The sequence below is a fragment of the Pungitius pungitius genome, chromosome 20 (assembly GCF_949316345.1).
Source record: "Pungitius pungitius chromosome 20, fPunPun2.1, whole genome shotgun sequence".
In the NCBI taxonomy this organism is placed as follows: domain Eukaryota; kingdom Metazoa; phylum Chordata; class Actinopteri; order Perciformes; family Gasterosteidae; genus Pungitius; species Pungitius pungitius.
The window spans coordinates 1,572,061-1,640,306 of record NC_084919.1 but is presented as its reverse complement, the minus strand read 5'-3'; the positions used below and the strand labels follow the sequence as shown (position 1 = coordinate 1,640,306).

General features: G+C 47.8%; 6 protein-coding genes across 11 annotated transcripts; 3 read left to right on the top strand and 3 right to left on the bottom strand.

Moving 5' to 3' along the window:
- The first annotated feature begins 13,487 nt into the window (after positions 1-13,487).
- ankrd6b (ankyrin repeat domain 6b) lies at positions 13,488-22,237 on the top strand. 2 transcript variants are annotated; one of them, XM_037449640.2, is made up of 15 exons: positions 13,488-13,680; positions 15,552-15,650; positions 16,712-16,810; positions 17,712-17,810; positions 17,898-17,996; positions 18,139-18,237; positions 18,314-18,412; positions 18,550-18,627; positions 18,821-18,925; positions 19,006-19,101; positions 19,181-19,339; positions 19,439-19,591; positions 19,790-19,903; positions 20,142-20,382; positions 20,570-22,237. In XM_037449640.2, exons 1-15 carry the CDS (start codon positions 13,555-13,557, stop codon positions 21,121-21,123), a joined length of 2,220 nt encoding a protein of 739 aa, XP_037305537.2. In that variant the 5' UTR covers positions 13,488-13,554; the 3' UTR covers positions 21,124-22,237. The 2 variants fall into 2 exon arrangements, with proteins under 2 accessions (XP_037305537.2, XP_037305536.2); XM_037449639.2 differs by having other exon boundaries at positions 20,139-20,382.
- si:ch211-243j20.2 (uridine-cytidine kinase-like 1) lies at positions 22,144-26,906 on the bottom strand. The gene is made up of 15 exons (XM_037449641.2): positions 26,752-26,906; positions 25,404-25,594; positions 25,207-25,313; positions 24,932-25,102; positions 24,752-24,823; positions 24,373-24,562; positions 24,240-24,301; positions 23,830-23,846; positions 23,431-23,529; positions 23,247-23,340; positions 23,109-23,171; positions 22,907-23,029; positions 22,722-22,829; positions 22,494-22,650; positions 22,144-22,414 (listed from the first exon to the last, which is right to left on the bottom strand). Exons 1-15 carry the CDS (start codon positions 26,838-26,840, stop codon positions 22,365-22,367), a joined length of 1,593 nt encoding a protein of 530 aa, XP_037305538.2. The 5' UTR covers positions 26,841-26,906; the 3' UTR covers positions 22,144-22,364.
- Positions 26,907-28,429: 1,523 nt separating this feature from the next.
- On the top strand, positions 28,430-33,346 carry slc30a2 (solute carrier family 30 member 2). The gene is made up of 8 exons (XM_037449643.2): positions 28,430-28,669; positions 31,302-31,507; positions 31,650-31,796; positions 31,890-32,043; positions 32,144-32,363; positions 32,649-32,754; positions 32,890-33,024; positions 33,195-33,346. The coding sequence occupies exons 1-8, from the start codon at positions 28,587-28,589 to the stop codon at positions 33,338-33,340; spliced, it is 1,197 nt and encodes a 398-aa protein (XP_037305540.2). The 5' UTR covers positions 28,430-28,586; the 3' UTR covers positions 33,341-33,346.
- A 2,876-nt stretch (positions 33,347-36,222) lies between these two features.
- On the bottom strand, positions 36,223-47,129 carry gtf3c2 (general transcription factor IIIC, polypeptide 2, beta). 2 transcript variants are annotated; one of them, XM_062559659.1, is made up of 20 exons: positions 46,752-47,129; positions 45,948-46,043; positions 45,149-45,776; positions 44,959-45,050; positions 44,621-44,823; positions 44,374-44,459; positions 44,176-44,253; positions 43,957-44,067; positions 43,606-43,833; positions 43,005-43,116; positions 42,813-42,924; positions 40,506-40,537; positions 40,251-40,380; positions 39,908-40,049; positions 39,280-39,441; positions 39,096-39,174; positions 38,867-38,995; positions 38,441-38,761; positions 38,060-38,167; positions 36,223-37,533 (listed from the first exon to the last, which is right to left on the bottom strand). In XM_062559659.1, exons 2-20 carry the CDS (start codon positions 45,970-45,972, stop codon positions 37,309-37,311), a joined length of 3,003 nt encoding a protein of 1,000 aa, XP_062415643.1. In that variant the 5' UTR covers positions 45,973-46,043; positions 46,752-47,129; the 3' UTR covers positions 36,223-37,308. The 2 variants fall into 2 exon arrangements, with proteins under 2 accessions (XP_062415643.1, XP_062415644.1); XM_062559660.1 differs by having other exon boundaries at positions 44,633-44,823; positions 46,752-47,128.
- A 499-nt stretch (positions 47,130-47,628) lies between these two features.
- Positions 47,629-54,823, bottom strand: znf512 (zinc finger protein 512). Of its 3 annotated transcripts, none has more exons than XM_062559431.1 (16): positions 53,957-54,823; positions 53,478-53,578; positions 53,349-53,404; positions 53,214-53,272; positions 52,581-53,116; positions 52,260-52,349; positions 51,888-51,980; positions 51,661-51,785; positions 51,311-51,397; positions 51,078-51,176; positions 50,833-51,000; positions 50,523-50,720; positions 50,312-50,413; positions 50,141-50,203; positions 49,882-49,980; positions 47,629-49,804 (listed from the first exon to the last, which is right to left on the bottom strand). In XM_062559431.1, the coding sequence occupies exons 2-16, from the start codon at positions 53,575-53,577 to the stop codon at positions 49,166-49,168; spliced, it is 2,514 nt and encodes an 837-aa protein (XP_062415415.1). In that variant the 5' UTR covers position 53,578; positions 53,957-54,823; the 3' UTR covers positions 47,629-49,165. The 3 variants fall into 3 exon arrangements, with proteins under 3 accessions (XP_062415415.1, XP_062415414.1, XP_062415413.1); XM_062559430.1 differs by having other exon boundaries at positions 54,287-54,823; XM_062559429.1 differs by lacking the exon at positions 53,957-54,823 and having other exon boundaries at positions 53,478-53,911.
- A 329-nt stretch (positions 54,824-55,152) lies between these two features.
- LOC134107813 (uncharacterized) lies at positions 55,153-59,415 on the top strand. Of its 2 annotated transcripts, none has more exons than XM_062559432.1 (6): positions 55,153-55,367; positions 55,575-55,600; positions 57,492-57,683; positions 57,783-58,000; positions 58,731-58,743; positions 58,830-59,415. In XM_062559432.1, exons 1-6 carry the CDS (start codon positions 55,186-55,188, stop codon positions 58,955-58,957), a joined length of 759 nt encoding a protein of 252 aa, XP_062415416.1. In that variant the 5' UTR covers positions 55,153-55,185; the 3' UTR covers positions 58,958-59,415. The 2 variants fall into 2 exon arrangements, with proteins under 2 accessions (XP_062415416.1, XP_062415417.1); XM_062559433.1 differs by having other exon boundaries at positions 55,155-55,440.
- The last annotated feature ends 8,831 nt before the right edge of the window (positions 59,416-68,246 follow it).

The window sequence follows — 68,246 nt, the reverse complement described above, 5'->3', positions numbered from 1 at the left end:
CATCTGTTAGATAGCTTGCTAACTCTTCTAATCTACAGTGGCACAGCAAATAAGCCTAACGGCGGGTCATCTCTTCATATATCTAATATGTTGTTGGTAATATTGCTATCCTTCTCTCCTTAAATTTAGGTCTATAGTTGTGATGTGTGAGGAGGTTAGCAGTGGGCTAAGCTAAGCTAAACTATGAGAAACAATTTTTAGCTAGGCTAACCACCTATTCCAGCACTTTTTTTTTGCAATATGTCAATTTACTATTTTAAAGGTTGGCACTTGCTTAGTAATCTTTTCAGTAACCCAACAATGCACTTCAGCTTCAAGGCCACAATCGCTAATTTTTGTATTACAGGTGCATTATAAAAAACAATAAAGAAGCAGCATATTTGTAGATCTGTCTATTTCCAAACTGTCATCACTTCAACTTCATCTTTAGAAAAAAAATGTAAAGAATGTAATGCTTTCACAGCAAATTTCATAAATAAAGACTTTCTTTCACACGTTTAAACAAGTCCTGATTTTTAGCATTTGAACATTCTACATAGCTGACGGACAGAATTTGGGTCCACAATGGTTTCACTCTGGTTTCTAAAGGCAGCATCGTCTAAGAAGAATCCGTACCGAAAAACATTCATAACTTCCAAGAATAACGTATTGGACACAATCTTCCTGCATGACGCACATCTGTCCTTAATCCAGATTTTAGAGAGCACTCTGGGTCCATCTAATCCCTAAATAAACAAATCACGACAGATTTGCCTATGCTACCACTACTTAAAAAAAAAAAAAAGCAGCAGCAGTGCTGCAAGTGAACTGATCCCACAGTCCTTGTTGTTCATTAATGCATCTGCTGCTTGAAGGTAACTCTCTGACTCATGTTCTAATATGTCTGGCTGTGGCTCGTACCCAGGGGCACAACTTCATGACGTCCGCTGTGGCTTTTAATATGTTGTGTCTGGGATGAATTAAAAAAACAAAAATGACACACGTTTCTTTGAAAAGCCCTCCCCAACCACCCCAAGTAGTTTACCAATCCCTCCGTGTGCGAAGCCGACAGCTTTGGGCGGTTTGCTTGGACTTGAAGAGGAAGGAAACGGAGCAGATTTGATGAGCCTGAACCAGAAGTTGGGGTTATGGTCAACATTTGTTTTTTCCTTCATTTCTTTTAGCTCATTGGTCATCCTCAGTGAACACGAAAAACGCCTGTGATTGATTTGATGCTTATTAATGAGGCTTCCTCAGGTAGAACGTTTTGGGACTGGCAATATATGTTGCAGTCACTTAACCCAATTAGTATGCAGAAGTCTGAGGTCTGAGCCTGTAACCAATTTAAAGGTGCATTTTTACCAATACACAGGTACCTTTAGTTCATGTGTACCAGCAGAGATCTTAAACTTACAGTATTTGACATTTTCACCACGGAGGCACCTTAAAACAACTAGAGATTGTAAGAAAATGTTTTTTTTTAACAGACTACCGATCCCCTGATGGAAACAGCAACGTTAGCCATAGCCGACCATTAGCCAAAGCTTAACAGTTGGTGTAAATTTTGTCAATATGAAGTTTTCATGTGAACTCCCTCTGAACTGTAGGAGTGTATTACGCTGCGTGGTGCTCTGCTGACATCTGCTGGACGTCCTGCTGGCAAAACTGTCCACATCAACATAAAAAATTAAACCAATCCCTTTTAGATTTTAATATTCTCATTTTTTAAGTTTTAATTATAAGCGATTGGTGATCAGCAGGTACGGTGTTGGTGATGTAAATGGTCTACTGTGGGAAAGAAATATCTCTTCTTTTAAGATAAAGTTCAATTTCAAAATACATGTAAAACATAATCACATACTGCTGAATAAGTAGAGCACAATTGTCCTTCGACAATTGAAAAGTTGAATGAATAAAAACACTCATCTCAGTACAGTTGGTATTGTGTGATAAGAAGTGTATTTTGTTAACGTTAGCAAACTGATATTTTCCTCCTCTTTTGGTTTCCTTCAACTCGGTTAGGTCGCCTGAAGAAAATGTTTTTGAAGCGATCTGAAAGAAAGATGCCACACAGTTGAAGACCTTGAGATGCATTCGAGAGAAAAATCACTTAAGAAGTTAAAAAAAGCATTATGAAAACAGTGGTTTAAAACTGTATGAATTTTAGTTGCAGATTAATAACTGGCTTGTACGTAATAGTTAATAGCATTAAAAAGGTAAATTACAGTGTAGCACAATAGTTTCTAAGACATTCTAGCAACATACTACATTGAAGTATTCTATAGTGTTTTATCATACTATACTATTGCATTTGTACAATACTTTTCTATGACATTTGAAATTATATTTCACCTCACATACTATTTTTTTATCAACATTTTTATTGGATACAAGTTAAAGTACACCATGTCACAACATGGGACACACTCACACACACCTGTTTCTCATCACTCACCTGCGTGAACCTTCACATCAATGCGCCCCCTGTGGTCAATATCAGAACTGCATGTGTAGATTCACCCAATGTTCCCCTCAGAGTTAAAAACAGACCAATTGTTAAAGGCAGAAGCAGATGAACGATTGACTACATATTTATGTAGTGAAACCAATACACGAATGTGAAAATGAACAAACAAAACAAAACCCTTCCATAAAAGATGGAGGCAGGGCAGGGAGGAAGAGGTGAAAGACGGAGGCCTCCACCTTCTCCGGCTTTGCCGAGACGGAAAACGTCTCCGTTCCTGACTTCCGTCTCCCTCTGCTCGACCTTCTTCTCGTGGTCGACCTGAACGGTCTTCAGGCTTTGTTGCCTCTCAGCGCAGTCCTCCTCAAAGCTTACCTCGGGTTTCTCCTTCTCGCCCTTCATCTCCTGCTCCTCTCGCTTCCAGCCAGTAGCTTTCTGTTTCCTGCCCCCTGTGATCCGAACCAGAGCTCTGCAGCTGGCGCGCAGGCCTTCTTCTGTCTCAGCAAGGTCCTCCTTTAACCTCTCCTCGAGTTCCTCCATCTCGCCCTTGATCTCCCGCTCCCGCTGGTTCAGTTGCTTTGTGAACCGAACCAGAGCTCTGAACCTATCATCCAGCAGACGGGCCCTGCGCCTCTCGACCTCCTTCTCCTCCACATGCCGCTTGACCACGGCGTCGTGTTCCCGCCGGCTCCTGCGCCGGGCCGCTTCCATCTCCTCCTCCTTGAGTTTGAGGCTTTCCTTGAGACGGGAGATTTGGGCTGCGGATTCCTCCTCTTTTCGCTCTTGGAGCTCCAGCCGGCTGCAGAGGGAGGCCTTTTCACTGGCTGAAGCCCGCTGCGACTCCGCCAGAGACTCTACTCGTCTGTTCGCACGCCTGAGAGCGTTTTCCAGATTCAGGTAGAGAGTCGGAAGTAGGCCGGCAGGGAACCGCACTCCCTCGCTCCTGACCATGGGGTGGAACATTGTCCGTAGCCTACGGGTGATTATCTAACTGAGTTAAAAAACTATATCCCGTACCTGCTTTTTGGAGTAAACAGAAGCTGAGGCCTAGCAGTGATTAAACCTGCCTTCCCCCCGCCCCCCAAACACACCTGGTCTCGGTGAAGTGAATCCTGGATTGAAATGTTAGAATCACCCGAGTTCTAGAATCAGACACCCGAGTCAGCTGTCATCCGCTTCTGATGTCATCACATCCGCGGAGAGAAGCGGAGTCCTTTTCTCATCGACGTCTGGAGGACCAGAGGAGACCAGCAGGGGGCGACTCCCCTGGTCCTCCAGACGTCGATGAGAAAAGGACTCCGCTTCCCCTTTGATTTATTCCCTCAGTAAACATTGTAAACATGAGTTTAAGGTCTCAGTCTTTTTTTAAATACTTACTTACTTAGATTTAAAATACTGACGCAGTAATGATAATTTTGGTTCATGTCATCAACAAAATATTGCATTCATATTAATAAATTTGCGCGAGAGAGAGAGAGAGAGACGCACAGAGAGAGAGAGAGAGAGAGTGAGAGACATACGCACACACAGAGAGGTGGAGAGAGAGAGAGAGAGACACAGAGAGAGAGAGAGGTGGAGAGAGAGAGAGAGAGACAGAGAGAGAGAGAGGTGGAGAGAGAGAGAGAGAGAGAGAGAGACGCACACACACACACACACACACACAGAGGGAAGTTTCCTCTCACTCCGCGCGCAGCTCGCGAGGCTGTCGGAACTAACTGTCGGCGCTCGTGCCACTCTTCGTCTCCGAGGTGAGTCTCTTTTTTAAAGTGTTTTATTTGTAATTGACGTCATTATTTATTTGTTTGTTTGTTTGTTTGGTGTTGCTCCTCGTAAACACCGAGGTGCACGCGGGTTGTTGTTTTGTGAGTCCGCTGACTTGAATTAAGCCGCGTCCCTCGAGGAGAAAGTCTCCCCCCGCGGGGTGCTAATGACGTGAGCTAACGTGAGCTAACGTCACTGGACGCTAGCGTTTAACTTTCATTTAGCTCGTAGCATCAAGCTAACATGTCCGTGGTCCACCTTTACTCTGTTACGTCACGGCCAAACACATACGAGGCTGTACTGGGTTAAATTGTTATTTTTGTAACTTGTAACTAAATGTTTTTTTTATCGTGAACTTATTGATTTATAATGTCCTCAGAGAATACATTTCATCCCCAGTGCGTTTATCTAATTTACATAAGATAAATATGAATGAAGTCTCAAAGACAATAAAATACGTTACAAATAAGTAACTTGAGGTACAGCTTTAAAGTTAAATAGAAAGTAAGCATTAGAAGTCAATGTGTGTGTGTGTGTGTGTGTGTGTGTGTGTGTGTAACGTTATATATGCCTGCAGGGAGCTGCAGTAAATCAAATGGTTGAGATGCCCTCAGACAGAAAGCCACTCTGTGAACTTGCTGTTCACCACTGAGTGACCTCACCAAGATATTCCCCCAGTGTCCTCATTATAATAATATGAAACCCAAAACACCATCTCAAGGGCTTTGGTGTGTTCTCAGATGGGTTCAGTGCAACCAAGTGAATATGGAAGCTGTCTGGAAACAGGAATAAATTAAGCAATTGCTAATTATTCAGGACATTGGATGCATAACAGCATGTGCTGTATCTGATGCAAATTAGGCTACAGCCCCTGAAAAAATACCCCAGAAATGTGAAATAAAGTAGGCTTAAGTGAAATCTTCACTGCAGCTTAAGGCTTAACCTAAATATTTAATGCTATGAGGGTTCAAATTGCGGGTATTTAACGGTTCAAGATATGAGCTTCTTAGGAAAGGCTTGCTGGTAATGTGTTATAATGATAATTCCTTGGACCAATACAGCAACTTGTACCCAGAAGAAGAAGTTGTTGTGAGTTGGTAGTGATGAAGTGCACATGTATTTGCTCATTAGGCGTTCTTTAGGCTCTTTGCCCTTTATTCAATTCCACCCTAGAGATCGACCTAGTGAGATGAAGTTAAGCTAGATGTTTCACATTCAAAGGCAGGAGGAGCCTGAAAGCAGACACATTCATTTAGCTTGGTTTATGTCTCGTATTTGTCCAAGAATACCGTTTTGTTGTTGTAGAAGGCGATGCACCTCATATAAGGAAAATGGATTCCAGTATGTTTAAGTAAAAATTTAAAGGCTTTAAGCAAATGATAGTATTGTGACAGGTGGCCGGGACAATCGAGACATAAAATAATGTTTTCCCGCGTCTACTGTAAGGAATACCTCTAAGTCATGTTACAATACTGTTTTGCGATGCTTTTTTGAACTGAGCTGCACAAAAACTAAAACGTTACGTGAGAAGCTATTGATATATATGAACTTGTGTGAGATGAAGTTACACCGATGAGTCACCCCCCCCCCTTTTTCCCCTGATTCCGGGTCATTCCTCTTGTGTGTGAGGTAAACGTCTTTTCTCCCTCCCAACACGCTGGTTCTTTTGTTACTGATGGATTTACTCGCCTTTTATCATCAGTTAACGTCATCCATTCCACCGTCAAGCGAGATACACAACAATGTACAACCATAACCACAAATTCCTATCTGTATATCTTTTAAGCATCTTCGATAAAATTAGATTCTCCAAACAACACAGGACATTAACATTGTCCTACAATATTCTTTAAACATAAATCATAACAATGGCAGTTAAATCCCTGGTTTAAAATGGGATCGTCTGCGTCCGCTGACACCAGTTTACAAATCTGAATTTAACAAGAAAAAAAACTCCTGACAATGTAAATTGCAGATGGAAATTTAATCATTGTGTGACGCAGTTATGAGTACGAGCGACCTCACCCGCCTGTCCGTCTGCTCATGCCCCCCCCGGGGGGGGGTGGGGGCTGATTAGCACGGCACAGCACTGACGAGGTCAGAGGTCACCAGGTGTGTAATGGTCCCATTATGAGCCTCAGTGGGCCACAGGGCTGGGGGGGGGGGCGCTTTACATGCTCCAGCAACCAGACCCTGTATGAGAGGAGATTATTAGATTTGTGTGTCAGATGGGGCAACGGAGCCTAATGTGAGCCTTTTAGTTCTCAAGTGCAAGTAAAGATGATTTGCTAATTCCCATGATGCTTTCATTTCTGGAGGCCTGATCGTTGGCTGGCAGTGTGATTATTGATTCTGTGATTTTTGCGCTGATGTCACACCTCCGTAGGGACTCGCTCTTTAGTCTTTTGCGTTGCAGGGGCTCCAAATCCCACCTAACCCTTTACTTGTAGCTTGAGACAATGCTCTGTCTAAACCACTCCATAGTGATTGATGGACGCACTCTGAAAAGAGTCTCGTGCAGCAGGACGCAGCCTGTACTTTGTGTGTTTTTGGGGTGGATGGGGGGGTGGGGGGGGTTTGAATGCCCTGCCTGACAGCTGACACTCTGCTCCCTCCAGCTGGAGGCACCACGGGCAGCTTCACCTCCTCCTAATTTGCGCATGTTTGCGCAACACAATCTCATCCCGGCCCGTCACACACTGACGCTTGATTTGGACCCTCGGCGTCACTTTATAACCCACCGGGAGGTCAGGCAGGAGTTGTATATGTTAGGAACACATGAAAAATGAAAGCCAGCCAACTGGACTGAAACCTAGTGGGAGGGGCCGTGCGGGTTTGTTCACCTAAGGACCACATGTGGTGCTGCGTTGTTGTTGTGGTGACGCCTTTGCTTGCCCACGGGTGGTGACCTCTTTGTATACGTACCACTAAAAGGCTGGAGACGTCTCTCTGAGGAGCACAAGGGGCCTTTTCTGCTCGGTGCCCCTGAACAATGAAACGGGGGGGGGAAAGGGGAGGGGTCTTGGTGATTACGGACACCAGACTGGCAAGGGTCTTCAAATGAGTTATTTTTGTGAGGGTCTTCTTTGTTGTGCAGCTGCATCCGTTGATCCTGTCGCACTGCTACGCATTCTCATTCTACCAAGCGGTGGCTGTACTCTGAGATACGGTTTGTGCTAATGCTTCACTTAACGTCACTAAACACAGATTAAATGGAGGATGTTTGACACAGATTCTGCCCCAACTCAACACGTGAGTGACATTTTCAATTATTTTCAGATCATGGTCGTTTTAATTTGATCCTCGTAACATGTGGATCTTAAGTTATTAGAGAAATAAACAAACTGAGCAAGGGTGGTGAACTCCCATGATGCAACACAACTGCTCTACGTCAAGGTTTAGGCAGAATTATTTTAAAGGAATTGGGAGAAAGATGTAACTTTTCCTGCAAAGACGTTCGTGTTGCTCCTGTTTGTCTGAGCACCGGTTTTCTGCAGATGGAAGAGAAACCACACGAATGGCAATGAATCGCTTCAAGGCTGCAAGGACGATCTCGGTGTCTTCATATGCCGTTGATAAGATGTTCTGGCTGCATAAGAACGGCTAAACAACGCCGTGCTGCAGACGCCACACCGAGTTCCTCTGGGAGCTTTTCACGTTGCAAGGTCAACTTCTCATTGACACGGCCTTTGATAGAATGTGGAGGGACACGAAAGCAAGGAAACTTTCTCCTCATTGGTGCATTTTTTTTGTGGGGGTTAGGGTTTATAATGACCTTTTAAATATGTCACTACTTATGCATAAAAAAGTACTTTCTCTTCTTTACCATCACCGCTTTGTTCTCCTCGTCCTTAGCTGTGGATTCATGCAAAATGCAAAGGTTTTTAGGATCATTTCAATGTCCTTTTAAAGCGATGCGAGTTATACTTAAATGCACAATATGTTGTTGGATTTACTCTGTTTAAGTTGAGCTCTGTATTATTTATTAATGGCCATCACATCTGGATCAGCTGTCCCATGTGTGACAGAGGTTTATTTCCAGCAGTGACCTGAGGATTAGCAAACTGTATCGGCCTCCCACTTCTCTGGTGATTAAACGGATAACCGACATAAAATAGAAAAATGTTTTAGAATTACACCATAGTTTATACACGTTCAATGACCACAAATCCACCTCAAATATGTCCTTGTAGCATTGAGTTCTGTGTGAAGAGGTGAACTGCGTCCATCGTCTTGCGTCACCAGCTTCCACGTGGCCACGACGTCAGGTGACATTTTTCCCGTGTTCCCCGCATGTGGCTCTACTTGTACTTGTGTCCCGTGTGGTCCACCGTAGATGTTCCTGCAGCGAGCGAGCGCTGGAACAGATCTCTGGATTAGTGAGAGCGGGTCAAAGTATTGTTTTAATCTGGTTTTAGCTCTCTGTCCCTGACTGGTGCAGCACAGACAGATGGCTGAGGTTTGAGTGAAGGGGGGGGGGCTCCATTCAGACTACTAGCTTTTCACACGCACGCATTAAATGGTAATGTCACTGATACCCCACATCTACAGTATTGGGTGGTGGGGGGTCCTGTGGGGTAATTAGGTGCACTGTTAAGAGCAGTGGGAGGAAGCTGCCATTTGTGTCTTTGTTGTTCCTTCTGCCCCCCCCCCCCCCCCCCGATTCACTCGCTGCAGTGAAACACAAGATGAAAATCACGGGGGCCGCAAGGTTGGTGGTACGAATCCCGGCTGCTCCATGTGCCATGTCGAAGTGTCCCTGAGCAAGACACCTAACCCCTAATTGCTCCCCAGGCATAAAAATGTAAAGCATGGGTTATAATGCAATGTAAGTCGCTTTGGATCAAAGCGTCAGCTAAATAACGTAACGTAATGGTTATTGTCCCTCATCTTAACTAACCGAAAAGAGAAGATATGAGATATGCTGCATCAGTTGTGTGTGCGTGTGTGCGTGTGTGTGTGTGTGCGTGTGTGTGTTTGTGTGGTGCCATGGGAGTGCAAAGCAACACAGGCGTACTTCAATGGGCCAGTGAGTGCTCACAAACTGAGGAGAGAGATGACCCACATAATAGAGAATGTTCTGCAGGCTACCGCTAAAGTTCATTTCAGTGTGTTCGTGCTCTGCTTCAATGGACAAAGGTAATACAGACTCACAGTGCAGTTGATGTCTGTTCTGTTTCAATCTGGATCTGTAGGATGTGACCTCTTGTAGAGTTGTTGTATGTAATGTGACACCTCAAGAACTTTCTGATTTCTTTAAGCATGAGTAGTTTGAAGTGTGAACAGCACTTGTTTGGCTTGTTTGTAGTAGTTACAAGTCTAGAAAGATGTTGGTGCTTGTCTTTGAGGAATCTTTCGGGGGGGAGTGACTGGGTCGCTTCCTGGTTGGTTGGTCACACCTGATGTCCTCTCATGTGTTGGTGATAGGCGGGCACTAGCCGTTGCATTCCTGGCATACTTTGGATATCAACTGGTTCCCAGCTCAAAGGATGCATGTTGTCCTCTCACTGACTCTGTGCTACTCATCGCATTTACACCTTGTGAAAGGTTGTGGTTTTGTGATTTATCTAATATCTATCTAGAGTGATTTAGCTTGTACACTTGCCAGTCCTGATTATATATAATTGACCATCAGTTCTGGGAATACGATGTTAAAACTCCCATTTGGGGGCGGAATGTGTGCAGGTGATAGTGAATGAGTCAAGAAGGTCAGAGCAGGTATGTCGCTGAGGTCATCAAGCGGGCGCCGCCCACCACAGCTGTTCCTCTGGATGAAGCCCATCACACCGGCTGCACAGCAGGATTTAACATGTCAGCCACCAGAGAAACAAATGGAGAGGCTTTTATACGCTTCTATATATGCATTATGGGATGTTGAAATTCTGTTTTATACACTTATACCTAGGTCCATATTGTGTTATTAATTCCACAAAGGAAGACACCACATGAGACGGCTGTATTCTAATCAAGCTGTTGACCTCCGACTGACCCAAACCTCTCCCTCCAGGTAAAGGTGATAATGTTTATGAGCATGTTTATGAGCTCTGTAGAACAGGTGTTAATATACAAAAGGATCACATTGGCCATATTTTAACACACTTTACAGAAAAAACACCAAAACAATGAATTATTTCAGTCCCCTTTTATAGAATATATATCTTTCTCATCATAAAAGACCAACAGCCGTTAAAAAAAACCTCTTTCCGTGTTTTTAATAATATTTGATATGTTGTAAAGTCTGAGAGACTAAATGAACCGTCAGACGCCATGGAACGTTCCCTGTTGATTACTGACATTAAGTCATCATTTTATGGATTACAAGTTTACTAAAATGTCAAATATGCAAATGAGGCGGTATCTGATAATAAACTTTTGTGATTTTATGAACATGAACCAACTCAAATCGATAAAGCAGCATAACACCACCGGGGTAGTGAGCGGTGTGTCTGCATGATCTCCAAGGCCTCCCCGAGCCTCGTGAAAGGAGGGTTCGGTATTTCTGCTTCTTGGACTGGAGTCCTGAGCTCTGCACAAAAGCCCGGTTGCCTAGCTGCCTCGGCCAGGCCCGCTTTGTGTCCGCTTTGTGTCCGCAAGGCCTCCGACTCAACGGGGCCTTCAGGAGAATCCACTGGAATGCAGTTAGGGAGAGGATACCCCCCCCCAACTCCCGCCCCCCAACCCCCGGCCCTTGAGCTTAATCTTATTCAGATTTTCAGCGGGCAGTAGGGAGTCATTCACATGTTGCCATGGTTATTCAGAAGCCTTTTTCCAGCTCAATTGAACTGACCTCTGATGGGGAGGGTTTTCACGCTCTGGCATCCCAGTGTGCTCTGAACTTTAGTGTTTGTCGGACTGCAGAATCGTCCATGAATACTTCAGATGTGTGGATTTGTCTTGACTCTGAGGTGGATAACGGAGGAACCAAGTCCGTTGTCTTGGTTCGGACTCTGAGCCTCCGTGTTGTGTGTATTTGGAGTATGAATATTTAAAGATGTTCTTTCTACACCACGTGATTCGTTGATGCCTTTTGTTTGCGGCGTGACATGTCAATCAAATAGTTCGGTGCCGTTCACGCTGTAATGTCGTGTTTCGTGGTCGAGTCTGGGAAAGCACGCCGCTCCTCTCTGGGTTTAGGCGTCGACTCGGTCCTGTTGGTTTCACCCGCAGCGCGTCGCCGCGCTTCCGGTGCCGAGGCCCACCGCCATTAGACGGACTGTCGTCACAGATTAGGCTCCGGGGATCCGATGGGATGTTCCTCTTCCTCCTCCCAGTCAGCGTTGAGGTGAACATGCTGTTTTCGCTGTCTCTCTGGCGTCCGGCGTTCGGCTCCGGTTACCAGCGCCGACTGCAAAGTCCGGATAGGTGTAGTGTTCCATGCTCCAGAAAGCCAGGGAAGCTTCTATAACTCTCTGCAATCTCTCATGGAGCTATTTCTAAAAAAAGAAAAAAGAAACGCGTTCCAGAATGAATGAATTTCCATTATAGAGCACTGTGCTGCACAGAGGCCCCATGCAGGGATCTCACACCAACATTAACCCAGTTAATTGAGGGAAACTATTGAGTGAACAGTGAGAATGTGAGAACGTTGAGTGAAGCCCTGCTGTGGGAGAGGACCCCCCCAATTATGACAAAACCACGAGACCGAACGCTGCACGTATACCGTTACTTCAAATGTAGTTTATCAAGTAACTGTGCTTCATGTACTTTGGGCTACAAAATACATGAAATCACTATGAAGCTCACGTGCACGACTACGCTTCTCAACAGCAAAGTGATGTTTGACCTCCTCACATGCTGGAGATCTATTCTCTCCTTCCTTCTGTGTCTCATCTCATTAATCAGCATTTTTTAAATTTTTAAATAATGTATTTTAAATAAAGCATATGTAGCGAAGCAAACTGGATGTAATAAATATTACTTTGGTAAAAGAAGTATTTCAGTAGTGTGACTGTATGTAGATGTGTAATATATGAAATACATGATAAGCAAACTCTTGTTTTTTACCAAATGAACTATGAATTCCGCTCTTGTGTATTTAAAGTCCTCGATGAAGCTAAATCCTCCCACTCCATGTTTAGTTGTTCTTGTTGTGTGAGGCTTAGTGAGCCGGGATTATCTCTCCACAGTTCCTGTTTTCACAGCCAATAAACGCTGCACAGGTCATAACATCAAATGTTTGGAAGCTGAATCCACGTTTGATAAAGAGACAAAAGCCTGTGATGAATGCTGGTGTAGTTGGGAGTTGTCACAGCACAAATACCATGTAATATGGGCTCTTTAATCAGCCAGCCTTCCTGTCCCAACATGTTCACAGCGTCTGTTTCACCCACATTGTTACCTGCTGGTTTTATGATGCTGGATTGATAACAGGAAAAGAATTTGACATGGAAGGAACCCACTTACCTCCTGACATATGTCAGCTCCTGCATCTGTCAGAACTGCCCCCTGTCAGTGCCTTTTATTGAGTAATAATTTGTTTCAGATTCAGTGAAAAATTCAAACACTTCTACAGAAAACTGGGATTTTGTGCAAAATACTTTACATTTTTGAGGATTTTTGCAAGAACTGCATGTTTCTGCGCTTGGATGGTGAGCTTTTCTGTTGGGGAAGCCGCTCAGAAAACCTCCTTTTCTCACCCGTGAACCCGGTGAAGCCATAAAACCACCGAGTGCCCCGCTGTTAACTAAGTGGTTGTAAAGTTCCACAAGGCTGTGATTATCCCAGAGGTCACAGGGGGGGTCGTTTTATCACAGTGACATCAAGTAACCGACCGCAGTCATCCACAGGGTACAAGTCAGTGTGCGTCAATGGTGACGAGGGGGTGCAGACAGTCACAGACTAAACCACAGAGGTGGGTCAATGTCTAACTTACATGCTTTTTTTAGGGGGATTACAAGTGTAAATGTTATTATTTTATTCATCAAATGATGTAGTACACATAAACATCTCGCATTATGCTTCCCTCTCTGTGGCACACGTTGTTATTTCTGCTCACGTGATCCCTCACGGAATGTACATGTGTTTGAACCACGTGTACAGTGTGGATGACCCCCCCCCCCCCCCCCCCGTTTCCTCCCTGCCTTCCTGTTTTCACGCCGTGTGTTTCCTCTCTTCTCAGCAGCGGAGAGGATGAAGAGGAGGAGTCCAGGCGGTTTGTGGACTTTGTAGCCGACGTAAGCAGCATCAGCGTCTCCAGCGCCACGTGTGCAGCGGAGCTCGCCATGAGTTAGACGGATCCCCCCCCCCCCGGACTGACCGCCGCTGCTGCCCCCCTTAACCCCCCCCCCCCCCCTCCCACGACCACCCGGAGCCCCCGCGTCAGAGTGCGGCGGCATCACTCGCCCCGCTTCATGAGCCAGCAGGATGCGGCTGAGGTCCTCGCACTTTCCGAGCGCCTCCTCATAGCGTCGCACAAGGGACACGCCGACAATGTGGTGCAGCTCATCAACAAGGGCGCCAAAGTGGCCGTGACCAAGGTGAGCGGGGGGGGGATGCTTTCTTTGTTTTATTCATGGTTTCAGCCATGAGGCCCAAGAATGAGGAGTCACACACACAGTTCAGTTTGATGGAACAGAAAGTGCTTTCCATTCCTTTTCAACTGTGTAGCCCAATAAAGCGAATGACTGATCAGAATCAGAGGACTGTACAACGTCCCTGAACCTCCCCCTCTAAAAAAAGAGGGGGTTCCCTCTCCCAGCATGAACAGAAGTACAATAACAGAGTAGAAACTAAAGTGGAGAAAACAAATAATAATTGTAGTAAAAGCGGTAAATATGACTAATGATGACAATGTGAGCAGAACCACGGTCAATGGAAAGATTTGGGGGAAGAAGTGGATCTCAGCTGTGTGACAGTAAACTAACGGGGCGACACTGTTCTGAACCAGAGGAGCTGGACGACAGTGAAGGAAACATGAAAAAGGGACATGTGGAATCTGGAGCTTCATCTCTTTATAGCGTTGTGTCCCCGAGCCGTGTGACCCATCCAGGAGCTTTACTCAATGATTCTTCAGTCCCACTAATATCTTTACTGCCACTTTATTGTGCGCTTTCTAAATAAATATCCGTTTTGTTTTCTGTTGGCGGAGCAGATGTGTGTTGAGTCGTGCCGGGATGAATGGCGTCGGCCTCTTTCCACGCGTCTCACCTGCGTCTCTCAGGTCAAACAGAAGCTCAGCTCACTCATTACACAAATCATCTCCGAAGCTCCCTTGGTGTTTTCATAAATATTCTCTGTGAAATGAGTGCAGACTAATATTTATGCGCAAATCCTTTTATCTCGAATGATTTTTCTTTTTTTTTTATCATGTTCTTCGCTTAAACCAATTTCCCACGGGAACGTGGCGGCGTCCTATCACGCGTCCTGCTGCTCGCTCCGCCGGTTTTTGTTTGGACCAGCTGTTATTTGGACGTGTTTTTTTGGCCGGGTGCCACCGCGAAAAACACTTAATCCAGGATGAAGGGGGCCCAGTTTCATGCGAAACATTCCGCTGCTCGGGAGCACGGAATGCGGAACAGTTTTCAGAAGGTTAATGCGATGAAGGGATTGAGAAGGAAAACGGCTTCAATGAGGCAATAAAGAAGAAAGAGTTATGAGATGATGGTTGAGGCTCCACAGCCAGATAACCACCGGCTTCCCACCTTTTAGGGCGCTGGGTTTTGTCTCACGTCGCTTACGTTGGAGTTGATTTGGTCCCTTTGCAGTACTAGATTACTACAGACCCCCCCCACACACACACACACACCTGGCCTCAGGCCGGCTGCTTACCTGAGCTCGGCCAGTGGCTCCTGTCCAAGGTAACTCAATCTGAGGGCCACGTAAATACAGAGCAGAGCCACACCCTGACAAAGCACGAGATAATACCGGGGGGGGGGCTGTTGTGTGGGAACACTCATTTGATCTGTTATTTAACTGCGTTTGCACAGTGAAACGACAGATTAACAGATCACCTGACTTCCTGCTCCGTCTTCCTCCTGGATACAGTTCATTGTTCAGAGCTTTGATCCCAATAATTATCATTTATGTAAGAAGGAATTTCCCCTTGGTCCAGTTCCCTGATTTCTAACATGATCCCAATGTGTCCGTAGTGTCATAGCCATGTTTTAAAATCCTGTACATTAAAAACAGATGGATTTATAATAAAATCCTCCAGATGGGTGAGTTGAGGCCCCGCCCACAGCGCCCTGTGTTGACAGGATGCTCAGCCGATCCGCTCCTCAGCCAACGTGAACGGCGGATTAAGTTTGTTTGTTTTCGGTGGACTCATTAGCGATGGGGGGGGGGGGGGATTGTCCTCTGGAGCAGCTTGTCTTCAGTGTGTGTGTGTGTGTGTGTTCTGTGTCTCCAGTATGGCAGGAGTCCGCTGCACTTGGCCGCCTACAAAGGCCACATCGGCGTCGTGCGCATCCTGCTCAGAGCCGGCTGCGACCTGGACATCCAAGACGACGTGAGTAGACCCGAGTAGCCGCTGCCGGAGGGTCGCTTCTCCTTCTCTTTTCCCTCCAGCTTTGTTCTCCACTGGGACGTTGGCACTTTAAAGACGTAACTGAAGGTCTGATGACCTCCAGTGGCCTGGAATGGGACCCTCTGGACTGTCCACTTGTGGGGTTGCCCTCAGGATGCGAGGCCCCCTCCCTCCTTCCTGCACCTAGTGGAAAGCCAAATGTCTGGCGTGGCCAAATTCACTCTGTGTGGTCAATGAGCTCCGCAACAGGCTGCAGTACGCCCCCCAGGACGGGAGGGAGCAGGAGGTGCAGACTGCGTCAGGAGGAGGAGGAGGAGAGAAGCCAAAGGAGGAGGAAGGCTGGGAACGAGTCTGGAGGATCAGGGAGAGTGAAGGAGGTTAGCCCACACCCCCCCCCTCCCCCAATTCTGCCTTCCCTGAACAAACTCCCTCCTCCACCGGGCTCACTTCTTATCCAAGTTCTGAATGACCCTGCTCTCCTCCCTCCACCTCCTCCTCCATCTCTCATGGAACCCGTTGCTCTTTCTTCCAAACCTGCTCCCTTCTGATCCGCTCCGTGTGCTGAGTTTGCTTTGGGGCGGCTCGTCACTGCTGTCGTGGTTACACAAAGCGCTCGGGGCTCCAGACACTTTGAGACGCCCCGCTGTGGTTTGTGTATCTTCTCCACGGGTCCATGTTGACATCATCTCCGCTGGAGTCAGGGATCGCTGGAGGAAAATCATTTTTTTAAAGGACATATTTTGACACAATTTTAGAGAAACCCTGTTTGATCTTTTCCAAGAGAGAGTTCAGGGCCTCAAAGTGAAGCTCAGATTGGTTAAATGTGGACCCTTTGGATCTCCTCCTTCATCTCATTCAGTGTTCCACAAACAATTGACAAAAACAAGACCACCTGTGAATGTTGGCCACTTTTTTAAAGTATTATTTTCGTGTGTGTGTGTGTGTGTGTGTGTGTGTGTGTGTGTGTGTGTGTGTGTGTGTGTGTGTGTGTGTGTGTGTGTGTGTGTGTGTGTGTGTGTGTGTGTGTGTGTGTGTGTGCGCAGGGGGAGCAGACGGCGTTGCAGCGTGCCGCCGTGGTGGGAAACAGCGACGTCATCAGCGCTCTCGTCCAGGAAGGCTGTGCACTGGACCGACAGGACAAGGCGAGGATCTGACACACACTCACAGAAACTTCAAAGCATCTGATGATCAAAGAGCAACCAGCGGGCCTGTAATCTACTTCGTTCCCCATGAAGAGTAGAGGAGTGTGTCTAGAGTCCCAGAAGAGGAATAAAACTCCCTAAGTGATGCATTAGTAGATATGTATTATATGTATTTAAGTAGATACTTTTCGTTTCGATTGTTTAATAAGCGCTCGACAGATGGCGATGGGATTTAGTTCTGAGCGCGTTATGCAGACCACAAACGGACCACACGAGACACAAGTTGTAGTTCATGTCAGCGCCGTGTGATCCGTTGCTTCACGTTTCCCTTTCTGTCACATGACTGAAGCTTGTTTTCTTCTCTCTGCAAAGCCACGAGACCCCTTTAACAAAAACAACACTCGAATGCTCTCCTCAACTTACAGATGAGGCTCATTAGGACTTCAGTCACTATAGTTTAAGACTGTGAAACACACCGTGTTCTGCTTTGTAAATGACTGTTTTTGTCAAAGCAGCCTGGTGTCTTTGAGGAGGGAAACGATAAGGACTCAGTTCCCCGTAAAGAAGAGCTGTCTGACAGCGAGGTCAAAAGGGAACAGGTCATAAATACGTGAACAGATGCCATTCTTATCTCAAATATGTGGTGTTGCCCCCGTCCACACACCATAACGTTTGTGTTTGTAAGTAATACACTGACTGAGGATGAGTACCTCGTCCAGCCCCCAAAATAATCCTTTGACTAAACCCATCTACTTCAATCCAAAATGAGCTGGGATTAGATTGGTTTTTCGTATCCTTTATCGACACCTCACCAAAGTGCATTGGTTGCTTTGGTGACTCCTGACTGCTGTTCTCCTCCATGATGTTTGAAATGTATCCTGAAGCCCTCTTGTCTGGTCAGGACGGCAACGCGGCGCTCCACGAGGTGTCCTGGCACGGATTCAGCCAGTCCGTCAAAGTGCTGGTGAAGGCCGGCGCCAACGCTCACGCCAAAAACAAGGTGACGCTGCAGCGCAGTTCAACTGTCAACTGCATACACATCGCGAGTCCTACTGAGCAAAAGCAAATGATGACGTTGTGCTTCCAGGCAGGAAACAGCGCTCTGCACCTCGCCTGTCAGAACGGCCACGCTCAGAGCGCCAAGGTGCTGCTCCTGGGGGGCGCCAGGCCCGACAGCAAGAACCACGTAAGCCCCCCGGCCGTGGACACGCTTAGCATTTAGCAGGAGAAGGGAGCCTCTCTTTGGAGAGAGTAGCTCAAGGCGTCGCAGTGAGGAACCTTCAATAAAAAAGTCGGGAGCCTAACAACTCGCCAAATGTGTCTTCCAGGCGGGGGACACGTGTCTGCATGTCGCCGCCCGCTACAACCACGTCGCTGTGATCCGCATCCTGCTGGGAGCCTTCTGCTCCGTGGAAGAGAAAAACCAGGTGAGTCATACAGTCTGTAGTATGTACTGACTGCATGTATACATAGTAATACGTGTGTGTGTGTGTGTGTGCGCAGGCTGGGGACACGCCGCTGCACGTGGCAGCTGCTCTGAACCATAAGAAGACGGTGCGTCTGCTGCTGGAGGCGGGAGCCGACAGCCACATCTGCAACAATGTGAGGTCCTGCAGCCTCTTCTTCCTCCACATGGTCGATGCTCAGAGGAAGCACACACACTTCTGTTGCTTTACCTCTCGGGAGATTCCAATTTGATCTAAAACCGGTTAATTATGTATTAACTTTGATGTGTGCAGGCAGGTCAGACGGCTCTGGACGAGGCCAGAGAGCACAACAACCCAGACGTGGCCCTCCTGCTGACCAAAGCTCCCCAGGTAAAACCAGTAACTCCCAGCTTTAGACCACATGCAGAGGCTCCTACTACATTCTGCGTGTAATTCAATTAGTTACAGAAGTAAAGGTATTTTTTGTGTGTAAAATAAGTATTTTCACCGTCTCGTATAACGCAGCAGACACAATCATTCAGCAGTGACTCCAGTCCAGACTTTTGTTTCCTTCCGTGTGAAGGTGCAGAGTTTTGTGCGCGGCCGCAGTGCGAGGAAGAGGAGGGAGAAGATGAAGGCGGAGGGCAGAGCTCAGTCTGTGCCCAGAGACGAGGCGCTGCCCTGTAAGGTAACATCTGCACCACCACCACGTGTTTGGAGCTCGATTAAAGGAATGATATTTAATGTCATAAATGAATTGTTTCTCAGGACAGTGCTGCAGACGACAGCCAGAGCAGCGACCGACCCGCCTGCAAACACGCCGAGGTCCCCGAGACGGCCAAGAACGGGAAGCGGAAGGACAAAGTAGGTCCCCTCTGTCGCAGGAAGCCGTTTGAATCCACGCTGATGTCCTCGTTAACCTCCGACCTCGTCCCCGCTCCAGCCGTCTTTGTCCGAGCCGCTGCGCCGCAGAGACACCAGGCGCAGCGACGCCTCGCACAAGAGGAGGTGCAAGCCGCCAGGAGGCGACGTCCCGCCGCACAACTACAAAGCCTACCAGCTGTACACGCTGTACCGAGGCAAGGACGGCAAGGTCATGCAGGCAAGTGCTTGGCCCGCCGCTTACGTACCAACTTTACTGAGCTCCCACCAGCTCAAAGCGTCACTGCGGACCATCAAACGAGCCGGTCTCTGTTTCCAGGCTCCTCTGAACGGCTGCCGCTGTGAGCCTCTCATCAGTAAACTGGAGAACCAGCTGGAGGCCACCAAGGAGGAGATGAAGACCGAAATCCACACCGTCCAGGACCTGATGAACAGCAAGATGGGCCAGCTGGACCGCAAGAACAAACACCAGGTAGGGCCCAGATGAACCCATATTCATAATGTGGACAAAGACCAGCGAAGAAGGAGGAAATGTCTTCATCATCATAAAGTAGAGTGGGACGAATTCCTAAAGGCCTCTCGCTCTCCTCTCGTAGACCGGATAAATTGTTTTACTTCCTGTCGCCTACCTCCATTTCTTCTTCTCCTCGTGTGACTTTTCATCCGTCAGATCCGAGCTCTCGACAAGATGACGGTGGAGCGAGTGGCCGCGGAGAAGAGCGAGTGTCTGCAGAGGATCGACCAGCGGGCCCTGCAGGAGAGGCTGGACGCAGAGAAGAGACAGGTAGCGCCAACAACCAATCACAGGCTCTGCAGCTGATGATGTCATCAACTGTTCACTCGGGGAGCCTCATGGCTGACTGCTTCGGTTTAATTATGCAACAAAAGGTTGCACAATGAAAAGTAGTCATTTTAAACGGATCACATGGCATAAAGATTGTAGGGAAACGTTGGCCGTCTTTGACTAGGTTTGACGTGACATAATCGTAACGGCCCGCGTGGTCGTTTCTCCCTTCAAGCAGGCGTCCCTGGTCAGCGAGCTGAAGACGTGGTGTCTGTCCAAGCTGCACAGCATGGACCTGCGGTCCCCCGCAGAGCCCGTTGGCGGCGGCGAGCTGCGGCGCTTCTCCTCCGCGGCCGAGGGCCTCAACAAAGAAGCCGAGGCAGCCGGTTCCACCGCGCTGCCCCACGACAGCCCGGCGCCTCCTCTGGACTCCAGCTCGGCCAGCCACTACTTTGTGGTCCACATGGAGAGCTCTCCAGGTGAGGCCTCCTTCAGCACCTTCTTACCTTTGTCCTGCAGTGGACTGTTGTAGCCTGAAGCTGTAGAAAAGGGTCATAAACGTCAAATTGACATTTTTCAGACTGTCCTTGAACACATCAAGTGACGAGAAAGCAGCTAAAAGATGAGTTCTAGGCAATAACTCGTCTCCTTCACTCCCCTCAACAGATGCTCCCACTGCAGAGGTCAGCTCTCCTGCTGCCCCCCTGACCTCCGTCCAGGTGGTCCGGCCCAAGGAGCGTTCTGGGATGTGTGCCGACGCCCAGAAGAACAACAACCAGGACCTGCAGGACCCCGGGACCGGGCGCGAGGCGAGGAGGTGCAGATCCAGCAGCCTTTCTCCGGCCACAGAGCGCCGCTGCACCGGGGCCGAGGCCGGGCTCAGGGGGCGGGACCAAGGGAAACACCACAGGAAGCACAGCCGCAGCAGGACTAAGTCCAGAGGGGCCGCAGGGGCCAGGACTCTGGAGGTCTTTGGGGAGCAGCCCAGTGAGCCCTCCTTCGCTCAGGAGAGGGACAACATGCACGCGCAGGAGGTGACGCAGTACTTCTTCGAGGCGGTGTCGGCGCAGATGGAGCGCTGGTACGAGAGGAAGGTTCAGGAGGCGCGATGGCAGGCGGATCAGAAGGCTCAGGCCGACCGGGACGCTCTGATGGAGAGGATTGGGTACCTGGAGGACGAGCTGCGCATGCTCAGGACCAACAGACGGGATGACCGCTAGTGCACACAGTCCATGTGAGGTTCTGGTGTCATCGGACAGCTGGAGGACAGATGTGTGTTCACTCAGCATGGTTTTGTTAAATAAGGGCTGCACATATTGGTGGATGAAACGTTGATCCGTGCACCATGTTTTCATCGTACAGCAACATAAGCTGAGCGTCTGCATGTTGACGTTAGAGAAGCAGGCCACTGAACATTTATGTAGAGCTTCAGTGAATAACATTTTAAACAATCCCCACATCATTTGGACTGTGCTCTAATTATCGGCTCTCTTCAGACTCCGTAGATTTAAACTAACGAGTCCACACATCGGGGGTCTGTTCTCACTACGTCGTGGATCAGAAGTTTTCAGGATGCCGACGTTGAAGATGAATCATGAAGAAAGCCGAGTTGGTTAGTTTTACACATGGATGTGAGTAATGCACTGCGTGATAGTAAGCATTTTGTATAAAGATCATTCTGAATCTGTTTATTGGTCCCTCTTTAATACGTTTATCATTTACATATTGAGCAGAAGACACTGAGAAAACTAATGGGATTTAATGAATTCCTAAAAAAAAAAGACATTGCATATTACTATACACGTCAACAGATTAACACACTAATTACTTGACAATTACTGTTAGAAAGCATGTAGTTCTATTGACGTGTCCTTTGCTGCCCCCCTGTGGAGAAACACCAAAATACAAACTACATTCATCAATTATTGAAAGCTGATGTTTTTATTCTGTTCCACTGAAGTGGACTTTACAAAGAACATTTTCACTTCCCCAAAACAGGTGACAACTGAGCCACAATTAGATGTCTAATTGATTTCCTTTAACTGGTGTAAAACTTAGCTTCTGCTGGTCAACATGGTGTAATATTATAGAAGTTGAAACATAATGCAAAACTGTAGAATCCATTAAATATTAATAAAGCAAGAAAGTGTCCCATGTGAGTCAGTTTCATCTGAAAACATTTTAAAAGTAAATTTGACACAGTGTCATTTGGTCAAAGAAACGAAATATTATTGGATGGTTGACAACTAAAAGGATTCACCCTTTTTTAAATGAACACGTTCTTCTGATAAACAATGTAACAAAATAAAAACTTGTCTTGTTGGTCCTTTGAAACGTCTTCGCTGTAACAGCATTACTTTCAGCTGCTAAACTGTCCGTTAATTTATTTACTGAAAGAAATCCAAAGATTTGAGTCCTTGAATACGAACCTTAAGCCACATCAGCGTTTCCTCCTCCTCCCTCACTGGTCCGACGGAGCGTCGGTGCCGAAGTATCGATCCCCGAAATTACCTTTTGGACCCGAAGAGGAGAGAAAATAAGCGGCCTGCAGGTGAATTCACTGAGGAGGAGGAAGAGGAGGCGTCCTCACCGATACCCGGGATGATGTGGAACTGGTCGTTGACCTCCTTGTCCACGGCGGTGGTGATGATGTGGACCTCGGGGAAGGCGTACGCCACCGAGTGGACGCCCGTCTCCGCCATCAGGAGGGACAGCAGGAAGATCTTGTCCTCGGCCACGTCGTGGTCCTTCAGGAGGGAGAAAGAGAGGAAGAGCTCGCCGCCTGACTTGGGTTTGGTTAAAGACCGAGTCGACCTACCAGCAGCACCCTGACGGCCATGAGGGCGGCCGCCCCGGTGGACACGGTGCTGTCCATCAGGAAGACGAAGTCCTCGCTGATGTCCTTGGGCAGGCGGAGGTAGTGGAGCTGGAAGAAGACGAGAGATGCAGGACGTCTGCGTTTGGTTGGCTGTGACGTTTCTCCTGTAAAAGGGTCACAGGTACCTCCGGCTCCCCGGTGTCGTGGTTGGTTTGGATCAGGATCTTTCCCAGTCGGATGTCTTTGCACACGGCCATCAGAGCCGGCTCCATCGTCTCCCCGGCTCTCAGGATGGAGACGCCCGTGATCTACGACACAAAAACAAACAAACAAACAAGCTCCCGCAAACAACCTCGTCAACGAGCGACAGGAGAAGCAGCAACTTACTCGTTTACCGCTCAGACGCTTGCCGTCGTAGACGCCGCCCTGAGGCATCTCCACGGATACCGGCTGGACCGCAAAGGAAGAGGAACGTTAAGACGGGACGATGTTTATTTACACGGTAACATTTAAAAACACACTCACCGTGAGAGGCAGGAAGGAGAGCGCATGCTCGATGAGAAGCCTCATCAGTCGCTTTGAGTAGAAGATGAACTCGTCTCTGTTTGTGTCCTTGTTCCTACACACACACACACACACACTGTAGTTTGAGGCGTAAAGGTCAGGATGACTGGACCTCTGAGGGGTCTACATAACCCCCCCCCCTCACCTGATGATGGTGTGCATGCCGTGGACCTGCGGCGTGCTCTGCATGACGCTGAGGGTTCTGGGTAACGGCTGTCCCTGGTGAGCCGAGGCCAGAGCCGACCTGTGCGAGTCACACGAGGAAGATCAGAGACGTCGAGAGGAAGACGAGCAACGAGACCCAGAGGAAGCATCGGTTGATTCTGCTTTTGTGTTTTCACAATAAAGAAAGTATTTGCGGCACCGATCACAGAGCGAGCGAATCCACGACCATCAATCAGACCCGAGTGAAAGGCTTTATGGGTACAATGAGCAGAAATATCAGATCGATTGGTCTGTTCATCAGTAAAAGCTGAAAACAAGACTATTATTGATTTCCTGTGAGATGAAGCGAGGTTACAACAATAAAAAGAGGCCTTCATACCTCACAGTGATCTCACGCTGGAAACGTCACCAGTCAGCCAGACGAGACATGAGGAACAAAAAAAACACCGGATAAGTCCACCCGCAACATGAAACCCCGCCAAAATAAAGCCAAACACGTGAGGCAGAAATAAATGTTTGTTTGTTGAGCTGCAGCATTAACGACTAAATGAGTCTCCAGATGTTTGTGTCTGCAGTGCAACGTGCTAACAGCGGCTAATTAGCGCTAAACACACTGGCAGGTATTTGATTGTAGAGGCGTTTTGGAGCAGTAGAACGCTTTGACCAGACGTTGGTGGATGTCAGGAAGCTAAACATGAAGGAGAATCGATGAGAGGAACTGAGGCGTCGGCCGTTGTGTCCGAGCAGCAGCGGACCTGCAGGAGAAGACACGTGTTGAGGACCCTTCACCTTCTCCAGCTGGCTGTGAACGTGCTGAACGATCAGATCCAGCGCCACGAAGTTCTCTCCACCTGCAGACAGGGACGGGGACTCAGAGACGACGCCTCACGCCGAGCCGACGCTCAGCGAAGCGAGCGCTCACCTCTGGGCACCACGATGTCGGCCGACTGCACCGTGGGTTCGATGTACTGCTCGAACGCCGGCTTCACGAACTTGTTGTACTGTTTGATGATGCCGCCGATGTTGCGCCCGCGCTGCGAGATGTCCCTCTTCAGCCTCCGTATGAGGCGGACGTCCGAGTCCGTGTCCACGAACACCTTCATGTCCAGCAGCTGGTGGACACAATGTGGAGCAGTGTGACTGTTTTATGGAAATTATGTCGAAGCCAAAATAAAAAGGAATGAATCAAGAGAGTGGAGCCATTTTCTCATAGAGGTCACAGGACGGGAGGAGTCGCCCCCTGGTGGTCACTGCACAGAATGCAGCTCTAAGGCCGATCCAGATGTTGAAGTCATTCTCACCTTTAGCAGCTCCTTGTTGGCAAAGGCCAGGATGCCCTCAAAGATGACAACGTTTGCCCCGTACACCTTTTTCTGTCAAGACAAACACATTTTAAAAAGAAAATGACAAATTAAATAACAAATTAAGCTCAACTATGATCTTTACACGGCGTGCTAACCCTAAAGAGAAGACTCTCTCACCCATTCTTTGCGTCTGCAGTGGGACGTGAAGTCGTAAACCGGCACCTTGATGCTCTTCCCTTTCTTCAGCTTCCGGAGGACGGAGACCAGCAGCTCGAAGTCGAAGGCGTCGGGGTGATCGAAGTTGTACTCGTTTTTGGCCGCGAGCTCCTGCTCGTCTTTGTTCAGAACCTGAGACCAGAGTGACGACATCATCATCATCATGTCATACATGAAGGCTACTTCATCATGACATACAGTACGTAATCATGTTCTGTGGGGGGGGGGGGGGTTACCTTGTAGAAGGAGTCCATGGAGAGCAGCACCACCCAGGGGACGTCCAGCGCCTCGATGATCTTATTGGCTACTGTGGTTTTCCCAGAAGCGCTTCCTCCACACAGACCTTCAGGAGCAGAGGAGAACACGTTACTGGAACACGGGCTGGCGACTGGTCCGGTGTGACACATGGGGGGGGGGGGGGGGCGTGGCTCACCGATGACGAAGGCCTCCTTGAAGGTGGTCCCCGTCACGTTGTACCAGGGCGGCCTGCCGGCCGTGTAGATGGTCCGCTTGTTGGTCCTCAGCAGCGGCGGCTCCGTCTTGGACTTGCTGGCGGGCTGCTTCCTCGGCGATATCGACGGGGTCAAAGGGCAGCGGGGCGCGCGGCCCGAGTCTCCGCTCCCACTGGGGTGGAAGGCGGGGGGAGAGATGCAGATGCACAGATCAGACTCTTTTTCCTTCTTAGAGTATCTTTGGTGGATGAGGGAAGGTGGAGCTCCTTCAGAACCATCACTAAACATCGTGGAAGCCTAAACACACCAGGATAGTTTTTCCGAGTACGCCGGCCGCCATCAGAAATGCCTCTGAGCTCATAGCGGGCCCCCGCGCCGCTGCGTGTGCAGGCGTTTAAGTGGCTGCGTGTCTCTGCAGGCGCCACAGAGATAATGAAACACTCAAAAAGAAGCCTGCGATCCAACATCCGAGGCCACGGAGACCAGCTTTGAGTATTCATCATATTTGTGGAGCCGCAGACACGAGTGTCCTGCAGAGGGGACGAGAGGGAGACGATGCTGCCGTCTCTCTCTCCCTCGTCCCCCCCCTGCAGTGAGGTCTCTGCTGTCGGTGTGGTTGAGGGGGAGGGAGGGGGTCTCGCCAGCCCTCCCCAGGAAATCACACCGTCGCCCCGCACGCAGCGAGGCACGAGGGGGGGGGGGGCACCGCTCACATGAGTAAGGCTGTCATCACTTGGCGGGGTCGTTGGTAAAGGTTTACCTCTATTACTATTTTCACACTCAAAAAGCTCAGCTCAGCTTCCCTCCCCCCCCCTCTCTCACACACACACACACACACAGTTAATCCTCGTGGGCAGCTATGACCAGGGATCAACCAAACAAACAATGTCAGGCCGCTTTCACTCACGCATCCAGGTGAGCATCCGGGCACCTGAGCCCTCAGTGTTAGCCACGCTAGCATCAGCTTTCATCCAATCGTATATCAAAGCTAATAATAACAACAACCATCCCTATTAGTAATGAACACGAAGCCTACTGAAGGGTGTTAGTGAGTTATGCTAAAGGCAGCCGGCCATGATGAAGCGCTCCCTCTGTAAAACAACCCCGGACACGTGTTTAGGGATTCGGGGTTCACAGACCGTGGGAAGAGTTATTTAAATTTCCCTCGTCGGTCCATCTTTTGTTCGCCGCTGCCACGCGCACACTTTGCGCATGCGCGGAGGTGAATGCTAGCTCCGTTAGCCTGCTAACTTGAGCCGCTAACAACGTGCCGGAGGCGCAGGGCGAGCCGCTGACGTTTGAACTTTACGTTTGTAGTTGATAGTTTACCTGTGGCATCTGGACCTGTCCGCTTCTATCCCGCCGCCTGTCTGCTGTTCGTCCGGTTTGACGTTGCAGTCGCCGCTCTGTGTCTCCATGACGGCTCTTTCAGCGCGGCTCTGGAAACCAAACAGGGGCAGCGTCGTGACGTCATGACGCGACGTAAACTCACGCTGAACTTGCGGATGTCGGAAGAATTGTGATTAGAAATGTGGAATTTGTAGTATATATTGTGTTTGATTAAGTAGAAAAAGTGAAACTACTTTAGATCACTCTGTGGGATTGTCCCTCGTGAATGTAGATCTAGTGGCTTCAGTTTATTTCAACAATTCGTGCCAATTCCATAAAAAATATAATATTTATCAGCGGCCGATGTTGCTACAACGACACAATGTGTGTTTTGTTTGAAAGGATATGGCTATTTAGATTCAAACAACTTATAAATGCTCGATATGTATACTTGTAAATTATGAATCTATAAAAAATGGCATTTGGCCCACTAGACGGTGAACACCCCATTTGCGCAGGTGTCATTGTGAATTATGACCAGTTATTCAGAGAACTCCATATTACTTACATCTTAAAATACATCAAATATAACTAAATTAATGTGCATTTCATAGCCATTCTCCCTTGACTGATATAATTATATGATGTTGTATAAACAAATGTTGATAAGTGTCTTTATAACTATCATGAGCTAATGTCACGTTAAATATTTATATATTTTTCCTTTTTTCTTTGTATTTTTTTAACATACTGTTGGCTAAATAAATATTTTAATTTTAATTTCATTTAATCTCTTGATATTGTCATATGTCTATTTAAACCCAAAAATGATGTGTAAATGAAGGTCTAACAAATTGTAGCACTTATCTATTATTTTGAAACTGCTTATTTGATGAAAATTGTACTTTGTTACGGTTCTTCTGAGTTTGTATCTCTCCACTTATTGTAAGTTGCTTTGGATGAAAGCGTCAGCTACATGACATGTAATGTAAGGTAATGTTGGTCCAGGTTAGGCCTGCTGAACGACACCACCTGCTGGTGTAAATGTGGACCTGCATTGTAAAGTGGAAGCAAAGGATTATGGGTAATTGGTTGATATTAAATATATTTATAATTATATATATATAATTATTTTGTATCCCCCTACATCATTTAGGAGAATGACCCTTCCATATGCCATATGCCGTGAATGCAGATGTGGAGAACACCTGCTTTCATCACCTCACAGAGGAGCTCACAGTGACCTGAGTTCAGTTCAGTTCATGACATTCATTGGAATTATTTACCAAGTATTATTCGACAAAAAATATTTGAATTGGCTGAATTGATAATAAATGAATGCAGAGCGGAATGAAGACAGGTTGTGATGTAAAAATAAATATCTGAGTGTTTGCTGTAAGAATGTGCAGAAAAGTAAAGGAGAGTAATGATTAAAAAAACAAAAACAACAACATATGATTTTGATCTTTGAGAGTAATGAATGAAGTGATTATTGGATGCACCCACCGGGCCCCTGCAGACCCGTCCTGCACACCGACAGCAGCGGCCACGCGCCGCGTGTGCGCGGCTCCCTGCTGCTGCAGTTCGAGCCAACAACACCCCCCCCCCCCCCAAAAAAAAACCTCCCTCAGAAAACTCCCGCATGTGGTTCCTCCTCCGCTCCTCTCCACCACGAAGGGTTCTACCTCTGAGATGACTCCCCCCCGCGTCCAGTGAAGAAGACCAGGAAGCAGCTCCTGCAGCACCCTCTTCATATTATATTCATTTATTGGCTTCTTGTCTTTTATCATCATTTAAATCTCACGCGGGACACCGACCGACTGCGGGCCGATTCAATGGAAAATAACGCCGCAAATTCGGAGAAGTCTCAACTGATGCACGAGAAGAGTGCGAGAATGTATTCTCTCAAACTGCAAAGGTGGGTTTTTGTTTTCGTGGTTTTATGGTTTAATGGTTTGAGTGTGACGCGCAGGGGGAATAATGCTGCAATAAGTTACACGTTAGATGTGGCATGCGACACAAAAATACATTTAGAAGAAATAAAATATCATAATTAATAATCTCACATTAAATAAGAAGCCCTGTTTCTCTCTGATTCTTGTGCAGAAAGTCACAATTTAAATAAAAATAATGTATATGAATAAAAAGGACATGTGTGCGCATGGCGGGTGCAGTCGTTACCGGGTGCGCGTGAAGCGCGCTGCCGCGCTGTTTTGTGTGAATGAACAAATTCATTTGCACGCTCGGCTCGTTCGTGGACAGCTCGTGACAAATGGCCATTTCACCGAGGACTCATCACCTGTCATTAAGGGAGGGGGGCAGCAGGGGGGACAAATATCAGGCAGACATTATCACCTTTATAGAAATAATACAAATGATTTAAAAAAAAATACACCTATACTATAAGTGTGCATTTCGGAGTTACAATCATAAAATTATTTTTTTAAAGGAAAGAACCATAATAAATTAAAGAATAAAACAAATAATTTACTTTATGATCCTGTAGGTTTTTCATATCGCAAATCGAAATGTTAAATAGTCAGGTGTGAAACACGTGTGCGCGTTCACACTGATCGACACTGATCGATGACTTTGGAAATATCGGAAAAATAAACTCCAACTGGAGAAGGATGGATCCTCTCGTGGAACCATCCGCGTGGACGTGAATGAGCTCGTCTCAGCTGTTTCGCCCCATTACTGGATTTTGGGCCTCTTCACAAAAAAAAGAAATATATACACACACATTATCACGCGCGCAAAAACGTGTTTTTTTCATAGTGTCAGAAAAAGGTGGCGCGTGCTTTCAGACGCGTGCGTGTTTGTTCGTGCGCGGTTAAAAAAAAGAGTGCAATGTGGCATCACATTTGGGATTTCATGCACCATTTGCATCGCGTGTGTGTGTCTGTGTGTTTGTGTGTGTGTTTGTGCGTCATATTCAACACTTTGTTCCAGCTGGCTCTAAAGGAAGTGACATCACTCCTCAAGGCCCAAACACGTCAGACATATAATCGTTCATTAAGAATCGGACCAATCAACAGGAACCACTTACCGACGCGGCCTTGTTTATAAAGGGTTAATAACACGTTTCTAAGCCTTTATTGATGGTTTAATATTGATTATTAACGCTCCAAGGAGCAGTAACGAGCCATTAAAAGAGAAAATTAGGTTCGGGTTATTTATTCATTTTGTCAAATATTCTCACCATTAGACAGTAAGAAATGTACTATTTTTGATAAAGGATTAATCGGCTTTGAGGATTTGTTGCTAAAATGGTAAAATTCACCATTTCTCTCAAACAGTGTGAATTCATCAAGATTATAAAGACAGATGATTGATAATGTTATTAATAACTTGTTAGGAGTTTATCAAAGTCAATACATTAACATATTTAATCCACTCACCCATGATGTACTCACTGTTAATCCCGATATTTCTGGCAGCACTTGAAGGCATCATAGCTGGCTGAGGGGGTTACTGGGAAGATGCTGCTGATGAAACCAGTGAAACCAGTCGGGCCTTTTGATGGACGCGCACGGAACACGCACAACGTGTTCACGCAACTCACATCTAGATAAAACCTCCAAAAGCATCCAGACAAAGTGAGAATAAAAATAAGATTTAAACAAAATGTCTGATGGAAAAGGCCATAAAAGCACATCGTCACTGAGGTTAAGGAAACCCTGCAGGTTATTGATCCACTATTTTAAATGTGCAGAATAACAACATTTGAACATTTGCTTTGAAATCTCAGGACACTCCAGTGTGTGTATATGTTGTGTGTATAGGGTGTGTGTGTGTGTGTGTGTGTGTTTTCATGTCTCAGTGGTATAATTGAACAGAATCTGTTTTCCACTTGGCTGATTCTCTTCAGTTTGGACGTACGTATGTGTGTGTGTGTGTGTGTGTGCGAGATAACGGCTGATTGTGAAACACTGGCAATCTCCCGTGTGAAGTGTGCGGCGTAAAGTGTGCGTCTGTGTGCGGTTATCTCGAGTGAGCCCAGATTAGTTTTTTTCCACCTCATTAGCCACATCATCACAGCTTCCCCCTCACTGCCCAGGAGCAGCAACCTGGCTGTGTGTGTGTGTGCGTGTGTGTGTGTGTGTGTGTGTGTGTGTGTGTGTGTGTGTGTGTGTGTGTGTGTGTGTGTGTGTGTGTGTGTGTGTGTGTGTGTGTGTGCGTGTGTGCGTGCGTGCGTGCGTGTGTGCGTGTGCGTGTGCGTGCGTGCGTGCTTTTCGCTCTGCTCCCATGATTAAAATGTAACTGGATCTGCTGGTGTGGTGAAAGCTGACGTCCTCGTGATAGGAACATTAAAAGCATCCAGCAGATGTACTTAAATGGCAGGATGCGTTGTGTTAAAGCTCAGCGATGGGGAGGCCGCCCCCCCGGCCCCCACAGCCCTGCTGTCGCATTCAAGCTCACAACAACCCATCAACCAAAAGACGGTCATTTTCTTCCCCACAGGAAGCCATTTTTATTTCGAACGGTTAAGTGTTAAAGTCCAGATTAAATACATTTTCCTCTTTCTCCCCCCCCCCCCCCCCCCGCAGCTCCTCTCCAGACCCCAAAGATCAATACCCCGACTTCCCCTTTAAGAACGGGGGCGTGGCCGTGGAGCTGAGGAGGCCCGTGGGCGCCCACTGCCACGGGGCCGCGGCGCCGGCCCGGGACGAGGGCGCCGTCCGGCAGCTGGCCAGGAAGAAACTCTACATCGCCTCGGCCGTGTGCCTGGTCTTCATGGTGGGAGAGGTCATAGGTGAGAGCTTATCGTGGTGCGGTGTTATTCGTTATAACTTTAAGCGAGGTATCAAAAGAATAGGCGCCGCCCCCCTGGTGGCCACTACAGAGAACACCACGCTGGCGTCACTCAGTAACTGGCGCCCCTGGTTCCCCCGCAGGAGGCTACCTGGCGCACAGCCTGGCCATCATGACCGACGCCGCCCACCTGCTGACGGACTTCGGCAGCATGATGGTGAGCCTGTTCTCCCTGTGGATCTCCTCCAGACCGCCCACCAAAACCATGAACTTCGGTTGGCACCGATCAGGTGAGAACGACGGCGACGGGACCCTCGCCTCCTCCCTCAATATGAAAAGGTAATTAGGACCCCCCCCCCCCCTCGTCTTCTGCCCCCCCACAGAGATCCTCGGGGCGTTCGTCTCAGTCATCTCCATCTGGGTCGTCACGGGGGCTCTGGTGTATTTGGCCGTCGAGAGGATCGTACGCGGCGACTACGAGATCGACGGCCACGTGATGCTCATCACCTCGTGCTGCGCCGTCGTGGTCAACATAATGTGAGCGGTTTCATTTCTGCGTTCTCTGCAGTGACCACTCCCCCCCCCCCCCCCCCGCCCCCCGCCTCGCCAATCAACCCGTAGCCTCTTCTCTCTGCAGCATGGCCTACATCCTCCATCACTCCACCACCTTCCACGCCCACGGCACCGGCTACCAGCAGATCGACGAGGGCGGCCGGAGCCCCGTCGCCCACGGCCACTCCCACGCGCTCCCCGGCGGCCACGGCAACACCAGCGTGCGCGCCGCCTTCATCCACGTGGTCGGCGACCTGCTGCAGAGCGTCGGCGTCATGGTGGCGGCGATCATCATCTACTTTCGGGTCGGATATTGATCACGTTCACGTCAGAAAAGAGAGCTTTACGCTCAAATTACATTTATATGTTGCCTGAATATTCTCAGCTTTTGTAGCAAAGAAAGACCACAAAGTGTCCTTCTAAAGGCATGGAGGTTCTCCAACGCGTGCATCGTGAGAGTTAAACAGGATTCATCCAAGACGTTCCCTCTCTCTTTCTGCCTCGGGGTCTATAATGGCTGCCGACTGTGGGAAAAACACCATCTGACGCCCGTTATTTTAATCTTCAAAAGCCTCTTTTCGCCCTTGCAGCCCGAGTACAAAGTGGCGGATCCCATCTGCACCTTCCTGTTCTCCGTCTTCGTCCTCTGCACCACCGTCACCATCCTCAGAGACGTCTTCAGGATACTCATGGAAGGTCAACAGATACTATTTAAAATGTTGGGAGAAAACCCACCATCCTGTCCTCATGCTAAGCTAAGCTAACTAGCTGCAAGTGAATAGTCGAGGTGAATTAACAGCGAAGCTTTTGTTGTGTGTGTGAACGCTGCAGGTTCCCCTAAAGGAGTGGAGTTCAACTCGGTGAAGGAGGTGCTGCTGTCCGTGAAAGCCGTGAAGTCCATGCACTCCCTGCACCTGTGGGCCCTGACCCTGGGCCAGGCGCTGGTGTCCGTGCACGTGGCCATAGGTGAGACGACGCAACGACCCGCACACACACACACACACACACACACACACACACACACACACACACACACACACACACACACACACCTGCACCTGCACAGCGTCTCTCTGTGGTCGCCCTACACGGCGCCGTCGCTATCAACGCAGAGCTTGTCTCCCTGCTCTCTCCAGAGGAGGGCGCCGACGCTCAGTCGGTGCTGCAGGAGGCCACCGACCTGCTGCACACCAAGTTCGGCTTCCACAGCATCACCATCCAGGTGGAGCTCTACTCCGAGGACATGAGCCACTGCTCCCACTGCCAGGACCCCAGGGACTGATGCCAGGCACCGGACCCCCGGACCCTAACCCCCCCGACAGGAGAATTGTATTATTTTGTGTTTGTGAGTCAGGAGACGGCGGAACCATCCACGTGTCGGTAGAACGGCGCCGATGCTGCGCCACGCTAACGCTGCGCTAGGCCTCGCAGTGAAGTCCCTTTAAGTACAGAAAATAATCTTCAAAATATAAGAACGGACGATTCGAACGATGCAGCAAAGATTAAATTCATGACACTTCAGCCAGATTGAAGTAAACGCTGGTTGAAAACACTGCCCGACGATTTGCATTTCTTAAAAATTAAGAAAAACTGCCAAATGAAGAACCAGGTGAGCCCTTCTGACGTATTGAAGCACTAAAGCAGCAGAGCAGCGTTAGCTGTGGAGCAGCCGACGTCCTACCGGGGGCACGTGGATGAATTTAACGTCTCAAACGGACCGTCTACAGCTCACGGGCCACCTTTGATCTGATCTGACATTAATCTGCAACACCAGCCCGGCCACGAAGGTGTCCCTCATTTCACCGTGAGCTCCGGTCCAACAGGACACAGACCGGACCAAATGCAAGGGTCTCACGTCGCATTATTCATGCAACAGCCTCACACCAAAGATGAGGAGTCCAAACTCATTCAGGGCTGCGTGAAAGCTTGGAAGCGGTTATTCTTGTTTTTTTCGGTAGTTCTATTCTGTTGTGAGTTGCTTATTGATCGGTCTGTATTGATGAGTGTCAAACTGGAGAAGCGGTCGGCTGATTCTGCTGCAGTTCTGAGAGCAGAAACGATCACTTTCAGCTTCAGGCAGTCGATCATCTCACGGCTCTCTCGTTCCTCTCATTGATGAGTCTCACTGTGCATCCACCCGATCCTCCATCTATCATTCGTCAATCCACCCAATTCTCCATCGTCCATCCACCCAATCCTCCATCTATCCTTCATCAATCCACTGATTCGTCCAACAGTCCATCCACCCAATCCTCCACTGTCCATCGTCCATCCACCCAATCATCCATCTATCCATCGTCAATACACCCATTCGTCCACCAGGATTGACCCAATCCTCCATCCACCCAATCCTCCATCGTCCATCAGTCCATCCACCCCATCCTCCATCGGTCCATCCACCAGATCCTCCATCAGTCCATCCACCCAATCATCCATCTATCCATCGTCAATACACCCATTCGTCCACCAGTCCATCCACCCAATCCTCCACCAGTCCATCCACCCAATCCTCCATCGTCAATCCACCCAATCCTCCACTGTCCATCGGTCCATCCACCCAATCATCCATCTATCCATCGTCAATACACCCATTCGTCCACCAGGATTGACCCAATCCTCCATCCACCCAATCCTCCATCGTCAATTCACCCAATCCTCCAATGTCCATCAGTCCATCCACCCCATCCTCCATCGGTCCATCCACCAGATCCTCCATCGGTCCATCCACCCAATCATCCATCTATCCATCGTCAATCCACCCAATCCTCCACTGTCCATCGGTCCATCCACCCAATCATCCATCTATCCATCGTCAATACACCCATTCGTCCACCAGGATTGACCCAATCCTCCATCCACCCAATCCTCCATCGTCAATTCACCCAATCCTCCAATGTCCATCAGTCCATCCACCCCATCCTCCATCGGTCCATCCACCAGATCCTCCATCGGTCCATCCACCCAATCATCCATCTATCCATCGTCAATCCACCCAATCCTCCACTGTCCATCGGTCCATCCACCCAATCATCCATCTATCCATCGTCAATACACCCATTCGTCCACCAGTCCATCCACCCAATCCTCCACCAGTCCATCCACCCAATCCTCCAATGTCCATCGGTCCATCCGCCCAATCATCCATCTATCCATCGTCAATACACCCATTCGTCCACCAGGATTGACCCAATCCTCCATCGGTCCATCCGCCCAATCCTCCATCGGTCCATTTTGTGTTGTTCTTGGCATCGGGTCAGATGAGTTGAGCGTTGAATGGAAGGAGTTCATCCTCTGGGGAGCTGGAATGAGGGTCAGTTATCGCTCAATAAACAGAATCATGGTATCGGAGAGATGTCGACACGCCTGTAATAAAAGCATCGATGTTGTTGGATATTTGTACTCCGTGAACTACTCGAATGCTCGCATGCTTGTTAGCTGTTACTCAATGTCGCGTCCAATAAGACGTCTCCTCGTTCGACGACCAATCAGAACGCCCCGTGGAGGGTTAATCAAAGACAAGACTTCTCCTTTAAAATGTATATTTTCACCAATTTCTAAGTACTGTATTTTTAAATACATTTATTCCTTTTGAAATACTGCAAAATGAAAATATGTCACCGACCTGACGGCGAAGTTTAAACAAAGTGAAATTAACACCATTTCACTGTTAAACTCATTTCCTCTCATTTGTTCACTGTGGAAGCGTCGTGTCGTTACTGCACTGTGTCACTGTTGTAAATATGTCAAATATTGTGTGTTTTCTGTGCATCATTTTGTGTATACGTGTGTAAATACATGTGTCCCCCTTCTACAATCGGTCCTGTTTGTCTATGTGCTCTATGTTGCATAATCCCACGTCACATGATGTTTGATATTTCATTTGTATGCATTTTTTGCGAGTGTTTTTTGTAACGTGAAATAAAAGGTGAAGGAAAGATGCTGGTTATAATTATATTATTATTATTATGATGATTGGAGAGATGTGCATTGACTCAATGTGACAGTGACTTTTACATTTAGTTTTAGCTCCTGAACCGCTAGTAAAATCATTTAAAAAAGATTTTTCGGAGGACTCTACTCAAACCTTTATTGCAAACACTTTTTATTAACATTTTAAAAAAATAGCAATAGAGAACACAAGAGAAGTGGCTGTACATGTTTGAGATTTATAAGTTAGCCGCTCATTAATCTGCATTCCGACACCGTCGATGAGATTCGTGAATTAAATTGAAAAGACAAAAGAGCCTTTTCTTAAACCCCCTAATTAAACTTAGAGGAAAAGCATTTAACGCAAATTTGAAAATAAATAAGAGAGATCGCTGCGTCTGGAAACAAAAACACATTATTTCTCAGTTTTTTTTAGACACTAGAAAATAAATGAGCTCTTGTCACAAAACAGCAGCTGCTCTAATTAGACAATTAATCCAAACCTTTGAAACAACAACAGCAACAACAACCGCTGGAGAAAAGAACCATGGAGGAGAAATACATGTCATTCAGATACATTTCATCCAGCAGCTAAAAAGATTTCAAGTATTTCCCTTAGTTAAAATCCTGAGATGCTTCTCCTGACAGAATAAAATGCAAAAAAGACCAATCCCAAAGATGCGACTTAAAGGAACAGTTCACTCCAAAAACAGTGATTGTCATCGAGTGATGAGATGAAGCTTTTCGAGTTGTTTTCGTGGAGATGTGTTGTTCTCTACAGGGTGAACTGTTCCTTCATCAGACATCACTTCTCATACCGATGATGATGATGATGATTGTTCTCAAATTTTAAAACGCAGCACAGTTCAGTTTAAAAAAGTGGGAGGAGAAAATGTAGAAAGTGCATCAGAAACACTTTAGTTTGACTTTCTTCTCCACCAACAGATCGTTGTGAGTGGGAAACGACAACCTACGAACGCATTCACTGGTTTCCTCATGAACACCTTTCCCGCCTCGTTAGCCCCGCCCCGCAGTGATGTCACAGCGTACCGACACACCCCCAAGTGCACTTCCACGACCCCGTTGGCCTCTCGACGCCGAGGGTCGACGTGTTAAAAGGCCGCGCAGGTAATCATTGGTACCCTGAGACGGGTCGATGGTGATTTCCACTACTTCATTATTCCGAGACACGTTTGCGAAATAAAAAGAAACCCGGGACGCTCAGCGAGGCACTTTGATGGTTGAATGTACTTCCTCTAAAAGGCAGAACTTTAAGAACATCGCTGACCTTTTGGACGAAGCCACGAGAGAACACAACTTTCATTAATCCCTCCCCAAATCCTCTTCCCCGTGTGATCCACCTGCGGGTTCGGCCTCCTGCTCCGGGTCGCTGGGAGAGTAGAGCGCGGCGAACTGCTCCCGGGCCTCGCCGACGACCTTCTCCGTCTGCGAGCTGACCATCGACCTCAGGCAGCTCACCCTGACCAGCCCCGACTGGCCCGCCGCCACCACCCAGGTGTGGGAGCACATGTTGGGGCTGAAACGCACCTGAGGGGAGGAGGGACAGAGCACGAGGTCAGCAGACGGCCTGCAAAGCGCCTCATGAAAAATACAACGCTGACCTCGCGGTGACCAGCGTGATGCGTAAGTAACGAGGAGCTCAGATCTGATGTTTCATCACTGTGTCATCAGCGCGTGGGCTGAACCTCCCCGTATTCCTCTCTGCATCTTCATCACCAAACATCTCACCTACATGAGCCCCCCCCCCCCCGAATGTCCCGCAAAGCACTCGTCCGTCATCACGTCCCGGCACCTTAAAACTGCTGCCCATAACATCCCTGAATGGCGCCTCTCTGTCTCTCCCTCCCCCCCCCACCCACAGTGACATTTTCCTCATTTTACACATCATTACATTCTGGCCGTCTTTATTGCTGCTCATCAGAGGACGAGAGAGAGAGAGAGGAGGGGGGCTCTTATTCCATCTCTCGCCTCCTTTATCTTTATCTTGGTGATTCCTCCTCTTTTCTCCTGCACCACACTGTGTGTGTGTGTGTGTGTGTGCAGGTTTGTGTACCTTGTGTAGTGCAACCAAAGGCGCCTCCTCCACGTTCAGCTTGGTCTTAAACTCGGTGGCCGCCATGCGTTTCCACAAAGCTCGCTTCTGATATTCTTTGAAGGTCCGCTGGAAGTCAAATGATTACAAACATACTTCAATAATTCATCAATAATTACCAACTTTCACAATTTTGTAGGTTCTTGCCTCAAACTATTTTGATACAACGCAAAATCTATTTGACACAATTCAGAAGTGATGGACGACGGCTGGATGCAGCTCAGCCGACTGGCCGCTAAGCCCCGCCCATCAACGGCAGACCGGCCAATCACAGCGCTGGTGGCATGGGCCAGCTGAAGATGAAAGGAGAAACCAGAGAGACTCGCTTGTGGATCCACCCACCGGGTCGCTGTCGGTGTGCAGCAGCCAGCTGCTCCTCGCCGCATCTTTGAACATCGGGATGCGCAAGGAGGGACGTCCGTCGCTTACAGCTCCTCCTCCATCTCCACCTCCTGCTCCTCCCGCATCTCCATCTCCACCTCCTGCTCCTCCCGCATCTCCATCTCCTGCTCCTGCTCCTCCCGCATCTCCATCTTTCCCTCCATCTCCTCCGCTCTCGTTCCCACCGGAGGGTCCTTCGGTCTCTCCCTCCTTCTCCTTCTCCTCCTTCTCCTTCTCTTCTTCGGTGGCATCGTGGGACATCAGGGACGTGAAGCAGACGGGCTGAAGGACACGTTAACGCGGAGCGGCTGTTAGCGCTCCACTCGCGGGGCTCCCCCCCCTCCCCCCCTTGAGCGCGTCACTCGGCAAGAGCGGGGTAAAACTCACAAAGCGTCGGTCCAGCGTGCGCTTGATCTGCGCGGGGACGGTGCTTATGTGGGGCAGAAGGGAGAGGATCACCTCCCCGAAGCTGTCCGCCGTCGCCACGCTGTTCAGCCACTCGGTGTACGAGATCGACTGCAGCGACGCGGGGGAGAGAAAAGACGCAAAGTCAGGGCTCGCAGCGGGTTCATAGGAAACGACACGTCAGTTTAAGTCTCAGGCGGCTCACACTCACCCACACGGTTCCGGTCCGAGGGACGGCGAAGATGGCCTGCGACTGGTGGTCCATGTAGTGAACGCCCTGCGAGCCGAACCTACGGGGGACACGCACGCAACCGGCAGAATTTAAAAAAAACACCACCCCCCCTCAGATCCTCAGAGAGTGGCGCGTGGAAAGGTGAAGGAGAAGCGGGCCTCACCCCGTGTAGGCGTTCTCCTGCGCCAGCAGGAGGCCCGGTGCGTTCAGGGGCCAGAACACCTCGTTGGTCAGGAAGCGCTTCTGCACCAAGATGGGCTGGTGGGGGCGCCTCAGGTCCCACTTCTTCACGTAGCGGTCGTCTCCCGCCGTTATCAACAGGGAGCTGGTGATGAAGGGAAGGATAAAACGAGGAGGATTTGTAACCAGCGTGATGAGCTCATTTCAGCCTCCGGGACGCGTGGATTCTTCTGTGCATCAGACCCGAGTCGGAAGGTTCATCTTCTCATTCACCTTCGTGGCTCCACTTCAGCTTCACACATTTCATATTTTCATCAGATAATCAGTACTCAAAAGCTTCTCAGCTCCTCGGTGTGCGTTTAGACACACATTTCATATTCCAGCACCTTGAAATGACGACATTGCAGATTCTCTTTCCCGCCTCCACCGTTTAAATCAAACAGACGACCATTTAAATATTACAATGATCGTGGCAGCATCAGAGACATTTAAATGGTGGAGTCTTCCTCAGGACGCCAGTGATGAAAATGATCCTCAGGAATCAGGACTGAGGCCTTTAAAGCTGCTGCGATGGGAGAATAAAGCAGTTCATAAGTGATGAACAGTCTCACCTGGAGGCGGGGCAGAAGGCCAGCGCCCGGACGCTGTGGTCGTGAGCCATCAGGCATCGATACGGCAGCAGGGTGAGCGACTCCGACTCCCGCAGGCGCAACAAGGCCGACTTTGTGGACAGATCCCACAGGCCGACGACGCCTGGAGACACGGCGAAGACACAAAGCCGGTTGGGACGAGACACAGAGACACAGAGAAATGACCATAATAATAATAATAATAATAGAGCAGCAGAAATCCATGAGTGACCCGGACACAAAGAGCCTGACAGACGAACCTGAGGGCATCAGGCCCTTTGTTCGACCAAGCGATCAAGAGCGTCTCCGAGGAGTCAATCCGTACCGTCATAAAACCCCACGGCCAGGACGTTGTGCGGCTTCTGGGGCAGCCAGTCCATGGACAGGACTTGGCCGCTCCTCTGCTGGCGGGGGGCGTTCAAGGAACCCAGCTTCAGGGTGAGCACCCCCTCGGCCTGCGGGACAACGAGAGGGAGGGGGCCCGTCAGGGCGTCGCCGCGGCAACAGAGCGCACCGGAAAAGGTTCCTCGGGGAAGCAGGAGGGGGAAAAGAGGCACCTTGAAAATCTGGGGGGGCCTACCTGGTAGATGGGAAGCTCCTCGGAGGCCGCTTCTGCAGAGAGGAACACGAGGGACACTTTAAACGCAACGGCAAAGACACTCGGGGAACATGTGACCACGGCGTCGCTGGGATATTGATTACATGATTAAATATTAAAAGAGAGGTTAGAAGACAATAATTAAAAGGAGTGCAACAAATAACGATTTAAGTATTAAAACCCCCCCAGACATCTGAAACCCAAACGTGAAGATAATCTCAGCATTAAAAGGACTCGACTGGAGACTGATAACAGATCAGTTCTTCTGGTGAATATACGACCCCCCCCGCCCCCCCCCCCCACATGAGGATTGACACAGCCGGGATAAAAGGTGTCGGCTACTAGAACTGAAATTCACGGCTTCTAACACCAACGACCGGCTCGGCGATGCATCTTCTTTGTCATTTCAATTACAGAAGCTCAGCGGCGCTGTAAGCGATGGGCCTTCAGTCTCCCTTTTGTCTTTTTACCCCTGTGCCCCCCCCCCCCCTCCCCCCTCCCCACGCTGCAGCTTTTAACAGCCTCCTCTCATTCATTCTGGTGACTGGACAGACAAAAGCCATTTTTAATTATCTGTCCCAAACAGCACCGTGCTGCACACACACACACACACACACGGGCAATTTAACCTTTGACCCGCTGACTCGGTGCTGAATTATCCCGATAATGTTCGCTCATCACGTCCGGCCGTACGGAGCGAAAAAGCTTTCATTGTTTCACTTGGTGACACGCGGATTCACACGCTTCAACGTTTTCACATTAAAACAACAAAAGCAGGGAAAAAGAGACGCTTGTTTCGTTGCACTGGACGGCAGGCTGCAGCGTTCTGGAGGTCTAAGAGCTTCGGTGTGTGTTTCCATCCGGAGACGGTGACATTTGGGAAGAGGAGGCCGACCAAGCGTCACTTTGGAAGCTCGTGATCCAAAGCACGATGGAAACCAAACTGCCTTATAAGTTATATTATAGAATATTAGAGCCTATGATGAGGTCCTTCAAATCAAAGGCAGTTGTGTTCCTGCATATTTTAAAATGTAAAACCTCTTTAAAAAAGAGGTAAAAAATATATTGAATGTATTTTAAATTGGTGTGTAATCGTTAAATAACGGAGCGGATGTCAAGTGAATGAATAATGTCATCGTATTTCAACCGGAGCTTATGAGCAACGCTGACATCAGGCGAGAGGACACGCCCCCTGACACCAGCCCGACGGGACGCAGGACGCCGACTGTGAATCAAAGAAATGTGTGAGAGACACTATGATCCAGACTGGTGCAGACACACACACACACACACACACACAAACACACACGCACAAACGTGTTTCTGCGTGTGATGGATGTGGTCGATGAGAACGCCATTAATCTCGTTCATGCAGCAGAGCTCCGGCTTCTAGAATGTCAGCAGATACTCACACACACTCCTGGAGGGCATCAAATGTGTGTGTGTGTGTGTGTGTGTGTGTGTGTGTAGGTATTATGGGAGTGTGTGTGTGTGTGTGTGATTGGTAAACAGTTTGTTGGACCCGCGAGCTCTAAACAATCCCTGCGGATGTTGTGCTTTTATTGATTTTGAGGCCCGGTTTGGTAACGACGTCCGTGTCTGATGGGATTAATGCGCTGCTTTTAGACACCGATCAAGTTGTGTAGAATCAAAAATAAGAAAGAAATAATCTGACCTGATCCTCATCAATTTAGTTATTGTTTTCTTGTTAATGATGCCAAACATTATTTGTGAGAATTTGCAGTTTTTCTATCAGTGTAAACTAAATAATAAAGATGTCGGTCTTTGGTTGAATAGAAATTTAGAGAAATGTCACAGCAATTTTTCCTTATTTTCAGGCAATAAAATAGAGAATTAAATAATAATATAAATGACGATTCCTCACAACACTAAAAATCGTTACTCGTCTGGAAATAAACGCCATTTTTTGCTGGAAGTCAAATGTCTCTCGCGATGCTTCGTCAAAACCTCCTCACCAGTTTGGGCGAGACTCTAAGACAGAAACATTAAAGATGGAGCGGCCCTTGTTCTTCTTGTTCTATTTTTTTTTAGTAACAGAGGAGTGCCACTACAATCAGAAAAGGTCTAAATTAAACAACACACCAGTAAGGCGCCTCTTTACTGCGGGAATCAGGCCCCCGGCCTCCTGACCTCAGGGCACCACTGCCCCCTGGTGGCCACGCGGCGCACTTCATCTCTTTAGTGTCACTTGTGCTGTGAGGGGAAAAAAGCCCCCCCCCCGCCCTCGCTGTGATATTTGTAACACGCCGTGTGACGCCCCACGCTCACCGGTTGGCCTCCTGCCGGCGTGCAGAGCGTCCGGGTGGGGCAGGCTGTAAACGGTGACCACGCCGGTGGAGGTTGCGACCGCCAGGAGGCCGAGCCTGGGCAGGAACGGAGCCTTGGACGGGGACGGGAAAGGGGTTATGAAATGCTTTTAGTATATTAAAAGGCAGAGCATCGGGTCTCTGGGTGTCTCACCTTCCTGCCACAGGTGGGCAGCTCCCAGCCCCCCGCGGGACACCACTTCAGCAGCCAGATGAAGCCTTTGTCCTGCGACAGGCCGTATGCCAGCGCCGGCTGGCGCTCCGGACTGGAAAGACGGAACGTTGTTATTGACAAAAGGGACGGGATTTTGGAGCTTTGGATTGAAGAATGGAGGTGGAAACCAAAAAATAAATATCACCTACAGAAGAAACAGAAAGCCCCCAAAAATAATCAAATGAATAATAATAATAATGAGAATATATACACACACACATTTTAAATAATAATTAATAAAAAATAAATATATATTTAAAAATAAATAAATAGCATAAATAAAATAAATAAATAAATGCAAAATTTAATTTAAATAAAAAAGTTTAAAAAATAAAATAAAATATGGAAAAATAAAACAATATTTCATTTAAATGTTTTTTTAAGATTAAAAAAAAGACAGGAAACATAAAAAAAGACTAAATAATAAATAAACAAATTGAGTAAAAAAAATAGTAAAAGTTAGTTAAATAAAAATAAATAAAAACGAGTCAAAAATTGTTTAAAAAAAGAGAAAAGAATAAAGACATGTACACCACTCTACCTGCAGTTGTACTCCAGCCGGCCGAGCTCCCACAGCTGAACGAGTCCCTTCCCGCTGTGCGTCCTGTCCACACAGTGCCGGTCGTCCATCCCCCGGTGGCAGGACAGAGCCACGTACTGGGAGGCCGGAGCCCCGTCGGGGGTGGGACACCACTCCAAGGCCCAGACCGGTCCTCCCGCATACAGCAACGTGTCCCAGCGATCCGGGTGGGTCGGCGCCGCTGTGAACCTGGTAAACGGAGCGGAGTGATGAGTTGATTTAACGAATGCATCATTAAGGAGGAACCAACTCCTCCTGGAGGAAAAGCTGTAATTTAAAATGTGCTAAAATCACATCTTGAGTCCTTCTAACCTGCCGAGTCTTTGCAGAGGCGTCTCCTCCTCCTCCTCCTCCTCCAGACCTTCTCTGGACACCCTGAAGGCAACCGACTGACGCTCCTGAGGCAGGAAGTCCTCCAGGTCACTGAGGAGCACACGGGACACACACACACACACCTTCAGCGGTTACGTTACCAAGGGGATTCCTGCCAAACCTCCACTGAATAAAAGCAAAGGGTTCGAGGTCGACTACCTGGGTGGAACCAGGTGCCAGGTGCTGGTGGAGGGGATCCACTCTGGGAACACCCAGCTGCTGTGGTGCTCCTCCCGGCTGGAACACACACACACACACATTAAAGTACGTCACACACATACTACACAGCTGTTCATTACGCTGTAATTCAGCGCGTGGTTCCACTAAAAGACATCAGCAGGGGGGGAAGCTACTCACAACTTCTTGGTGACGTCGGTTGCTTCCCAGGAGACCTTCATGACGTTGGTGCTGAGCCCGTTGGCCGTTTTGAGATTGGGGCCATACTGCAGGAGAGGGTTTTTTTGGGGGGTTTTTCCAGCGTAAAAAAGGACAGTGATGATCCATCATTTGATCAAGTAACATCTCCAGTGAATGGATGCAGATTTTATCCAAACTCCAGAAGAACGTGATCACAACCAATCAGAATGAAGCAGAAGACTCTTACGTTATCTCGTACATTTATCTTGGGGGCGGGAAAAGGTCTTGCATCCTGCTCAGAGTCGGAGCTGGACTTCTCTGCTGCCTCCTCCTCCTCCTCCTCCTCCTCATCCTCATCCTGTTCTTCCTCCTCTACCTCGCCGCCGGGATGGAAGTCCTCATCTTCTGGAGCCCCGCTGTCGAGGCGCTTCCTCTTCCGGCCTTTACTTCCTGCGTGAACGTTGGGGAAATTATAACTCACTTCAATATCGATACATTATACATTTAAAGAGAAAGAGCAGATGGGATGTCCTTTTATTTTGGTCAATAATTACAAACATGAAGCTACGTCGCGCTCCGCCGTACCTTTGCCTCCTTTGAGGTCCGTCCGCTCCCTGGAGACGTCCCCGGGGTGGTCGAGGACTTCCTTAGCCAAAATATGGAGGTACTTCAACGCCCTGAGGAGACATTAGAGAACACGTTCAACCTGCGAGGACGACGCCGCCGCCACCTCCGCCTCCGCCTGGGTGGGATTACCGAAATGCCCCCAACTCACGCCTTCGCCGCTCCTCTCCGGGGGCGCCCGCTCGGCGTGGTCTCCTGCTCGGGTTCGTCCGGCGGCGGCGCCTCCTCGCACGCCGGCTTCGCGACCGGCTGCTTCCTCACGTACTTCCTCTTTGTTCTCGGCGTCCCATTTTCCAGCTGCGCGGCCCCGTTGGTGGTGGCGGCGGCGGCGGGGGTTGCAGGAGATTTCTTGGCGGGCGTTTTCTTGGCGGGGGTCTTTTTCGGCGGGGTCTTCTTGGCGGGGGTCTTCTTGGCGGGGGTCTTCTTGGCGGGGGTCTTTTTTGCCGGGGTCCTTTTGGCCCTCGTCACCTTTTCAGGGGTGTCCTCTGAGGGTTCACAATCCGAATCCTGAGGGGTCTGTTGGGGAGCTTCTGGTTCCCCATCCTGGATCTGATGTGGGGGGTTCTCAGCTCTGTTCGTCTTTGGCGCAGTTCTTTTAGAAGCTCCTCCTCTTCCTCGTCCTCTTCCTCGTCCTCGTCCTGCTGATAACCTGCTCTGTGGTTCTTTTTTGGGACTTTTCCCATCAGACGGTGAATACGTTTCAAAATCGGAATATTTTCTATTTTTCTGTCTCTGCCGTCCACCGGAGCTCGGTGTTGAACACGGTGGCTTCTCGTCCTCTGCGTGGGGACAGACGTCATTTCAGCACAGACACACGGAGACCGTTCACTTAAAAGTGTTGTTATCATGTTACTCCCACAGGCTTCCTTACAAAGACAAACCAACCACTGAGATATAGCAACGTGGTGCACATGCTCTTGAATAAGCATTTAAAGAGTACAGTGCATCACCTGGTCCAGGGTCAGTGGGATCCATGGATCCTGGGTTTCTGGGGCAGTGCAGGTTTTCTCTGATGCATGGAGCAGGTTTCTCCTCCTCTGGTTCCGCTGTTGCTCGGAAAGGAAGAAGAAATAAGACGCATTTCAGCCTTTTGTGACCCAGACTTGAGTAGAAACAGATGAATGTATAGAAAGGGGATGTTAAACAGGGATTGGACACGTTCACCAGAATTTCATCATCCTGCCTCAGTGTTTCCTCCCTCATGGTCCGAACCGACTGACTCAAAGTTCCCCCCCCAGCGGGTAAATGACTGCATGAGAGTCTGGACCGTATTTCTACACGGTTCTAACTATTCGGCGTGGGAAGCCGGGGAGAAAGAGGCACTTTGCCCCGAAACCACGTTATCCACGAAACCCGACCGAGATTAGGACAGTTCAACGGTTTGTTCCGTTCTCTGAAGTGGACCCGAGGGATGTAAACTCAGACACTGGACAGATGTTGCGGTGTTCGGACCCGCCGTCAGTTCGGCACGTGTTTCAACCCTCATACGTGCACGTTATTACTCTTCAGACGAGTCTTTCATCCCCGCAGACACACACACACACACACACACACACACACACACACACACACACACACACACACACACACACACACACACACACTGCTGCTGCTATCAGGCTAACAGCACCAAGCTAACGCTCAACGGCTAAAGCGGCACCGGAGCTCACCTCCGCGTTAAAGTCACTCGAACCCGCCTGAAATCGTCCGGTAACCGACGGGCCCGTTTCCGGTCAGCCGGTTTAAATACTCACCCCGCGTGGCTCCCGGGCTCCCGCCTCGGTGGCGGAGGGTGAAAAACCTCGCACCGTTTTCCGGGACGACGCTCGCCGCAGTCTGGGGCCGCTCGGGATCGAGTCCCGCCCGCCGCCGCCCGCCGTTTCGCGCCGCGCGAGGTCGACGGAACCGCGGGGACGAACCGGACGCGTCGCCCGAGCCGGTGGTCTGCCTCGAACCGGTGAGACGTGAACGCTGCGCGGGCTGCTTCCCCCTGATTCCGGTGGTGTGGAAGTCGCTGTCACACCGTCACACCGCCATGTTGCTGTGGCGGCAGGGGGAGGCACACCGCCCCCTGGCGGCGCAGCGGGGAGGCGCCGGTTCAACGCCGAGCGTCCCCCAAGCACCTCACACAACACCTTCAATCGTCTGGATTGAAAAGGAAACGTATTATTAATTTCCACTGAACAAAAAAAATCCTGTGCAAATACAATTTAAAACTATTACATTTTGCTTTAGAGAAAAAATAAAGCTTTAATGACCACAAATCACACCTGTGCACACGGTCACGTTCGCCAGATCAGAATAGCATTTATGAAAGATGGCTGTGAGCAGATGAGGTTTTAGATATTTAAAAAAATGTAATACTTCAAATGACCTGAATGCAGTAAAAGTTATACTAAAATTAAATGTATTGTGGCTTTGTATGTAACATTCTTAATAGTTTAAATTTATTTAAAGGAGTTATATACATGATTGTTCATAATTTTATAGTCAGTTTTTACTGAGTGATTTTTTTATATTTATTCTATTGAAACATACGTTGGTATTGTATTGTCTTTTAATGCTCACCGTTGTCTAACACCTCCGATTTTCATATATTGTGCTTTTCACTGACGACACAGAGCCCCAAAATAAACAGGAATTAATTTTAATCATCTTCGTGGTTATAACAACAAAAAACAATTACTAACATTCAACGTACAGATTCATAACAAATTCTGCTGAGATCATAATTACTTTAAATATAAAGTATGTCCCTCACAATGAAAGAAAAAAAGAATAAGTGCATTATTTGTTTATTTAAATCTGGTCTAGATTAAATCTACTCTCTGGATGGTGGTGATGAGTATGATGACATCACAACATTATTTTGAATTCTCATCGAATGACTGCAGTCGAAAACACTACCGTCAAAACTCAGCCCCCCGATATGTGGGAATGTTTTTCACTATACTCTAGAATTCAAGTTAATAAGGTTGGAGTGTGGTTCAAACAGAAGGGGACAAAAAGGGGACAAAAGGGGGACAAAAAGGGGACATCTGCCCCACGTGGGCTCTAAATCACACACTTAATGTTTGGACTAAAGAACGTGTATCTAGACCAAGAAGTAGAGCAGCAGGGGGACAAAAGGTGCAAAGGAAAACATGGACTCTGAGGAAAGGGCCGTTGCCATGGTAACAGAGGGCCTGCACGCTGGAACAGGTTTGGTCACAAGCACAAGTGCACGTGGGAAGTGTTTCAATAAAAGCAAAAAGGCGCCCTGGTTCATTTCTTCTATAATAAATCAGATAAAACCTTTAAATGTTGAGTTCTGAGTTCCTGCGATGGAGGTCTGAAGAGGATCAGGACTCCACTGGGACGGGTTCAGAACCCCACAGTAACTTCTGAAATACTCCCCACGTTCTCTACTTCAAACTCTTCCATAAAGGCCGATGAGGGACATGGAGGTTAAAAAAAAGATGAAGTGTTTGTTTTTTTAAGTGCACCACAGAAGGAAAAAAGAAATACATTCATAAAAACCCAAATAAAACAAAGTGTTAAAACGTCACAAACAAATGACTGAAGGCCTTAACCAGACTTCACTTGAGTAGATACAGAGCACATCAACATGCTGGAAGTCCACCAGAAAAAAAACATATGAACAGAAAAACGTTCCTTCATCACAAAGCCCAAAACAACACGGACTAAAACACGTTTTAGGTGGAGGTACATCCTGTAACTTCTAGTTACCAAGGTTTAGAATAGAAAAGTGCTGAATGGAAGGAGTCCATCTGGTCACCGGGTGGACGAATCGACTCAACAAGATGTTCCTCACAAAGTTTTAACCGTTCATTTAACGCAAAAGATATGAAGCTACGTTGTATATTCAACATGATTTAGTAAAAACCTCAAAATGTTGCAGGATGAGATGAGACCTCCCCAGGAGAAGAGGAGAGTCCGCAGTGAGAAGGCGTTCAGATCCTCCTCCAGAGGCACAAAATATGCTCAGAGACACGAGTGTAAAAAAAAGGGACATTTCTCTAAAGAATAAGACACGTTCTGAGGACAAAACGCTGCACTGTGTCCTGCTCAAGGCCTCACGAGGACCAGCACAGAAGAGTGTGTGTGTGTGTGTGTGAGGTTTCCGTTCAAAGTCTTAAATTGCAGCTCCGTCTTTTTCGAAACCAGCTCAATTTTTTCCCTTCAAGTGTTCCCTTGAGCCTCCCCAGCCCCGGGGGGGCGGGGCCTCCGCGGCGCCCGGACCCCTCGAGCTCCACTGGTCGACCCGCCGCCGCTGGTGCTCCTCCTCCTCCTCCTCCTCCGCTTGGCCGGACGAGACGCCGCCGAAGGCGAAGCAGTCGCTCCGCCTCCCGTCGGCCTCCCCCCCCGCCCCCCTTTCGCCCCTCCTCCCTTCCTCCGTCACGACGTCTCCCTCTCCGGGTTCTCTGACCTCCGCCGCGTCCGTCTCGATGGGGGCCTGCTCCAGGCCCGGCCCCGCATCCACCCACATGGGCCAGGGCGGATTCTCCACGGGGGTGAAGTGGAGCACCCGCTGGTGCAGCTGGGGGTCGAGGCCGTGGTGCTGCGGGTGGAGGAGCTGCAGGTGATGCAGCGGCTGCAGAGGGTGCTGCATGGGCGGGTGCTCCAGCTGCTGGTGGTGGTGGTGGTGCTGCTGGAGGTGGTGATGGTGGGGATGATGGTGGTGGTGCTGGTGGTGCTGGTAGTGATCCACCACCTGTCTGTCCACGTTATGGACCGCCTCCTTGGGCTGGTTTTTGAGGAACTTCTCAAACTTCTTGGAGGCCTTCTTGTTGGTCACAAACCAGTCCTGTTGGAGCGAGGAGGCGGAGTCAGAGCCCACAGACATCTGTTGTTGTTGGTGTTTGTGTGTAGCAGGTACTCTACCTGTGAGTGGACGGAGTTGATGTGGTACTTCACTCCACTTTCAGAGTTAAACTCCTTATTGCAGATCAGACATCGGTATTTTCCAGCCTGGAAGTCGCCCTGGAAGGAGATGCAGAGGCAACAGAAGGAGCCGTGAGGCGAGAACAGCGCTTCACCTGAACTCCCAACATCACACATAATCAGATCAGCACCATTTCTTTCACTCGTCATCCTTCCAAAGAGTAAAAAGGAGGAGAAGGTCTGACGTAGGCTGACGTACCCTGGAGCAGAGTCCCAGATGAGCCTTCAGTCCAGACACGCTGGTGTAGGTGGAGCAACAACCCTGAGGAGGGTCACGCACTTTAGGAAAGGAACCCTTCACCCCACTATGATGTCATTAAATAAATGTCATTCATTTAATACATATACAAGGGATGGAACTGTTCTCCACCTGGTTGGGGCAGTGGACCTTCCTCTGCAGCTTCACCTCGTTCTTCCACTTCCTCAGAACCTCCTGACTGAAGGCCGGCAGGCCCGGCCGGGCGTACTTCAGCTGCCACAAAAAAAAACACACACACACACACACACACACAGCGCTTATTCCAACGTCGGTTACCGCGGCGACGGCCCAAGCAGCCCACAGGGTGAGGAGCCTCGCTCACCTTCTTGTCGTCGGGCACCAGGTCCGACTGGAACTTCCTCTTGGGCCAGTCCTTGGGCAGGTCGTTGTTGGCGATCTCGGCCAGGTGGAAGTTGGCCACCTGGGCCGAGGCCCGCTGCACGCGCCCGCTGGCCGTCCTCTCGGGGTCCGCCTCCCCGAGGCCCTTCTGGGCCTCGTCTTCCTCGCTCCTCTGGGGCGTCTGGGGAGGTGGGAGAGAGAGAGAGAAGAGGGAGGAGGAGGAGGAGGAGGAGGGTGGTGGGGAGGAGAGGAATCGTCTGAACAGGCGCACGGAGACGAGACGCAGGACTCACGGGCGCGTGCTCGGACTTCAGGTGGTACTCCAGCCCGGCTTTGGACCTGTAGGCCTTCCCGCAGTGGGAGCAGTTGAGCAGCATCTTCTCCAGCTCGGACTCCTCCTTCCCGCACTTCTTCATGTGGTACACGTAGCCCATGATGCTGGTGAAGGCGGCGTGACAGCCCTGAGAGGACGAGAGGAACCATTTCAACCCGGGGTTCAGAGTTGAGTGAATCTCAGAATTTGGAAGATTTCTTTTACCTCTTTGGAGCATTTTAACTTGCCGAGCCTCTTGAGGATTTTACGCAGTTTGTCTTTGATGGCCCGGTCGTCCAGGTCCTTGGCATCTTCTGCCGAGGGCTGAACAGAGAGGCAAAGAAGCCGATTGCAGGAGCTTGTGTTCCATTGCCCACCGAAGTGTTTCACTCTGCTCACTCGACCCGTCACCACACCGCAGTCAGAACACAAAAGAGCACGAGAGCAGCCGCTCTTACCAGGTGGCTGTGGTCCGCCATGACGTGGTACTTCATCCCCGTGGAGGACTTCAGCTGCTTCCCACAGTGCGGACACGTGAAGGGCAGCTGCACACAATTCACACGCCGCTGTAATCTGTGACCATTTCACTCACATTATTTTAGAAATCATGTATTGCATTTTTTCAAAGATATCTCAGGTGCCTCCTGCAGTACTCCGAGGTACCTCTAGGGGGTAACAGTACGCTGGACTCAAAAGACCTGTGTACATGAGGGGACACTTTGAATGCCCCTTTAGTGGCGTTAAAGGATGAGAGTCCTTTAAAATCTTCTTCTTCTTCTCAGTGATGTTGTGACTCCAGGCTGCTCACCAGTCGGCAGTTCTCCATGTGCTTCTTCAGCCCCTCCACGGTCTTCCTGCTCACGCTCTTACATTTCGGGCAGGTGACTCGGCCTTTGGCCACAATCTGCAGCTGCCATTGCTCCTCTTGACTTCCTGGAGGGGGGGGGGGGGGGCGACAAAATAAGTGGTTTAATTTGACATATTTTAAAGTGGCACCTGGACAGCAGACAAAAGGGGACGGAGACTCTGGCTCACCTGGGGGGTACGTGGGGGGCTCCTTCTTGGTGGAGATGAGAGGGGGTTTCTGGTCCTCGCTGGGGGGGGCTGCCTCACCGGCACCATCCGAATCTGAAATATTTACATTAGAGGAAATATTTTGTCCTATCATTGAGACAAAAGAAAAGTCCTTATTTTTACTTTATTTATGAAATGTTTCTTTTTGGGGTAATTAATCGTCTCATGTGTGAGTCACCCTTTCACAATAAAATACATGTTCTAAAGGAGATTTATATTCAAAATATTGATCTACACATGAGCTGCTCCAGTTTCATCCCACAGCGGGAAACACACTTCTTCTGAATGAATGAATGAATGAATGAATGAATGAAACGTGACAAACAAACTCACTCGGGTCTCGGCCGTCTGGGGGCCGGGAGAAGATTCCAACGGGGGGGTCTCGCTCCGTCTCCACTCTTTGGACTTTCTTCATGTTCAAGTCTTCAAAAATCAACACAGAAATACTCCACATGTACAAATACTTCATTTATCTCATGAACAAAGGGAGTATGTCGCTTGGGAAGTACAGTTACACACTATTCATGGACACACTGTTGCATTCAGGGTCCAGGTTCTCTCTGATTGGTCGGGTTCCGTATTCTACCGTTAGCTCGGTGTTGTTCATAACCGGAGTGCCTTTACCTGTACGATGTGACGTGCATCACCACGTACCGGGTCTCCAGACGGGCCCCCGGTCTCTGGCGGCGCCGCCCCACCCTTGGTCTTGGCTGCGGCCGCTCCCCCACGCCTGCTCCGGCCCCTGGGAGGGCCCCTCCGGCCCGGGGTCCCTGCCCTCGATCCAGACCTGGCCCTGGCCCCGGTCCCTGTCGGCCGCCCAGCCTTGCTCGGGGCACCGGTCCCGGCCCGTCATCCAGGCCTGGTCGGGCCCGCCGTCCCCGCCCGGGACCCACGTCTGTTCTTGCCCGGCGTGCGGCGCTCGGTCCCTGCCGGCGGTCCAGACCTGCTCCTGCGGTCGGTCCCGCCCCGGGGCCCAGGCGTCGGGGGCCCGGGCCCTGCTGGGGTTCCAGCCGGGGTGCTGAGGTTGGGGGGCCGCCCTGCCGGCCTCGGGGCCCTGAGGCAGCCCTGCAGAGGGCGGAGCCATGGACCCGGGGTCCGCCCCATTGGCCAGGCCGCCCGATGACATCACTGAGCAGCTGGTGGTCGGGTAATCTATTGTTCCCATGGAAACACTCTGGAGGTCCTCATACCTGGTTTAAAAAACAAACACAACAACACTTATTATTGCAGGACAGATGTGATTTTTAATTGAAGTTTTGGATGGTCACAGGGCTCTACAACGCTCACCTCTTCCTTCCGTAGGATCTCCTGGTCTTCAGGGCGTCGGGGGCTTCGCACTCGTCGTCCTGAAACATTCCAGCAGAGCGCTGTGAAGAACCAGCGAACCACGCGCACTCAAACTACTCGCCGGGTCGTTCTCACCTGAGGAAATCCGGCCGGGTTCAAGGCGCAGCTTCTGTCCGCCAATCGCTGCACGGCTGTAGGGAGGCAACGTGGGGCTTGAGTCACAATCAGAGGCGCCGGCAGCTTTTCAGAATAAAACCTCCATACCTGGACACGGCGCTGCCCCTTTGGGGTGGGACTGGGACGATTTGCGCTTCCTCGGCACGTACAGAGGCGACATGTCCCCCCCGCAGTGTGCCGGGTCCATTCTAGGACACCGCCCCGAAGAAATCAGAAACACAGAGAGAAATATCATGGTACAATTACTGCAACGTTGGTAATAATTAAAAGGTCGATATGTTTGTGAGACAAAAAGTTGTTTTTAATGGAAAAGTTTTTCTTCGATGCAATAATTATTCAGAATTTGTTTCAATGTATGGAACAAATAAAGTGTGAAAGCATGTATTTTGTCAATGACATTTATTTTACAGCCTATATTTTATTTTCTATTACTTAAGAACTTGAAACAGAGTATTCTTACACTTGTGTATTGTCATTATAAAATATTTAAATACGTGCAACAACAATAATACATACTCCTCTTCATGTACTCGTGTATTTGTACACGGAAGTATTTCTACTTTTACCTGCATTACGTAAACAATGACCACGTTTTAAACGAGCAGCGTGTGTTTCGCGCGCACGTTTGTTGTGTTGTGTGCGCGCGTCGTCACGTTGAAGGCCACCGACGAGAGGCGTTCAGGGAGCCGAACAAAAACGTGGTGAAAGTGAGCGACGCGGGAGCGTGTTGGTGTTTTCCACCTCGCTCTCCGGCAGGTGACCATCACCCGCGCGTCCGTGTCAATTAAAAACAACACGGAGACATTAGCGGGACGTTTGGAGGACGACGCGTGCAGCCGGAAGCGGAACCAGCTCGGTACCGGGACCCGGTAACCGGTGCTCCCGTTGCTCCTTACCGGGAGGCGGGTCGGTGGTGGAAAAAAAAAAACGCAACGAAAGCCTCCGGTTCTACGGTACCGTCCCTGCGCAAAGACGGTTAGCCTCCATGTCTGCTGAGTCCCCTCCTCCTCCTCCTCCTGCTCCTCCTCCTCCTCTGCCCCCCCGGCAGTGATCCCACCGAGGGAGGGGCACCATGAAGGAAGACCCCGGCGGATCAAACTCTTCCGAAGCGGGTGACGAGAAGACAAAGCTCCCACGGCGTCAACATGCGGAGGAAAGCACGCCGCTGTTGTTGTGCACTCCGTGCGTGTGCGTGTGCGCGCGGCTCCGGAGGAGGAACGCCCTCCTGCGAACAAACAAGAGCCGCATCTGCTGCTGCGTTCACGGGCGGTGGGAAATAACGTGATTTACGCGATGGCATCGTCTTCGTGCGTTTAGGACCTTGTGCATCCATGGAGCAGAACCATTAAACTACTTTATAAATATGTAAGATATTAGTTTTGAATGTATTTATTTACACAGTCGCCCTTTATTTGTGAATGCATCAGCCAGATGTTTTTCAGTCTACACCAGTTTACACCAGACCCTGAATGCAGCAGCACGGGGACCAGAGAGGGGGGGGGGGACCTTCTGATAGCAGAAAGTTAATAAATGAATGATTTACCCAATAATCACCCAACAATCACTCAGCAATCATTTTTCTTTTGTCGTGTCCATTTGGGAGGATTACAGCGTTGCTACGGCAACCAAACATCCAGCGAACAACAAGCCAAAGGTAAAGGTGTTAAAGGCAGTGACCGCGCCCCCTGGGAGTGGTCTCCTGGTGAACGTGACTTTACATTTATATTACAGGCCCTGCTTTGAAGGTGTTTTACCTGTAATGTCTGTGATATGACATCAGGAGGGAGGGAGGTCCATGCAGCTCTGGAGTTCCTCCCTCCTCCCCCCCCTGCGGTGTCTCAGCCACTCCTCTCCCTTCCTCTTGCTGCTTGTCAAAGCAAAAGTGAAAGCAGTCTTACTGAGGGAGCAGAATCCATTCGTCTGTGTGTTTGAGACGAAAATGCCAGAAACCGCATCAACTAATTACCGGTCCTTTCAGTAAGTAAGCGTCCTGTGAAGCGCCGCGTGACAGCATGACTCGGATAAACTCTGAAGGTTATAGGCCTCTGAGGTAAATCCAGCTGTGTGTGTGCGTGTGCGTGTGTGTGTGTGTGTGGGGGGCAAAAAGAGTCTGTGATACGTGTAAGAATTGTCTCTACTTTATTTAGACTGTTGACTTAAGGTTTCTCTCGCTTTGCTTCTCAGGAACGATGATGACCAGCCGCAGAGAGGTGAGAGAAGTTCTGATGGGTTTTCTTATGAATGAATACGTTTCTCAGTGGAATTTAGAAAAGTACATTTACTGCAGTACCCTGAATGTACTTAAACTCAAGCTAAAGGACTTTCACTTTTGAGCACATGTAGCTGCAAACACCTTTATACCTTTAATTAAGTAAGGTTTTGAATGCAGGACTTTTACTTACTGAGTATTAGTACTTTAACTTAAAAGTGTGCAGTGTGTAGCTATGAATGTGCGTCATGCTGATTTTACCTCCCTTTCACCCCAAGACATGACCAGGATGTTGAAAAAGCACAGGAACTATCAGCATGTTTTGTCGAATTAGAAAAATAAGTATTGAAACAAGTTGAAGTTGTTGTCTATTGTCTTATGCTTATATAAGTTTGGAAATGTTTAGCGACCTTTTCAAATATCTGCTGAAACGAGTGACGCGTAAAGTGGTCGGTGCAAGGTTCCTCTTTCAGAACGGCAGGTCGGGGATCGGTTCTGGTAGGAACCCTTTTCAGATCTCAGTTTGGTATTTAGCGACGTGCAAATTCCATGTAACGTTAAACGTGTATCTTCATAACCACAAAATAAACGGAACTGCTTAAGACGCTGCAACGACACCGCATCGGAACCCCCCCCCCACCCGCACAGGGCCCCTCTTCGGGTTGTCACTGGCTTGTTTTTACTAGGGGGCCCCGACAGACGGCGGATATCGCTCCATATCAGCGACACCGCTTGAAAATCCCCCGTTGACACTGCAACGACACGTCGGGAACCTCCCTAATGGGGCCCCCTTACTAGCCGGCATCGACGTGAGACACAGGGAGTGAGGCAGCACCTGGAAAACTTCAGGGACGGTGCCCTTGCTTCATGTCAATCTGATGCAGTGGAAATTCAAATGGAGCTTCAAGAGAAAAGCAGCAGAACGCTTGCAGCATGAGGGAGCAGCAGAAACCCAGTCCAGTCCACAAGAGTCCTTCAAAAGGGAGTTCTTTCTCCCGTTAAGTAGACACTCAAAAGCTTCTTCTGGCAGATTCTCAAAACTGGAAGATGTCTATGTTCTTTACAGTTTCCTGTTTTCAAAGAAAAGCATCCAACTTGAAAGCTTTGTGCAATACCGTTGCAAGAACTTAGAGCAAACAATGCATTAGATTGAGGCGGATGATTTAGATTTGGAGATCAATTCTGCTGTCTACACTTTTCCAGACCACACCTCCACCTGCCCAAACGACATGTTAAATTACATTTACAGTGAAAACCTGGATCTGCACAGTGATCTAAGCATTGCATTGCGTCTCCTTTCTCTCTTGCCTCTAGTGAGAGCAGCTTTTCTGCTTTGAAGTCGATCAAAACCTATTTGAGGTCATCCATGTGCCAGGAGAGGCTCACGGGACTGGTACCGATTTCAATAGAAAGGTGTTCGGAGGGTCCTTAGATACGGAAGTCATAGTGGCTGCATTTGCAGAAGCCAAAGCCTGCTAGCATCAGTTTTAAGTAAGCAAGTCTTTCCACTTCAATTCCTTGTTTGTTTGCTTAGTTGCGTTATCATTCTGAAAAGCATTTCAGTTATGTTTGTTATTTATATGTCGTGTGTAAAGATTGCATTCAGATAGTTTTAGTTTTTAGATTTTATATGTTCATTGTTTAATAAAAGATTTCTTTACTGATCCGTGGTCCTGGACTTCATCTATCATGATTTTGGGGGGCCTTCTTGCCTATGGCCCCCAGGGGATCTAGAAGCACCCCTGGTCATGAAGATAAGATACTTATTTAATGTTATTTGCATGCCGTTAAATACCCAACTGAGATCGCACCGCAACCTGCTGTTCTAACAGAGGGACCTTCCACCAACTCATTTTCTCACTCGGCGCTTCTGCGTTCTTCACTTCCTTCAGTGTCGGGGAAGACCTTCTTCGTTCACCTAGCGGGAAAAACCAACGGCGCTCATGGAGACTTTGTCAGGTATCTGACATCCAACGGCAAAGTCGAGGTGGACTCCTACGCAGCGAGCGACTTCCTGGTGGTCTTCTGTCCCGTGGTTTCACGAGTCGGAACGGACATCGAAGCGGCCCTGAGCGACAACTCGGGTAGGAAAGACCTCCGTGTGCTACCTCCCCACCCCCCTCCAAAATAACCTAAACATCTGGTAGTTTGTGGCCTTCTGGAACATCCCTGTGTGCCCTCAGTGCTGACGGATGGCAAACCGACGCTTCTGGTGGTGATGCATCACACGTTCGATCCCAACCACGTGGTGGCGGAGAGCAGGAGGCAGGTGAGCGACCCCAGGGTGTGGCTCACCGTGGACTGCCTGTTCCACCAGGGCAAACTCTTGCAGCATTGCCCCCTCAACGACGCCATGCGGGTGCAGGTCGGAAACTTCCTGGAGTTTTCTTTCTGTTCCAAGGTAGGACATTTACATATTATTTTGACTGAAAACCAGGTGCATTTTATAAGAAATTCAGGGCATTTTTTTAAACTTGAAAAATAACATTTCACCTTTGTCAAAAATATTACATATACTCATTTGGGCTTCCAGTGTATGCATTTGTCATCTAATGGCAGCAATAACACTATTAGGCAGTAGTCTACAGAATTTTTGGATTTTTTAAAAACCGAAATAAACAGAAAACGTAAATCAGACTCATTCAATTTTATTTTCATTTCTTTAGTTTCTTCTCAACTAACATTAATTGTATTTTACTCAAATAGAGGACTCGCTATTGACCAAAAAATGGCAGTAACTTATGAGGAGAGGGGAAACAACTCTCACTGACCGTTAGCTAGCTAGCATATCTTTGTAGCTAACATTAGTGAAATAGCTAATCAGAGCTAGCTAACGTTAGCTAACTAACGTGACGGGCTCCTAGTTAAATCATTTTAAGATAATTAACACTTAGTTATCACTCACCGTAGGCGATGGTATGTTGCTCAAAACATTCAATGGCAACTGGACCGGGTTATTACAGCTATGTTTTTGACAAGTTAACTAAACTATTATTATTGTTGGAGGAAATGCGATGAGGCGTCCACACGACGTTGTGGCAGAAATGAGGGATGTGATGAGTCTCGTTTCTACTAATCATCTGACCGCATATTATTTTGTTTCTTTCTTTCATGTTCCTTTCTGGAAAAAGATACCCCCCAAATGTAAGTGTTGCTTTAACCTCGCAAGCTAAATAAATCTTTCAGTCTGTTTTTTTAATCTGTTTCAAGTCTTTTTTCCTTTGTTTTAGGGTACTTGGTGGGAGCAGTAGTTGGTGTTGTCGTGGTGGTGTTGGTGGTTTCGGTGATCGTACCATTGATTTATACATGGAACAAGAATAATCAGAATCAGACCGCCTATGACATGGGGATGAATTAGTCTCTCACCGATAACAGAAGCACGCATTCAATGGTATTACTGGGTTTTGGCTAAAGCGTTTGATCAAGAATATTTTATCTGAGGCAACAATACCGGGGAAAATGAAGCAAGAATAATGCATGTAAAGATACACAAGTAGCTAGATGAGAAAAAGATGGAAGTAAAGAGTCATCATTACAAATCAGCCCACGACACAATCGAAAAGTCTGCAACTTGAAAGATTTTTTTGGGTTGTATTCATTCCAAACCGGTTTTAACTTAATTATTTGGTGTCAAACCGTGATTTTTGTGTTGCATGTTCATGTTTAAACGTGTCTCGTAGAGTAGTGTGTCATCAAATGTCATGTTTCAGAGTTAAAACTTGCTGTGAATGAATGAATCATCTGCTGCTTTGTACCATCAAAGATGAAGATTATGTGTTGTTCCTTTAATGAAGAATAAATAAAGTGGTTGCATTACGTTTTCTGTGCATTTGTCTCTGCTGTGGACGCCGACGTATCGTCTTTCTTCACAAACCCTCGAGTCCACGATCTGATGACGGGACCTTTAGACGACTCAGAGCCCACTTTGCTGATCTGACTGAAACCGTTGAAGCTAAAGTACCGTTACGGGATACCGTTAAGAATGTCTGACGTAATGTGTGTACTGTTATGTTCAAAAAAGGAAGAAACACCGGACGGACAGAAGGCATCTTGGAAAGAAAAGTTCAAATCAAAAGTATTTACTTAAAGAAACGGTCTTGTGCTGAAAAGAACACCTCAGCGAAAAACCACAACGTGATGCTCTGATGCTTCTAATGGTTCACGTGATTGAGTCTGTGCATAAAAGTCACGGGCGTAATGTGTGGAGAAGCTGCACACTGGAGTGGCTTCCGGTTTGTAGGGTGGAGGGGCTGTTGGGGAAATGTTCTGTACATAAGATAAAGCGCCTAATGAATGTTATGAGCGGCTATGGATACCCAGCGAGCGAAACAACAGGAAGGGAGGCAGCTGCCACGACCGGGGTCTACATAAAATGAATGTTTTAAAGCACAGGAGTAATGTCCAAACATTGATCAGAATCTGGATATTGGGATATAAGATATAGGAGTGTGATTGGAGAGTAAAATTGGACCGAAAATGTTCTCAATACGTTATTGCCCTTCTGAGTTTGAGAAGACGATATCAATCTCTGAACATTGAATTGATAGTCCAAGTAGAAAAGGGTTTGATAGTTTGCGTTTGAGAACTCGTGAAGTCAGATATACTTTGTTCAAAGGTGTTCTACCTGTTATCTCTGTTATATAACAGCGGGGGGTCCATGCAGCACAGCAGCAGCTCTGGAGTTCCTCCCTCCTCCCCCCCTGCGGTGTCTCAGCCACTGCCTTCCTCTTGTCTCTTTCTAATTGTCAAAGCAAAAGTGAAAGCAGTCTTACCGAGAGGAAGCTGAATCTATTCGTCTGTGTGTTTGAGACGAATATGACAGAAAACTTATCAACTAAATACCAGTCCTTTAAGTAAGTAAGCGTCCTGTGAAGCGCCGGGTGTCAGCATGACTCGGATAAAAGGTTATAGACCTCTGAGGTAACTCTAGCTGTGTGTGGGGGTGATAATCAAAAGTTTCTTTCTTTGTGCTAAGTTAGAAAATGTTGCCCTGTCCTGCTGAAGAATTCAAGTCAGAGACAGTCTGGCAGGATGGGGGTTCCTGTCTGGACTTGATTTAAGAGTCGGGACCCGCACGGACAAACAGAGGTTTCTCTGTGTGTATTGATAAGGGGATCGGTTTCTGTTCTGACTAGGGAGGCAAGGTCAGCGGGTCAACCAGCAGATGTGTAAGATAAGGAGGGAGGTTCACACCACACCCCAACCAACACTCAACCATTGTTCTTTGTTTACGTTAGGCAAGGTGGTCTGCACATTGGATGTGACCGGATCCTTAGAGGCGGGGGGAGAAGGTTCATCCCCTACGCCAGCTTAGGGCCAATAGAAATCTTTTCCTTTGTCTTTTGGGTTATAAAACATGATGTTTTTGCTGATGTTAGTTAGTTGTTCCTACAGCCTGCGTGCTGCCTGAACTGCTCCTGCCTTTGCAAATGCAGCGCTTATACTTGACCTGTGATCAGATGAATAAATCTACCAGAACGAGAGAAGTAGTTTGGCTGAATTCTTCCAGACGTCCCCATCCAGGCTTCCAATTTTTTAAAACACGAGCCTCTCTTTTGTAATTACTAACAATTTTGGTGACGTCCCGACGTGATTGGCTGACCTGGATGAAGATCGAGGGGGCATCCGTTTTCCGGAACAGGCAGAAGGCCGGCGGCGTGGTTCAGCGTTGACAACAAAGGAGCGCGCTACAGAATGGGTGAGCAGACGAGCCCCTTTTTGTTCTAAAGGAATGAAAAGTCTGCAATTGGACAAATCTAAAATAATTGTTGTCAACTGCAGAATACGTCTCTGTCCTATAAGACCACTAAATTTAAACTAAATTTCAAAATTTTCTGATGATCACATGTAAAGTATAAGCACATAATCACATTGAATTCAACATTAGGGAAAGTGAATGAGTGTCCATAGGGTAGGGAATTTAATTAAATATATACTCAGTAGAAATCCAGAGTTGAAGTTTGCGTCCCTCTGGTGATCGCAGTCCTACTTTCGCATGCAGTAGGTTTGGCGGTTCAGTGTAAGAGTAGGGACCTAGCGGGTAGGGATTTAGTTAATTAAATACAGGGTTTAAAAAGGAACGACGGTGCTCACTTGAGCTATCGAAGGTCGACCCTCAGTCATTAGAAATCCAGAGTTGAAGTTTGCGTCCCTCTGGTGATCGCAGATCGTTACGTTCGCATGCAGTAAGGCTGGCGATTCAGTGTAAGAGTAGGGACTCAGCGGGTAGGGAACTTTAGGTAATTATATAGAGTTTAAAAAGGAATGACGGGGCTCACTTGAGTTCCCTGAGGTCGACTCTTAGTCGGTAGAAATCCAGAGTTGAAACGGTCCCTTTGGTGATTGCAGTTGCACGTATGTATGTCGTGGACTGGCAGTTTAGATCAGAGCAGGGTTTAAATTTATGTTAATCATTAGTCAGAAGAAAACCCAAGTTGAAAGGTACCTCTGGTCCTGCAGCCCCATTAGTGTGATATGGGGACTGGCAGGTTAGAATATTAGATGACGAAATAAGGACACAGGGAAAGATTTGTTATTTTTCATACTGGGAAATGTGTGGGTGGTTGGTGTAACTCCTGGTGTTTTACCGAACCTAGAAGCTGTGGATCAGGACTTGAAAAGGACTGAGAATCTGACAGTGAAAAGTGTTTGACCGGATTACACATTTGTGGGGATATGTATTAAAGGGTAAAAGGGAAAATCATAGTCAATAGTGGTGATACAAACATGAGAGAAATAAAACAATACAGGTGAACTGGTGTTATAAGCCTCAACAATCGAGCGCTGTATTCCTCTAATACAGTAGAAGCTTCTTGATTGGGTTCACAGTATTGGGCATTGTGTCCTTTCTCTGGTGTTCTAAAGCCATGTGTGAACAAATAAAATAACCTGTGAAACTGTGAGGAAAACAGAGGAAACCATAATGATATGGGATGATGCAAAATAGGCACTCTGGGTCTATTTAAGATCTATGAGAGATTTATGAAAAGAAAAAAATTTAAATTAAAAAAGGAAACATGTAACAGAAATAAGTGGAGTGGGACGTAGAGATGCAGGAAGGCTGCAGCTGCGGAGCCCCTTATCATGATGAGACAGAGACTCAGCCAGCAGGGTGCTGCAGCCGGCTGCAGAGCCAGCACACACACAAGCACACGCAGTGCTAGGAGCTAAAGGGAGACAATATGGAAAGAAGATCAATTCTTATAAAGTTGTGTGATTATTGATGCCGACAGAGTTTCACACAGGCAGTTAGAAAAGTTCAGTGCAAGAAGTGAATTAGATAGACGTAGCAAAAGAAAAAGATATAAAATAAAAATTGATTGTAATGGTTTAATGATTTTGTGTCATTTGGGGTTCACATAAATCAGTTAGTTTGACGAATCAGAATAAATTAATATGTTAACACCCCTTATGGGTGAGACACGCACAAGCGTCGGTGCAGTTAGGGATTGTAGATCCAACAACAGGTTTACAAACAAAACAACAATTGGAGATATCAAAAAGTTTTGGTTATCCTGTTTTTTCAGAGTGAATAAAGTTGTTATAATGAAGCATGAATGACTTCTATGTGAATGAGTTTCTAGGACTCCAAGCTATTACCCCAATGTTGATTTAACTATATGAGGTCAACAATAGGTTATTAAGAACTGTAACTAAATGTGGAAATGTGGTAGAACATTTCTGGGAGAAACAAGTTGGGTATTTGAAAGACAGACCCCAGCCGGAGCCTGTCAATTAGAGTAATCTAAACACACCACAAGGTCACGGGATGGTCAGAAAAGGCCCCAACTCGTAGCTTGAGGAAAACAGCAATCAATCACCCGGTTCGGACAGAACAAGCATGAGACAGGGTGATGTTATCAAGGAAACTCAGCCGGATCAGAACCTGCATCAAAGTAATGATTTGAAACCTAAGAAGTGATGAGAAATGAGGAGAGTAGGTGTATATAGTGTCAGTCGTTTGGTATTAATGTTTGTAGTTTTAGTCTCCTACACTCAGAGATGAGCTGTAAATCGTTGAGTGCTGATATTGAGTGTATAGTGCACGATACACTTGATACAGTATCTTGATGATGGAAGCAAATGTCTGATCAAGGAATATTGATAGTAGCAGGACATAAAATATGGAAACTTTGTCACAGACTGTCGTCTTGTAATGGTTCAACAAGTAACAAGTATTACACACTGCATTTGACTGCTAAACATGAGAGATCTGTACTCTATCAGTGTTGAATGAATGAATGAGTGAATGTATTGGATCCCAACTTGGACATGAGCTAAGTTGTGTTTGCAAGTAACAGATATGCCTTCGTTTTGCTTTTGGGCCGAAAAGCAGTAAAAGTGGAGACACTCAGGCTGCTGTAGGATGGGGAGTCCTGACCAGATGGGTCTGCTGCAAACTGAATTTATCGTCTCTTGGTCCTATTGTTTATTTCACTGGTGGTTTGGGATTAACCTTCTGATACATCGTTTAAAACTGTGGGTTTTAGTGATTGATACAACTGCAGATGTCCATCCACTAGTGATAGTAGTTCACAAGTTTAGAGAAGTTAATGCGGGAAGGGAAATCATTAGAGTTGTAGACATGCAGGAAGGAAGATATGCTAGAAGACACATAATAGATCTTGTTGAAGGGTTTTATGGGAGTAACAAGGTCACAGCAGTCAGAAGATGCGTGGGAGAAACGGTGGGGCCATTAAGGCTGGACAAAGAGATGCTTGCTCACTTGGAGCAACTCAAGCAAATTCTTGAACCACACACACACACACACACACACACACACACACATACTGTTGAATGACATGAATCTTAAATGTAAGTATTCTTCAGTGATGTGATTAAGTCTATGTAGTTTTCTTAAATATTAGGACATAAAGAGGATATTCTTTCCTTTTTAGTTTAGATGATTTGGCTCATCACTACTGTAATGTCAAAAGTTACAAAGTTACACAAACAATTGGATTGTAGATGGGATTTTACAAACAGATTGATCAAATATATTCCAACTTTTAGATGGTTAACACACAACAGGTGCTGATCGTGTTTCAACAGGAAACAACAAATGCCCTGACCTACTTTCTTTTTAAGTGCAACACTTAAATTGAGGATTTAACGTAGAATGATTAGGACAAATAAAAATGAACATTTTTAAACAAACATAGTAGAGTAAGAAGGGAGATTCGTTTTGGGGATAAACACAAAATTTGAAATATTGCCTTAGAGGTCTTGAGGTTATTTGGATATTAGATTTAACTTCATATGGGGATATTTTTAACCATGTTTTAAATTAATACAGGCCTCAACAGGAGTGATGGAGATGTGTGTACAGTTTTGCTGTGCTACTTATTACAAAAGAGAGAAATATTGGGCATGGATTAATTGTGCAAAACACAATCCTCAAGTTTAAATGATCAGAATTTAATAAAATTACACAGATACATTATGATACAATTTGAATATTAAAACTAAAGATCTTTGACCCTAACCCTTCTAGATTGATTGAATTGTGTTCAACAAAACAGTAGATGTTTGAACAAGTAAAGAGAGAAATTATACCAAGGCTTTAGATACCGGAGAGTAAGAACAAGTTTATCTTTGTGATGAATGTACAACATTGTTTCTTATCAGCCACAGTTAGCAGGACTAATGAATAAACTACAATTAGATAAAAATTAAGAGAATGAGCTAATTGTAAGATAATTGGGTTGCGAAGCTCTGGCCAAGGATCAGACTTTAATATCCCAAGAAGGTGAATTGGGTGAGAGTGAGCACCAATTCAGCCTTTATCCAGATAACCCTCCCTTCTCCTAAGGCGCCGTCTACCAGCAACCAGACGCATACCCTCCTCCACAGGCTCTCTGTCCCTAACTTTATGCCTCGTACAAGCAGGACTACAGGACATGACGGGGGCCCCACTGTACGGTGCTACAGCCAACCGAGAAGACAGTGGGGAGGGGCAACCGAGGCCGAGGTAAGATGAATGAGGGGCAGTTTAGACAAAGAAAATAATTGTTTCTGTTGTGGGCAGTCTGGAAATTGTTCCAGGGCATGCTCCTAATCACCTAAAGGCCAGAGGCCTCAGTCCAACACAGCTCGATGCCCTCATGATGTCCATCCACCACAAGCACCATACACACTATAATAGATGCCATAGTGGTGCCCAGATCCGATGGCTGATGGTAACCTGTTCCAGAACCTGAGGTTACTCTGATGATCAATAGAAGACATTACAGATGTATGCTGGACTCTGGTGCTATTCCACAGTGAACATGCCATCTGCCACCATCAAGGAATGCTGTGCCGGATTTTCGGGCCAATCAGAGGAGTGGCTGCTTTCTATCCACGCCCTGCTCTGACAGCCAGCTGCTGCAAGCTGAAGTCCAGCAGACACAGACAGAGGCAGACGTCGGGTGGGAGAGAGTGGAAGACTAAGACCAACCTGATCTACATGAGACTGTTCACTGTTGGGGCTCCTGATTCAAGGTGTTACACCGGACTGAACATTGTACAATTAACTGTTTGTCTTCTCCTGAGGAGGACTATGATATCCTGTGGATTACGACTGGAGTTTGAATGGACATCCAACGTCTGTGACATCTTTGTGGGGAAAACAAGGCGTAGCAGATGCGCTACGAGAGACGTCGGCTCCTCACATCACCTTGATCATCCAAAGCAGAGGAGAAGCTGAGAACATGGGGTCAATCGTTAAGACAGGGGTTGATGCCACGGACTGGGAGCCCACTACAAATATTAAACTATTGCACACACATTTGAAGTAAACTCAAATCAGAGAAACACATGTGAAACCACACACTGACAATGGAAACACAACTCATGGTAGATTTCTTGACACATTTTGGACGAAAGGGGGAGCTTGATTGATGTGGGATTGATTCCAATTGCAACGGTGGTAATTGAATTGAAATGGTTAAATGGAACGGTCCAAATTTACCGTCCTTAGTACCCCGTAAGGGATAATAAGCAGTAGGGATAGAAAATAAATTGAAGGATTGCTGGATGCAGGCGTTTTGGAAAAGACGAGGTTCCCCTGGAATACCTTGATTAATTGGGTCCCTAGAACCAGAAGCCCGACTATCATACGGTGCACGATTTGAGTTTTAAGTTGTGGTGTCAACACACTATTAACGCCCCAAATTCTATGTTTAACACTATGTTTAATGCAATAGGCTCTGATGAGAGATGTTTCACCAGCATCAACCTGGCAGATGTTTTTTCTGTGTCCTAACTGACAAATTGTAACTGTTTTATCTGGGTGTTTATGAAAAGAACAGATTTGTGGTTTCTGTTCTGTTTCAAAAGGGGGTGTGTAGAACAGATTAAAGAATAAAGATTTTGATGCAATATAGTGGCAAATTAGATAATATGGAAATATGGCACCCTACTTGTGTAAGGAACATAGCTAAAAAAACTAACTAAAACTAAAATAGACCAGTTAATAATGGAACACGAGACTGTTGTGCGTACATCACATGGGATAAAAGGCGTTTTTATAGTCAAATATGTTGACACTCTCCTTTTAATTAACTCTGCCCCAGATGGATCCTTTACTAGAGCATTAAATAGACTAAGAGCCATGTCCTTTAAATAAGCTGAACACTCTGGCATAGACAATCCCATTAATGATTGGTTAGGTCAACATTTTGGACAATGAAAGGGTTTGATAATGTCACTGTTTTGTACTATAGTATAGCATAGTAGCCTTCACCCTTTGTGGATACTAGATCCCTGTATCAGACAATTATGTCTTTAATGCATCACAACTGCAGTAGATGCTAAAATGCCCCTGCCATACAAGATGGTTTTGTTACATGAAAGGATCCAATTGTTAGGGCTGTGGGAGAATGGAGGAGATGGATATTGTAAGAACCGACTTCAATGGACCTGAAGAAGACACCCCGTTAGGGTCAACGTCCCTGAATAGATAATCTGCTAACTGTTGCACACATCATATATAGTGGATGCACGCACGTAGGTGGTGTGATAGTTTTTGGGGCTAGGATGTATTTCTGTGTCTATTGTGATCGGTTTAGATGTGATATAGATTTCTTAGTATTTCTTGTGATGCATAGAAATTTCCACAACTGCTGCATACACCCTCTACACTGATATAGGTTCTAGTGTTTTTTAATGTTTAGAAATTTCCACGACTGCTGCATTCACCCAATACCCACTGATATAGATTTTTAGCGTTTAGATTAGTCGTTTCTTTTGATTTTTTGGTTTACATAATGAATTATGTAAAAAGGGGGATTGATAATCAAAAGTTTCTTTCTTTGTGCTAAGTTAGAAAATGTTGCCCTGTCCTGCTGAAGAATTCAAGTCAGAGACAGTCTGGCAGGATGGGGGTTCCTGTCTGGACTTGATTTAAGAGTCGGGACCCGCACGGACAAACAGAGGTTTCTCTGTGTGTATTGATAAGGGGATCGGTTTCTGTTCTGACTAGGGAGGCAAGGTCAGCGGGTCAACCAGCAGATGTGTAAGATAAGGAGGGAGGTTCACACCACACCCCAACCAACACTCAACCATTGTTCTTTGTTTACGTTAGGCAAGGTGGTCTGCACATTGGATGTGACCGGATCCTTAGAGGCGGGGGGAGAAGGTTCATCCCCTACGCCAGCTTAGGGCCA

Excerpts from the sequence above, each read along its gene's own strand:
- ankrd6b (XM_037449639.2), top strand. The coding sequence starts at position 13,555 with ATGAGCCAGCAGGATGCGGCTGAGGTCCTCGCACTTTCCGAGCGCCTC. Across the intron at positions 19,102-19,180 it reads ACGGGAAGCGGAAGGACAAA|CCGTCTTTGTCCGAGCCGCT; the intron begins GTAGGTCCCCTC and ends TCCCCGCTCCAG. Across the intron at positions 19,340-19,438 it reads AGGACGGCAAGGTCATGCAG|GCTCCTCTGAACGGCTGCCG; the intron begins GCAAGTGCTTGG and ends CTCTGTTTCCAG.
- slc30a2 (XM_037449643.2), top strand. The coding sequence starts at position 28,587 with ATGGAAAATAACGCCGCAAATTCGGAGAAGTCTCAACTGATGCACGAG. Across the intron at positions 32,364-32,648 it reads CGATCATCATCTACTTTCGG|CCCGAGTACAAAGTGGCGGA; the intron begins GTCGGATATTGA and ends TCGCCCTTGCAG. Across the intron at positions 32,755-32,889 it reads CTTCAGGATACTCATGGAAG|GTTCCCCTAAAGGAGTGGAG; the intron begins GTCAACAGATAC and ends TGAACGCTGCAG.
- si:ch211-243j20.2 (XM_037449641.2), bottom strand. The coding sequence starts at position 26,840 with ATGGAGACACAGAGCGGCGACTGCAACGTCAAACCGGACGAACAGCAG. Across the intron at positions 25,314-25,403 it reads CAAGGAGGCCTTCGTCATCG|GTCTGTGTGGAGGAAGCGCT; the intron begins GTGAGCCACGCC and ends CTGCTCCTGAAG. Across the intron at positions 25,103-25,206 it reads CCATGGACTCCTTCTACAAG|GTTCTGAACAAAGACGAGCA; the intron begins GTAACCCCCCCC and ends CTCTGGTCTCAG.
- LOC134107813 (XM_062559432.1), top strand. The coding sequence starts at position 55,186 with ATGCAGCTCTGGAGTTCCTCCCTCCTCCCCCCCCTGCGGTGTCTCAGC. Across the intron at positions 55,368-55,574 it reads ACTAATTACCGGTCCTTTCA|GAACGATGATGACCAGCCGC; the intron begins GTAAGTAAGCGT and ends TTTGCTTCTCAG. Across the intron at positions 55,601-57,491 it reads TGATGACCAGCCGCAGAGAG|TGTCGGGGAAGACCTTCTTC; the intron begins GTGAGAGAAGTT and ends CACTTCCTTCAG.
- znf512 (XM_062559429.1), bottom strand. The coding sequence starts at position 53,625 with ATGATATTTCTCTCTGTGTTTCTGATTTCTTCGGGGCGGTGTCCTAGA. Across the intron at positions 51,786-51,887 it reads GCCCCCCACGTACCCCCCAG|GAAGTCAAGAGGAGCAATGG; the intron begins GTGAGCCAGAGT and ends CCCCCCCTCCAG. Across the intron at positions 51,177-51,310 it reads TGGCGGACCACAGCCACCTG|CCCTCGGCAGAAGATGCCAA; the intron begins GTAAGAGCGGCT and ends CTCTCTGTTCAG.
- gtf3c2 (XM_062559659.1), bottom strand. The coding sequence starts at position 45,972 with ATGGATCCCACTGACCCTGGACCAG. Across the intron at positions 44,824-44,958 it reads GGACCTCAAAGGAGGCAAAG|GAAGTAAAGGCCGGAAGAGG; the intron begins GTACGGCGGAGC and ends ACGTTCACGCAG. Across the intron at positions 43,117-43,605 it reads CGGCTGGAGTACAACTGCAG|TCCGGAGCGCCAGCCGGCGC; the intron begins GTAGAGTGGTGT and ends CCGTCTTTCCAG.